This window comes from Arvicola amphibius, chromosome 7, assembly GCF_903992535.2.
Source record: "Arvicola amphibius chromosome 7, mArvAmp1.2, whole genome shotgun sequence".
Lineage (NCBI taxonomy): Eukaryota > Metazoa > Chordata > Mammalia > Rodentia > Cricetidae > Arvicola > Arvicola amphibius.
In genome coordinates this window covers 137,671,380-137,743,468 of record NC_052053.1, presented here as the reverse complement: position 1 = coordinate 137,743,468, position 72,089 = coordinate 137,671,380, and the positions used below count along the sequence as shown (strand labels likewise).

Genomic DNA, 72,089 nt, shown 5'->3' with positions numbered 1-72,089 from the left:
CCCCAGACAACCTCTGAGTACCTGTGCCCAGTGCTGAAGTGCTCCAAAGAAATAAGAAGGCCGACCCCAAAGAGGAAAGCAGTGGGCAGAGATCTGACCGTGCCACGGACAGCATGGTTGGGAAGGAGTCACCAGGGAAAGACCTCAGGTCAGAATGAGCTACCACTCTGAGAAGGGACTAAAGGCAGAGTGACATTCTCACATGGAGCCAAGCTTGAGTTGAGGCGAGGAGGTAAGAAAGCTTCAACAGGCTAGGCTGTGGTAGTGATGAGGTCAGAGCAGGGGCCTCAAGGGGTGCATGTTTACGGGGAGGGATCCTGAGTGACCGGCAGAGCCGGACATCCAGAATGTATCCAGAATGTAAAGCAAACAGTTCATTCTTCCACACACCAACAATCCTGGGGCATCGCGAGCTGTCAGGCTGTTTTGAGTATTTGGCTTGCATCAACCCATACTTGCTGGAGCTTATGTTCTAGAAGAAAGAGAGAGAGAGAGAGAGAGAGAGAGAGAGAGAGAGAGAGAGAGAGAGAGAGAGAGAGAGAGAGAGAGCCATGCAGGCAGGCACAGGTAGATCATGTCTATGTTAGAAGGGTTAGTGCTATATATAGAAAGACTGAAGTAGACCAGGGTGAGGGGGAATATGACTGGCAAGGGCAGAGGGATGTGTGTGTGTGTGTGTGTGTGTGTGTGCACTTTTAAATAGATTTCCTAGCAGAGGCCACAGCAGAAGTCGAGACTAGAGGAGGCGAGAATTTCAGCCTTCTGGGTAACACTGAACAGCAGGTATGAAGGCCTCTGAGGTGAGCCTGGGCTCAGCCACCATCTCCAATCAGCTGGGTATTTGATGGGCAAGTTAGCTGACCTCTGTGGGTTCTGAACTTCTAATCTAAATGACTTGCTTAACATAATAAACTATGTATATGTTTAATATGTTATATTATATACATGTTTAATATGTTATATTATATACATAATTAAGTGTGATAATAAAATAAAGTATTTTTGAAAAGGGCAAATTGAAAAGATAAGGTGATCTTAAATGTCTTTCTTTTTGAGAATTTTATACCCGAATGCTGTGTTTATACCTCTCCTGTCTTAGTCAGTGCTCTGTTGTTGTAAAAAGAGACACCAGGACCAGGGCAGCTCTTAGAAAGGAAAGCATTTAATTGGGCTTGCTTATAGTTGCAGAGGTTTCGTTCATTATTAGCATGGTGGGAAACTTGGCGGCATGCAGAGAGACAAGGTGCTGGAGAAGGAGCTGAGAGTTCCACATCTGGACCCTCAGCCCCCTACCCTCCAGTGACACACATCTTCAGAAGCTACATCTACTCTAGCAAGGTCACCCCTTCAATCCCTCCCAGGTGATAGTGCCAATCCCTGAAAACAAACCACATTCTCAATCACACCTCCCTTGTCTTCTTTCTATTCTCTTTCAAAACCATGGCCTCTTTTCTTCTGTAACATTGTTTTACACACATATACATGTGTATACACACACACACACACACACACACACACACACGATGAGAATATATGTATATCTAAATACAACCAATTAAGTCCATTTGGTATTGCTTGTAAGGGTGTGTTTAGGGCTGACCACTTGGGTCAGCCAGTCGGTACTCATTCCTGGAAATATCAATTCTCCTTCTCCTAAGGGACGTTAATTGGTTGTAACTTTTTTTTTTTTCTCGAGACAGGGTTTCTGTGTGAAACAATTCTGGTTCTCTTGGAACTCGTTTTGTAGATCAGGCTGGCCTCGAACTCACAGAGATCCACCTACCTCTGCCTCCCTAGAGCTGAGATTAAGGTGTGGGCCACCACGGCCTGGTTGACTTTGGCTCTTCATCTGGGGTCGGGGTCTTCTGAGATCTCCCCATCCACATTGACAGGTCAACAGGTGACGTCATTGCTCACGTTTTGCTTCTGAGGCAGCGGATAGGAGAGCATCTCCACGCTGAGACAGCGGACAAGTAGCTTCCCAGGGCAACTCCCCGAGTGGATGAGAGGGAACACAGACAGGATGAGGCCTGCTCTCAGATGCTGCCCTTGTGCCGACTTCTGGGAGGCTCCAAGAGTCCCCCAAGTTCCACAAGGGCCTAGACCAGCACAGACTCCATTCCAGCCATCCTTGTTAAGAAGCACGGTTCCCCTGGCCACAGGAAGGGGGTGCTGCTTCCCACTGTACAGGGTGCAGCAAGGCTGCGTTCCCAGGACACTGCACCAGGCCAGGTTTCCAGGGAGAGATGTAATTTATAGGGAAGCAGGGAGCCTGGAAGTTCAGCATGAGGAAGTGAGTTGGGCTCCCAGAGCCTATAAAGTTAGCATTTGGCTGTTGCTGGGCAGGGCTCTGAGGAGAGAGGAAGAAAGATGGGTAGGGAATTGCCATCATCGGGCCACAGGAAAAAGGAAGGAAAAAACCAAAGCCAGGCCTAGCGCTCATCTAAAGCACGGGTGCTTCTGCAAGGAGGGGCACACTTACAGCGTGCTTCCACTGAGCACCAAACGCTCTTTGCCTGTCCCTCTGTTATGCCATCACGTGATTCCTACAACCTCACGAGGTTAAGAGGAATGGGTATTGTAAGAACCATTTTATAAAGACGAAAACCGGGGTCCAAGAAAGTCAGTTATCTGTGTCTGGACTTTGAGCCAAAGAAGAGAGAGCTGAATGGTGGGGATGACGCCGGGGTCATCTGGTGTTCAGTCACGTGTCATTGTTGCTTCCGTGTGTGCTTTGGAGGTGACAACAGGCTCCTAGGCTCCTTTACTGAGCCCCCAGACGGAGTCACTGTGTGAGCACTTTGTGGCTTGGCTCCTGTGGCGAGCCTGGGTTCTGGCTCCTGCCTTTGCTCTGTCCCTTTGTTTATATTTAAACATGCTGACAGAATTTACTTTAGTCCAAGTTCAGGCTCTTAGCCGTTTTCTTCTCTTTCTCTTTGTTTCTTTCCTATGTGTGCAGACTCAGGCCGGATGCTTTGTCTCTTCTGTCTTTATCCATAGTCCCCTTCTCCTTGCAACCCTCCACAGCCACGGGAGTTGAAAACTCCCACTTTCCTTGGGGAGTTCTCTGAGATTTGGGGTTCCTTTCAGCCTTTAAGCTGCATGTTTGCTTGAGGAACCTTTTCTCTGTTTCCAGTTTTTCTAAGGGTCACTGCTGGTCTGACTGGAGACTTCCCATGCTTATACTGTCTGAAGATTTCCTGCTGCTGGGAAGCTGCTCTCATTTAGTTATTCCAGTCGGAAGTTATGGTAACCATTTTTCTTTTCATCTCTCTTTTCTTTTTTTCTTTCCTTCCTTCATTCCTTTCTTTCTTTTCTTTTTCTGGATAAAAAAGAAAACCAGGAGCCAAGTATTCATGATGTTCAGATCCCTTTGGGGGAAAGTCAGGGCTCAACACAACACCCACATTTCATGGCTCTGCCACCTTTGCAGGAGTCTTCTGGCAGTGGCCATCCTAACAGTGATGAACAGAGTGAGGACCGTCATCATTTTACTGAGGAGGAAATGCAAAGATCATGGATACCACATCTATCCTTGAGCTGTGTGTGATACTGAATTTTTTCATTAAAAAAAATCTCCATTGTGTTATAGTCTATGATAAAAATTCAGATTAGAGCTAAAATTGACACTGGCTCCTAGCGCAGTATATCTTAATGAATCCACTTTGATCAAAGAACTAGTGAGTTTGTGGATCTGAGGCTCACAAGTTAAGCCTTGTCTGTGTTTCAGGGGTAGTCAGGTGTTGATGGATGTCCATACCCTACTTAAACGCCCAAACCATGTATTTTGAAGACTTACTTTTATCTGTGTTTATGTGTATGTGTGCCATGTGAGTGTGGGTACCCGAGGAGACCAGAAGAGAGTGATGAATCCCCTGGAGCTGAAGTTACAAGTGGTTATGAAACTCTATTCCTGACTGTGGGGAACTGAACTCAGTCCTTTGGGAGAGCGGCAAGCACTCACAACCACTTAGGCATATCTCCAGGCCCCTAAATTGTGTATTTTGAAAGATAATCAGATTCCTGTCAAATTGTATAGGTCTAAGAGATATCAGTTTTCTGTGTCTTCAAACTCATCTCTTACATCTTGGCTTAGATTTGCTCTCAGTGGGCAAACCTTCTTTTGTTTCTCATGGGACATCTTACTGTTGTTTTTGTGTGCTTACAAGGCCAAAGGAGGCCTGCACATTCTCAGTGAAGCTTAGTTTTTCCTCCTTTCTTGTTCCAGGTATCCTCATGTTTTGGACTTTCTTGCAGATACTGAGCAGGGAGATACCACCCCTCACCTTCTGGCTTATGCTGAACAATGTTCTCCCCTGTTTCTGTGAAAAGTCAGAATAACTATTGTTACTGTAACTGAATGAAGGTGGCTTTCTTTGGGGAGGGAATTCCTAATCAGACAGAAGGAACCTAGAACGGTGGTTTCTTTCTTCTCTCAATAAACGTCTCTGGGGGCTGGAGAGAGGGCTCAGTGGTTTAGAGAACTGGCTGTTCTCCCAGAGGAGCCTGTGTTAGGTTCTCGGCAGCCACGTGGCAGCTCACAACCACTGCTCACTTTTGACCTCCACGGGTTCCTGCACATGATGTACAGGCATACACTCAGACACACACTTACAAAAATGAACTAAAATTTAAAACTCTCTCTCCTACCCTACCTGGAATACTCCAATTTTCTCGTGTTGCCTATGAACCTATTGACCTCAGCGTCTATGTAGAGAAATGACAAATAATTTAAAATTCTTTAAAAAAATCAATTCAGTAACCATCTGTTGGGTACCCTCTGTGTGTGTACATTGGGATGGCCAGGTAGGGAAAGTCTCTGATTGTGTAGAAGTCACACCAGTGAACCAGCTGCTAAATAGTGTGAGAAAACCCATGGCAGAACATTAGACAAAGTAGAAAGGAATCCAGGATATCGGCGGGCAGCCCGGTTTTCTGGAGTAGCTGCATTGCATCCCAACAGCAGTTGCTAATGATAGGCCTTCCTTTCTAGGCAAATCTTCTGTCATCAGGATTTTTCCATTTGTTTCTTCAGCTTGTGGTAGCAATCGCTTCCATGGCTGCTGGCCTGGGGGAGCTGTGTCTACTCTTGCTTTTCTTCCTCACTCACTATTTCCCTTGCCTTTGAGTGTAGTTCTTCATTTAAACTATCTTGGCTGTATTTTACTGCTCTTATTGGTACAAGCACAAAAGCATGGGGGTGGGGGCTGTACATCTGAGGACCGATTGTAGTTTAATAGGACCCAGCAATTATCAAGTGTAAGGTAGAAGGAGGGCAGATGAATGGGTAGGGATTGGGCCAGTAGACGCCAGTTTCTGAATACTGAAGATTTAAGGTTTTTTTTTTTTTTTTTTTTTTTGATTAGCCACTGAAGAAATTTAAGAAGGACAGAGATAAAAAGAGACTTATAAAAAGGGATTACTGGCTATTGTATTTAGATTGAATGGCCGAGGTGACATGGGAGGTATTGAGACAGGTTAGTTATGAGGTATACAGTGTCATAAATTACTTAGAGCTGAATCAGTCCATTGTATACCTTAGGTCTCCTACCTCTGCAAGCCACTGCGTGCTTTTGAACACCACACACACACACACACACACACACACACACACACACACACACACACCAAATTATTGAGAGCTAGTCCTATTTACAGCCAAAGAACTCTGATCATTAATGAGGCTCATAAAATGGGTGCATTTCTCAGATAATTGGGAATGAGAACAACTGGCCAAACGGGGTGGCTGAAATAACACAGGTGGCTAAAGGGGGGAGAAGAATGAAGGACTCTCGGTTTTCCTTACAAACATCATGGAGATGACGTGCATTCATTCACTTGAGGGATACTGGAGGAAGATCACATTTCCCACTCTCAGGGAGGGGGACTGGTGAGTCACTCAGTTGTGACAAGCTGGGTTTGAAGTCTCGGAATGCCCAATAGACACTCAGTTATGTGACTCTGGGATTTACAGAGAAGCTCTGGCTAGAGACACCCATTTAGACAGCATCAGCTTGTTAGTAGTTACAACTGTGGGAGTAGATGACGTCACCCAGGAAGACAATATGATGTAAAGACAGAGGAGGAAGAGGGGAGAGAAGGAAAAGGGGCACGAATAGGTGAGGAATTGGTTAAAGAAAGCAGGTAAGAGGCAAAGGACTGAGCTCAGAGGCTAGGATTGAAAAGAACGGCAAAGGAACACGAACCAGTTGTGGGGAGCAGGTGGGATCCAGCTGGAGGTAGCAGTCAGATTGGATAAAACTTGTATTGGCATCTGGAGAGATAGGATGTGGGGGGAGTACTGGCGTCTAGGATTTCAGAAGTGGAGTAATTCAGGGAAGTAATTAATTCAGCTCAGCTTGTGGTCAGGAGAGGTCAAGGCACTATGACAAAGGTGGTTTAGGCACAGAGATTAAAGTCCTGTGAGGTCGGGGGCAGGGGGGACAGTGATCCAAGTGGGTGTGTAGTGAGGTCAGAGGTGAGAGTCTAACGGGAGGGTTAGCTAATGGCTCGGAAGTCGAAACAGGAGAATTCTGCCTTCCCCTACCAGTCCTTCAAAATACAAAACAGCTCTGTCCCAGAGGACTTCAAAGAAGCTATATTCTTGGAAAAGCGAAGTCTTTCGTTGTGCAGAGAGGATAAAGATGTGATGGTATGAGTAGGAAGGTTTGAGTGTTTGCCTATTCCTCGTGACACTATTGGGAGGTGAGGCCTTGCTGGAGGAAGCGTGGCACTGTGCAGGTGGGCTTTGAGGTCTCAGAAGCGCAAATCAGTTCACTTCCTGTTGCCTGCAGATCAAGATACAGAATTCTCAGCTCCTTCTCCAGCACCATGTCTGCCTACACACCTCTGTGTCCCACCATGATGATAAAGGACTAACGTTTTCCTTTTATAGAGTTGCCATGCTCATGGTGTCTCTCCACAGAGATAGAAACCCTGAGTAAGAGTGCAGCGGGATCTCTGTGACCACAGTGGCTGGCGGAACAGTGACTGGAAGGAGGCAAGCAGGCAGTTTGGTTTAGTTCAGCAGTGCTCAGTAGCCACTGATGGCTCAGCACAGCACCGTTTGGTGAAAACTTTCCTGGTGATAATTAACTCAATCCTGTGTGTACAATAAAGCCCAAAGTAAGCCAAATAAAGGTCGGATGTGATTACATCAAGATTCTTTGTAAAGCTCATGTGACATCTCCATAGGGATGCATTCTATAGGTGACTACATGTGACACCTGCATAGAAATGATTTCTATAGGTGACTACATACAACACTTCCATATAGATGGGTTTTATAAGTGACTACATGTGACACTCCATACAGGTGGGTTCTATAGGTGACTACATGTGACACCTTTATATAGATGGGTTCTATAGGTGACTACATGTGACACCTGCATAGGGATGCATTCTATAGGTCGACTACATGTGACACCTGCATAGAAATGATTTCTATAGGTGACTACATGTGACACCTCCATAGAGATGGGTTCTATAGGTGACTACATGTGACACCTGCATAGAAATAATTTCTATAGGTGACTGCATGTGACACCTCCATAGAGGTGGGTTCTATAGGTGACTACATGTAACACCTGCATAGGGATGCATTCTATAGGTTGACTACATGTGACACCTCCATAGAGATGGATTCTATAGATTGACTGAGAAAAACAAGCTCACATGAAAGGTCTGGGGAAAAATCCAGTGTGTCTGGCCACACATATAGCACAAAGGTCAACAGCTATTAACCACGTCTGTTCCCAGCCTTCTGGGTGGATAACAGTTTATGCATCCCTTCGTTTGAAGAGACAACCCAGTGTGTTTAACATTCCAGGTTCCCCTAGTGACAACAAAGACCTCCATGCCTCCAAAAATGGAGGGTAGGGGCTTTCTCTGGGTAGACTGAGAATGAGGTCAAATATTGTTTGCAAAGAATCCAATGACAATAACATTTAGGAAGCAGACGAAAGTCAGGAAGTTGTGTCATTGAACAGTCTGTGGAAGGGGTTAGATGAAGGATGTGCAAGGTGGGTAATGTTTAGGCTGACAGAGGGATTGCAACAGGAATATCTTAATAGAATGTTTGAGGAGATATTAATACCATAAGCACCCGTGTGTGTGAGCGTGCACACGAGTGTGTGTGCGTGTTTGTGTGTGCGCGTGTATGCACAGGGAAGGGAGTAAGCTGCCTGTGTGATACATGTGGAGGCCAGAGCTTAACCTCTATCATTCTCCATGTTTTTCTTTTCTCGAGACAGGGTTTCTCTGTGTGGTCTTGGCTGTCCTGAAACTCACCCTGTAAACCAGGCTGGACTCGAACTCACAGAGATCTGCCTGCCTCTGCTTCCTGAGTGCCAAGGTTAAAGGAGTGTGCCACCACTGTCTGGTGCACTACCGAAAGCCACCTTACTTTTCGGGACAGGCTCCTAAAGCCCTGGGACTCACCAGTCTCTGCCTCCCACCATGGTGGGATTGCAGGCATGTGCTACTGCATCTTGCATTTCTTCATGGCCTGAACTCAGTCTTCACACTTTCACAACAAGCCCTTTACCCACAGAGCCATCCCCCAACCCATTCCATAAAACAATAATGGTGTCTTGCTATTATTTACTATTTGGTCTTCACTATAATCTAGGACTGAGGTCAGATACAAATGTACTTCTGTAAAAATGTTTTTCTGAAGAGATTTTGGTCAATTATTAACAAAACAAAAACCATGAATGAATTAGTTCTGTAGAGATGTTTGTTGGCATTGTGAATACTATTTAGTCTAAGCTAGAACATAAGATAAAGTATTGGGAAAGGCTTTAAAAAGATGTCAAAACTGCCAAGCCAGGGATACTTTCTGGCCACTTACAAAAGGTTCTCTGGCTGGCTTACAATAAGTTTGGCATGGCCTTTGCTTTTTGGCATCCAGAGCTATTCTTATATCACCAGGTGAGAAGTAGTAGTTGAGGAAAAGCCAAAATCCCTACCAAAGGGGAAGAGGTTGGTCTCCAGTGGAGTTGATGCAGCAACCAGCAGCCGCGTCTAGTTTGTTAACTCTGCCCCCTGGGGGTTGGCTCCTGCAAATGCACTGAAATGCACAGACTCTACACAGGCCTGGCAAAGGGGGCCAGCACTGCCCTTAAAGAGAACCCACACTGAACTGACCAGACAGAGAGAAAATAACACTAAAAAGGCACCTACTAAAGGAGAATTCATTAAAACAATAAATTCAAACGAAAGAACTTTGTAATTTATTGGTAATTCTCATGCCCCCAGATAAGAGTGCACTGTTGACAAAATCATATATATGCTTGCCGATTTTATTAATAAAGCAAAGATTTGCTGGTGAATAGTACCACTTAAGAATGCTAAGGACTGACCAAGCATTGGCTGTGTGGCAGGCACAGGCAAATGTATTGCCATAGGTCCATGCCACGTGGCGTGAAGACTCAAGTCCTAAGATCTGGACATCTTTGTATTGATAACAGACAGAATCAGTAGAAGTAAAATGATTAACTTGTCCTTTTACTTTAAAAAGGCAAAGTAAGTGTGGGAATATAAAGGTTCAAAATACGAGAAAAGGCTGCAGGGAATTGTGGGTACAGAAGGATGTGTCCTTGAGAAGGTAACATCTTCGATTTGTGAAAGCGTCAGTTAAATTGCTTCAGAATGAACTTTTTTTAGTTGAAATAGCTGAAGTCATTCCCATTAGATCCAAGCACAGATCATGAGAAAGAGGGTCCTTACTTGAGAGCATCTTCTAAAACCCCCCAAAGAGAACTTCCCCTTCTAGTTCAGAGGGTCAGCCATGGTTGGCAGGGCAAACCTGGCTACCCACACAACTATCCCCAAGCCGGGCTGTTTGGTGGATGGGGTCTCACTGTGGGGAAGGGAGGGAAGGGAAAACGCCAGTATAAATTCAGACAGGATGAACAGAACCCTGTGACGACGCCTGGGGAGTTTTCCATTTCGTTTAACCCCGGAAATTAAATAATGGACAATCAAACAGAACTTAATCAAAACTACAAAGCCTGACAGGATATTTCTTCGAACCTTTAAAAAAGCGTATGTATATTGTGTTAGGCATTGTTGCTAAGATACATGACCAGCTCTAATGAATAATACTGTGTCGAGGGACTGAAATAAGTGACTGTAAACGCTGATGAACGTTATGACTGAAACAAGGAGAGAGACAGACAGGGGGACATTGAAAAGATTGGAGCGGCAGGATGGAGCTTGTGCTGGGAAAGATCGTAGCAGGTTCAAGATTTAGGAACAAGGCTCTTCAAAGAGAGAAGGAAAGGAAGATTTGGTTAGAGGGAAGCAAGGCTGTACCTACTTGCCTTGACCAGAACACAGTGAGGCCATTCACCTAGGGCTTTCCATAGGCTGGTTCTCCTCTAGACTCAGAAGGAGCCTCAGCTCCCAGGTCCCACACATTCCAGGGCATCGTCAGTACCAGGATATTGGCTATTGCTGTTTGCGGTGCTTCATGTGGGAGCTCTGTGAGCAGATGGAAGCACAGGTGGACTCGGGAAAGGAGAGCTATTGATTTGCGGTGGTTGGGGAAGCCTCTAGGGTGAACTTTCCAAATAGGGGAGGGAGGAGGTGGGAGGTCATAAAGGAAGAGAGTTTGGGTCATCAGTCTTTGGCTCTTTTTAAAGTTTCCTGTTTATTCTAGCTTTTGCACTTGCTCTCTCTGTCAGGCGGATCCCCACCCCTGGAAACAGATTTGCATACTGGAGCATTTTCGGGTTTGGATATTTTTCCCTGAATCAGGAAACTGGAGGAAATGATACTGACAGGGGATGACTTCAGGTATGATGGTTTTAATATTTGCATTTTATTCAAATTCTTAGGAGTTACAGGGGCTGCTAAGCAGGGAAGGAAAGCTTTGGGAAATCATCAACTGCAGAAGCCGATGGGCGCTACTCTCGCTGCCTTGTATCCAAGTTATTTGTGCTTCATCTCATTAGTGTCTCAGCTCCTGGGGGGGCTGCATCTGAGTCACTGTTCCAATCCCCACGGCGCTTCAGAGGGTGTTCAGCGATCACCGTGCCAGAATGGAATTTCCTTTAAAGACAAAAAAATGTCAGTATCTTAGGGGAAGTAGGATCCTATCAGCCCAGAAATATGAAAGAAGCTCACAGTAGAACAGGCCTCTCAATACGACAAGCTTTCATTGGATTAAAACGATGCACAGTAACCTCATTATCTATTATTGAATCTTTGTAAATGGAGCGCTAACACAGCCCAAACTTTCCAGAGGAGCTTTCCAAGGCTCTAATATTAAGTATAACCTAGGGGCAGACCAACATCTAAATACGCTGGTGGAAGACCGGAAGAGGGACAGAATTCCTTTATGATTTGAATCTGCAGTATCTCCCCAAGGCATATGTTTTGAATCCTGAGCTTCTGGTCTATTTGGAAGCTGTGGAGTTTTTAGAAGGCAGGGCCTGACTGGTGGGAAGAGATATTTAGGGGTGAGCCTCGGAAGTTTATACTGCCTTTATTCTGGCCTTTTATCATTGCTTCCTGGTATATCTGTCATGCGAGGCCTTGGCCAAATGCTCCCGCCATCTTGTATTGTTCCTGTTGTCACGACTCCTCTGGGATGAATAAAAACCCTTTAAAAAACCGAGTCTAAAATGATCACATCTTCACTTTAACTGTCTGTCAGGTATTTGGTCACAGTGATACGGATGTGACCAATGCAAACCCCAACTAAAGAGTGACATGTGATCCTGCCACACACCGCACCCCCGTGTCTGTGTTCAGTGCGCTGGCACCCAGTTCGCGAGATTCGGGCAAGGGGCTGGAGGTTAAAATACACAGACACACACAGAGAGAAGGAGAGAGACAGCGACACGGGTCATCCTTGAATTCCCCAAGAATGCCCCCTTTATTGTGTTCAGGGGCAGATTATATAGAGATAGCCATGCCCCAGCCAAACCCACCAGAAACCACTCTGCCATCAGGAACTCCTGAAGGTCTCATGCTTAGAGCAGCTGTAGGCACTCAGATCAGGGGATTACAAGAAATTCAAGATCTGGGGTCTCACTGCTCCCAACATGATCCTTCTTATTTGTTTGTTTCAGCTTTTGGAAAATGTGTTTTTGAGACAAGGTCTCATGTAGCTCAGGCAAGCCACCAGCTCAGTCTATAGATGAAGATGACATCGAACATCTCATCCTCCCAACTTTACCTCCCAAATTCTGGGGTTAGAGCATGCACCACCATGCCCAGCTTAGTTTTGGCTTTTTTTTGCAACAGGGTCTTACTATTTAGCCCAAGCTGGCCTCAAACTCGTAACCTTCCAGTTTTTACCTATTGGGATTACAAGTGTATACGATCACACAAAGCTCCATGTACAGACTTTTGTCTTCCATTCTTCCATTCTTCTTTAGTTTGATAGATACGCCCCTTCTATCCTTGTAGCCCTTTCCCTCCATACTCCAGTCATTTGCTTCAGATCTTCAGAAGGTTCTGATATTTTAAAATCTGCTAATAATAAAGTACCCAAGGAGTCAGGCAAAGAGAAGTTAGTAACTTTCATCTAAGAGACTTAAAAGCAGGCACAGAAAGGAGAACAGAGCTTTAGAGTCTGGAATCATAAAGTAGATATTAATGTAGCATTTGTATGCATGTATGTTGAATGTGTGTGCATGCGTGCATGACCACGTGTGTGCACATATGTGTGTGCATGTGTGTGTGGAGGTCAGAGAATGGCATTGGTATATTTCTCTATTATCACTTTCTACTTTATTTATTGTTTAATTTTTTGGTTTTTCGAGACAGGGTTTCTCTGTATAATACCTCTGGCTGTCCTGGAACTTGATCTGTAAACCAGACTGGCCTCAAACTCACAGAAATCCACCTGCCTCTGGCTCCTGCTGGGATTAAAGTTGTGTGTCACCACCGCCCTAGTTCCATTTTAGTTTTTAAAAAGGTTTGTTTGTTTTTATTCTCATGGGTATGGGTGCTTTTTCTACCTGTATTCCTATGTACCCTGTGTGTAGTGTCTGCAGAGGCCAGAAGATGGTATTAAATCCCCCGAACTGGACTTGCAGATGGTTGTTGCAGCCATGCGGGTTCTGAAAAGCAAACCTGGGTCCTCTGAAAGAGCAGCAGTGCCCTTCAACTGCTGAGCCACCTCTCCATTCCCTCCACTGAATTTTTTCCAAGACAGGGTTTCTCTGTAGCTTTAAAGCCTATCCTGGAACTAGCTCTTGCAGACCAGGCAGGTTTAAAATTCACAGAGATCTGCCTGCCTCTACCTCCCGAGTGATGAGATTAAAGGCATGCGCCACCACTGTCCGGCCCACTGGATTTTTTTGAGACAGGGTCTCTACCTAAACCTGGAACTCACCAACTTCACTAAACTAGCTGGCCATCAAGTCCCAAGGGTCTTCCTGTCTCTACTTTCCAGCATTGGGCCCATGCAGCCCTGGGCCCATAGACACCCACTGCCTGGTGTTTTATATGGGTGGACTCCACGAACTCAGGGTTTGAACTCAGGTTCTCATGCTGGTGGGCAAACACCATCTGAGCCCTCTCCCCAGTCCTATATCATATCATTTTGAAATCAATACTGTTGCTATTGATTAATAGTTTCCTTTGGAAGATTATCTCATTTATTACATGACATATTATTAAATGGATAGGACCAGGAATTTCGTTTTAGAAATAATGGCAAAAACAAAAGCAGGAGGAGAGTAACTCACATTGTTACCATATCATCCTTGCATTAAAGAGACTTCTCAGTATCAGCTTAAAAAAAAGCTGGGAGCTGGAGAGATGGCTCAGAGGTTAAGAGCACTGACTGCTCTTCCAGAGATCTTGAGTTCAATCCCAGCAACCACATGATGACTCACAACTATCTGTGATAAGATCTGGTGCCCTCTTCTGGCCTGCAGGTGTACAGGCAGGCAGAACACTACATATACTGAAGAAATAAATCTTTTTTTTAAAAGGCTGAAATGAGGAAGGTAGAGGCAAGACACCATAAGTTAGTACTAGAATTCGTCTGAGGTTAGAGAAGAACACTCAGAAAAATAACAAACATAGTAATTACTATGTTAAACTTAAACTTTGTTCTTCAAGGGCAGCTACTCTTAGCCTAAAGTTTAACAAGAGGCTGGGCCTAGGCCAAACTGTCGATTTGCAAACTGTAAGGATTACAATGTTTGTTGCAACACCTGATGGACAAAAGGACCCCAAAGAATAGATTCTCCCCCCAACTATCAACCCAGAAAAGTCACTAAAAAAAAAGATGGATTGGTCAACTTAAATTCTCAGTGACTCCCTCTGATTGAGATGGGAACTTGATGTTTCTTGGAATTGTTTCTGATGGCTTTAAAAAGGAAAAAAAATGTTGACTGAGTGTGTGGCACATGATTTAATCCCAGCACTCGGGAGGCAGAGGCAGATGGAGCTCTGTGAGTTCAAGGCCAGCCTGGTTCACATACCCAGTTCCAGGCCAGTTGGAGCTACATAGTGAGATCCTGTCTTTTATTTATTTATTTTTAATGTATTAGGGTATAACGGATACACCATACAATTCATCCACTCAAAACTAAGGGTTTTAGCATATTCACAGTTACATATTCACACAATCAATTAGAACATTCGTAACACCCTGTAAACAAAGCTGGTGTTGGTAGCAGTCACTCTGTTTCGTCCCAATCACCCTCAGCCTCTGACCTATCCACACGTCCATCAATTCTGAACACTAATAGAAATGATATCACACAGTATGTGGTCTTTTGTGGTGATATTATTTTACTGTTTTCAAGATCCTCCATGTTTTTTATTTGTGATGTACCCCGTTGTAAAGCTGTATTGCAGCATGCTTACCAGTTCAGCGACAAGTGGGCTCTTGGGTTTCTTCTATTCTTGCTGTCATGAATGACATTGCTGTCTGTGCAGCGGTTTCTGTACGAAAACGGTTTTCCTTTTGGGGTCTCTATTGCTGTGAAGAGACACGAAGGCCAAGGCAACGCCTATGAAAGAACGTATTTTACTGGGGGCTTGCTCACAGATTTAAAGGGTTAGTCCATTATCATCACAACAGGAAGCAGGCAAGTGCTGGAGCTGTAACTGAGAGCTGCAATCCTGGTCCTTAGGCAGAACAGCCCCCCCCCCCCCCCCACCACACACACACACACACACACACACACACACACACACACACACAGAGAGAGAGAGAGAGAGAGAGAGAGAGAGAGAGAGAGAGAGAGAGAGAGAGAGAGAGAGGGGGGGGGGGGGGGGAGCTGGAATGAGCTTTCGAGCCTCAAAGCCCATCCCCAGCAACCCACCTCCTCCAGCAAAGCCACACTTCCTAGTCTTTTCGAACACTCTACCAACTGGGAATCAAGGATATAAGAGCTTATGGGGGCCATTCTTAGTCATATACCACCATACTTTCTCTTCCTATACAGCTATAAGTACAATTACTAGGCCTTAAGATAACTTGATATTTAACCTTTTAAGGGCCATCCAGACTCTTCCAAAGCAGGTGTGAGTTTTATTCTCCACCAGAAGTAGACAAGGCTCTAGATCCATCACGTCCTCATGAGAACTTACTACTCCTTTGGTCACAGCCATTCTGGTAGGTATGTCATCAGGGTTTGAGTGACATTTCCCCAATGGCCAATTATGTTTTAAATCTTTCATTTTACTTGTTGATATTTTAATAATTTCTTTGAGAAATATGTATTCAAATCTATTTTAATATTAAATTTACTTTTTTATCATTATGAGAGATCCTTATATGTTTTAGACACAAGTTCTTTATAAGATAAATGATTTGAAAGTATTTTCTTTCTGTGTCTGGAGAGATGGCTTGGCAGTTAAGAGCTCTTGTTGTTCTTCCAGAGGACATGGGTTTGATTCCTACATGGTGGCTCACAACCATCAATAACTCCAGTTCCATGAGATCCAATGCCCTCTTCTGATCTCCAGAGGTACCAAACATGGTACAATATATACATGCAGGTAAAATGCATTTTATATAAAGTAAAATGAATAAATATTAAAAACTTAAAAAAGTTACTCTTTCCTCCTCTGTGTTATCTTTTAAGTTCTTGATGGTGTCATTAGAAGCAAAACTTTATTTTTGAGAAATTTGTCATTTTGAGAGTACTGTTCTTTCCCTATGTGCTGTGGGACAATGATCTTGTACTCTGTAAAGCTTTATCGGTTGTATTATTTTAATAAAATGCTGATTGGTCAGTAGCCAGGCATGAAGTATAGGTGGGGTGACCAGGTAGGAAGGAGATAGAGGCAGGGTGACCAGGCAGGAAGCAGAGGCGGTAAAACCAGAACAAGAGAATTCTGGGAAGAAAAAATGGTCAGTCTGCAGTCATCACAGAGGAAGCCAGACACAGAGGAAGCAAGATGAGAATGCCTCACTGAGAAAAGGTATCAAGCCATATGGCTAACACAGACAAGAACTTTGGGATAATTTAAGATGTAAGAGTTAATAAGAAGCCTGAACTAATAGGCCAACCAGTTTATAATTAATGTAGACCTTTGTGTGTTTCTTTGGGACTGAATGGCTGCAGGACCGGGCAGGACAGAATCCTCTATCAACACCTATGGAATTGTCTTACCACCTTTACTGGAAATCACTTAGACTCTTGATCACAACCTTTTGATTTATCTACCCATTATTATTTCAGTGCCATAGGTTGTTGATTTACCTTTGTTGTAGGTTTTAAAATCAGGATGTGGATCCTTAAAATTTTTTTGCTCCCCAATTGTTGAAGTTATTCAGGTCCACGCTTCTCTGTGTTAGTACCAATTGCATTTTTTTTGAGGTTTGTGTTGAACCTAAATAATTATTTGGGAACCACTGACAACTACCCAACAAGTCTCTTATTTATGAACATGTGTGTCTTTTCACTTAGCTTTTAAAAATTTCCTTTCAACACTGCTATTGTAGTTTCAAGAATTCACATTTCGTACTTGTTGAACTTACTGCACTATTTTATCCTTTGGGATGGCATTATAAGTTGAATTATATTCTTTAGGGCTTGAGATCTGAACTCAGAACTTGATTTCTCAGAAGTTCTTTCCTCCCTCACCTGTTCTTGACGTCCTATTTCATTGCTAACATATCGCTAGTTTATTTCTTAGGCACACTGCTTAAAATTGGTAATTGTTTTGTGATTTTACTGTTATCTGCTTTAGAACAACACAGAACGGAGACCTTCCCTGTTCAGTCTTTTCCCAGTGACTGGTACACCGTGGGGGAGACCTTCCCTGTTCAGTCTTTTCCCAGTGACTGGCACACCGTGGGTACTTACAGTTGGTTTTTGTGTGCAAATGACTACATAGATCTTCTAACTACAAAATCATGTCATAAAAATCTACTAAATCTGGTGAAGAAATAAACAAACACACCGACCTCACACTTGTATATGCTTTTGATGGACAGACTTTCATCAAGATTTGTAGGTTGTGGGCCAGAAAGATGGATGAGTGGCTCAGTGGGTTAAAAAGTGCTTGCTACCAAACTTGACCGTCTGAGTTCAATTCCCACAACCCACAAGGTGGAAGAAAGGAACCAATTCCCACTATTGTCCTTAGAATGCCACACACATGTAGCCTCACTCATACACAGACACTAATACATAAATAAATGTAAAAAATATTTATATGTTGCCAAAAAAGTGTTTTCCATCTGTTTCTGGGGAAGTCATTTTAAAAATGTGACCAAGAAGTAATCACGGCCCAAGTCTACATATTACTTTACTACCTTTCTCAGACATCACCTATCAGTCTTGGGAAGAGCTGCATCTGTATGTCTGTACAAGACATCACTTCACAAGAGACAGAACAGCCTGTGGCATGTCCAGATGTCAATGGAGGAACACTGACTTTGACCATGGACCTATTCATATCACATATTTAAACCCATGCTGTATTTAATATTTAAATATAGTTCTAAAATTTCATCTATGAACCTCGTTATACAAGACCTCTGTAGCCCCCATAGCCAGACTTAGTACTTGATATTCTATATGTGGATGTCTTATTCATGAAACACTGAATTTTTTAAAATCACTGTTTGAGGAATGATGCTCACACCAAAAAATTGTGTGAAAACAATTATGATGGTTGGTTGGGAAGACTTGCTCACAACCCTCTGAGTGGCCTTGAAGTCAAGACTCAGAGTTGTTTCCCTACATAAATAGGTGAGTTTATATTAGTCATGGGCCTAAAGAGTTCCTGCTTAATAACTGAGCTCTTACGTGTCAGAGTTGTGTGTGTTCTTGTGTCTGTTTCTGAATGGATTTTAAAAATACACACGTTTAGATTTTAGTACTTCAGTTCAAAATGATATGAATAATTGATTGTATTGTTCCATTGACCTAACATTTTGAAAACTTCTGTCTACTCTGAAATTTTAAAAATTATTTATTTTTATATGTGTGTGCCTTCTTCTCAGGATGTGCTTCACATGCATGCAAGCTAAAAGAGGACATCAGATCTCCTTGAAACTGGAGTTATAGGCAACCACCAGCCACCAGGATGTGGGTGCTGATAACTGACCCAGGTCCTCTGCAGTTGTAGGCAACTGCCAGCCACTAGGATGTGGGTGCTGGGAACTGAACCAGGCCCTTGGTAGTAATAGGCAACCGCCAACCACTGGTGTGAAACAATGGTCTATATTCTGTCAATTATATTTTAAATGAACACTGATTGGCCAATAGCCAGGCAGGAAGTAGAGGCAGGACAACCAGGCAGGAAGTAGAGGCGGGGTGAGGAGAACAGGAGAATTCTGGAAAGAGAATTCTGCTTTCTGTAGTCCTGGCCCAGCCACAGAAGAAGTAAGATGTGACTGCCTTGCTGTAAAAGATACTGAGCCACGTGGCTAACACAGATAAGAACAATGGGCTCATATAAGTTGTAAGAGTTAATAAGAAGCCTGAGATACTGGGCCAATCAGTTTATAACTAATGTAGACCTCTGTGTGATTTCTTTGGGACTTAACGATTGTGGGAACCAGGCAGGACAGAAAACCTCAGTCAACAAGCCACCAGGATATGGGTGCTGGGAACTGACTCTGGCCCTCTGCAGTTGGAGGCTACCGCCATCACCAGGATGTGGGTGCTGGGAGCTGACCCAGGTTGACTCAGCTCCCTACTCTGTACTTTCTGCACTTGGATTCATGCAACTCCCAATTAACTTCAAATCACTTGACAAATTTTGTTTAAAAAAATATTCTAGGGCCGGGCGGCGGTGGTGCACGCCTTTAATCCCAGCACTCGGGAGGCAGAGGCAGGCGGATCTCTGTGAGTTCGAGACCAGCCTGGTCTACAAGAGCTAGTTCCAGGACAGGCTCCAAAGCTACAGAGAAACCCTGTCTCGAAAAACCAAAAAAAAAAAAAAAATATTCTAGGTACTGAGAATACACACTACTACTTCACTAAGTTAAAACATTTGAGAGCATTCTGAGAATTTCAAGAAAAAGAAGATACAGGTTTTCATTATGACCCTGATGCATGTTTTATTTGTGATTTACAGAAGTGGGATTGAGTTTAGAAGGTGGGGCTTCTGTGGAAATTTTGTAGTAAATTTTGCAGAAAGGCTGATGGGACTTCTTGTCCATGCAAATAATCAATTTTAGTGCTGAGAACACAGGTCAGGAAAACCAAGTATGAACTAGTCATCAATGATGAACACCTGGGCGCCTTCAGATTTTATGTCTTAGAAAATTTAGCAAGACCAACTGATTTGAAAAAGTTAACAGCAGCTGCGTGTGATGGCACATGTCTTTAATCCCAGCACTTGGGAGGCAGAGGCAGGAAGATCTCTGAGTTTAAGGCCAGCCTGGTCTGCTGAGCGAGTTCCAGGACAGCCAGAGCTACAAAGAGAAACCCTGTCTCAAAAAAAAAAAATCACCCCTCAAAATAAATAAAAAAGAAAAGAAAAGAAATAATATCTTATCCAGGTTAATTTGGGAATATGACTGAGTTCTCTCTAAAAGTGAGCCATGAAAGCGTATAGGCAGGAGACCTAAACTACTCCTTATCTAGGCGATTGTGTGTGTTTATTTCTAAATCCCAAACATCTCACATGACTCCTGGCACACAGATGTCTTCTAGCCGTAATGAAAGAGAAAAGATGTTTTTCTTAAAACGTTGGGGACCTACAACAGTTGCTGTATTTGATCCGAAGTGTTGGGACCAGTTTCATGGGGAAATAGACACACCATTTTGAAGGGTTCAGCTAATAAAGGAGTCATGGAGACACAGAACTTGGGCTGACCCTGATTTCCGTTGTGTGTGATGTATCCACGTCCTAGCTGCATTGCCGGTCCAGAGTTGTTTAGTGTTAGGTAGTCTCTTTCATACTTGAGAACGAAGTCCGTCTTTTCCCGTGTGATTTGTCTGATTTTCACCTGCTCTTCTGATGTAGGACGCGAGGAGCTTAATGCCAAGACCTAAAGCTGATGCCTGAAAATGTGAGTTGCCTGAAACAAGATAAGGCTCCCGAGTTAGAGGCACGGCTCACAGAGGCAGGCTGCTTTCTTCCTGATCAAAACATTAGCTGCTGTGAAGAGAGAAAGAAGACACAGAGCCGCTAGGGCTGCAGGATTTAGATTATTGATTCCTGAAGTGCCGAGGGAGTTAGGTTAAGAGAAGGAAACAGGAAGGGAATGATGGAGTGTGGCCGAAGAAGGAATTGCTTGCTTCCCGCTGTGGGCTGTGGGCTGGGTGTTTGTGTCCTAACATGCAGATGGTAAAAGCATCCTTAGAATGATGGCAGTCAGAGAAGAGGCATGGGTGACTATTAGCCCATCAAAGTGGACTCCTCATGAGTACCATTAATGACCTTAGAAAGAGGGGCCAAAAGAGACCCTTCATCTCTTCAGCCATGTGAACACACTTTGAGAGGTACTGTTTACTTGCTTTTTATTTTGAAATTTAATTTTTTTTTTTTTGTTTTCACGACAAGGTTTTTCTGTGTAGCCTTAGCTGTCCTGGAACTCATTCAGTAGACCAGGCTGGCCTTGAACTCACAGAGATCTGCCTGCCTCTGCCTCCTGAGTGCTGGGATTAAAAGTGTGGGTCACTACCACCCTGCTGACATACTTACTTTTAACCCAGGTGACTGTGCTTCTTTTTTGAGACAGTCTTACTATGTAACTATGACTATGACTGTAACTCACTCTGTAGACCAGGTTGGTCTCATATTCATCTGCCTCTGCCTCCAAAACTATTGGGGATGGAAAAACGGCTTAGTTAAAAGTACTGGCTGCTCTTCCACAAGATCTGGGTTTGATCCCAGAACCCACATGGTGGCTCACAACTGTCTGTAACTCAAGTTTTAGGGGTCCAATGCCCACTTCCAGCCTCCGTGAGCACCAGGCAAGCATATGGTTCACAGACATGCAAACAGATCAAAACTCATACACATAAAATAAAATAATATGTTTTTTAAAAGAAGTAGATCTTGGGACTGATAACTACTTTTATGACTCCATTCAAGTTCATTTTTATTCTGATATGTAATGCATTCTGAATATAACTGCAGGGAGAATATAAGGTAAAATATTTTTCCCAGGCATAATGGCATACACCTTTAATGCCAGCACCCAGGAGGCAGAGACATATGGATCTCTGTGAGTTGGAGGTCAGTCTGGTTTATGTAGTGAGTTCCATGACAGCCAAAGCTGCATAGAAAGACCGTGTCTCAAAACAAAACAAAAAATAAAATAATTTTTGTAATTAGTGAACTATCAAATTCTGTGCCCTGACTTCCAGAGAGAACTTTCTTTGCTTCTCTCTTACATGTCAGAGCTCACAAACGCATCAGACGATGCTGAAGAAAGCCGAGCACATGTTTCTCATTAAATCCACTGGCAAAGAGAGACTTGATATTAAATAACCTTGAACAAAATAAATAAATAAATCAAACTATTGCTTCTGCAGAGACAGTGGGGAGGCCATGGCCTTCACTCTTTAATGAAGGACCCAGGGCCCAGAAGCACCCTTAGGCTGTCTCACCTGCTTCTTGAGAGAATACATGTGCAAGCCCTGTAGAGAAGGTTTCCAGGGAAACCATGTAACTTCTATTCTTTCCTCCTCCCTGAATATTATTAAGCACTAAACGTGCCTGTGTGTGCCTGGGGTTCTCATTTGAAATCAGAAACTGATGGGAAAACGTGTTTGCCTGAAACACACCCACATAACCAGAGATCGTTTTTCTTCTTCCCTCACTGAATGTCAGCTGCACACTCTGCAGGGGGAACTGGATGACCTGGGTTCATTTGTGGAAGAAAGACAGGGAGATTCGCTCCTGCCGCCTGCATCGCTTTCCTTCCTTACTATGAAGGTGGCTGGAATGAATGCTAGTCATGCTTAGATCAAGCAGTTGTGTCTTTCCAGTTAGGTGCTAAACGGTAAAGAATGTGAGTATCAGAGAATATCTTTATGTTCAGTTTTGTTGGTTTGCTTTGTTTTTTTGAGACAGGATTTCTCTGTGTAACTGCTCTGGCCGTCCTGGAACTCGCTTTGTAGGCTAGGCTGGCCTTGAACTCACAGAGATCCTCCCACCACTGCCTCCTGAGTGCTGGGATCGAAGGCGTGCATCACTACCACCCAGCTGTGTTTAGTTTTTAACATTCAGAGAAAGCTGATATCCCAATAGCATAGGGATGTATATATATATGAGAAATATCAAAGAAAACTCGACTGAAATATTTATGTATGTATCCATTGTTGGTGAAAGATTTTTAAGATACATGGTCTGTCCAGGTCTGTGTTTCTAGTGTAGGGGCGTGTTTCTACCCAGTGAGTCCACCTCCAGAACATAGTGGAGTGACCTTGAGGTGGATTCCTGACAAAGTGGAGCCAAGGTATCTGAACTGGAATAGAATGATGATAGAGACCATTAAGGATAAACAAGCCAGAAGGGAGCTGAGAGGCAGCCATGCTAAACTACCTGCTCAGCTCCAAAGAGTAGGGAAAAAATGGAAGGGCACTAAGGGGAAGATGAGGGGATGTGGGGGAAGGGGGATGAGCTGGGGACCAAGTGTGGGAAGGGTTTCGATGGATTCTGGTTCCCGTTTCTCTACCTAGGACACGAGTATATTTTTGTATTGAGGGTTTTGTGAGATTTATACCCACTAGAAAGATTTTCTAGTATTTCTAGACCAAAGGCCCCTCATAAAGCCCCCAGCTTTTCCAGAACCATCTTTTACTCCATTGATTTCCAACTGGCTCTGGATTGTGAATTAATGCTGCCATTTCTGGTTTTCACTGACACTGTGGTCAATGTCCATTTTATGGTTATGAGGACGTCCTTCTGCACTGGGCACTGGTCAGGTCTTTACATTGGACGTGGGTAGGTGACCTGGTAGGTGACCACACAAGAAGCCTGTTCCCTGGACATGTGATGTGGCTTCCAATGAGAACTGACAGAGAGAGGACTGCCTAGGCAGGGAAGCAGTGGAGGAGACCCAAAGCTTGTTCATTCTTAAGTTGTCTGTTGGGTCATTGGAGAGAGAAACTTTTGCAGGATCTTGCTCCTGAATGGGAGCCCAACTCCCTACTTTCTGTTCTTTCCCCAACCACATTCTACTTTAAGTATTTTCTTAATGAAGAGTTTAAAAGTTCCGAGTTCTTCTGCTCTGGGTTATTGTGGCAATACACAAAATGTATGTAGGCTATGGCCTCAAATATTGGAAATAGTATGACACAATGAGGCTGTAGATTTCACAATAAAAACTATGAAGTATTTTTTAAAGCAACTGTGGGAAAATATGAGGCCACAGTGAAAGAGCCTGTTTTCTTTCAGTAGACCTGAATGTAGGGTGTTCAACTTCAATTCAGCGTACCATAAGCTATACCTACCTATCCTGATATCCAGCAAACCCTGGTCACACACTCAGTCCACCTAAATTGTGTTAGTGTAGGTAGGGACATGATGTGTGACAGCAATCTCAGTTTGATCTTGCACCATGTGCCCTCCTAATTATATTCAGGTGTATCACTGTTGTCTTTAAGAACTTCCTTTTAGCCGGGCGGTGGTGGCGCACGCCTTTAATCCCAGCACTCGGGAGGCAGAGGCAGGCGGATCTCTGAGTTCGAGGCCAGCCTGGTCTACAAGAGCTAGCTCCAGGACAGGCTCTAAAAAAAAAAAAAAAAAAAAAAAAAAAGCTGCAGAGAAACCCTATCTCGAAAAACCAAAAAAAGAAAAAAGAAAAAAAAAGAACTTCCTTTTTTCCTTCCTTTCTTCCTTTTTTCCTTCCTTCCTTCCTTCCTTCCTTCCTTCCTTCCTTCCTTCTTTCCTTCCTTCCTTCCTTCCTAGCAGGACCATGTTTATTCATGGTGAGGGGGCATCTTCGTTATCTATATGTGTGGATGTCCAAAATGTCTGAAATCATTCATGCTTTCCAATGACCTCTCAAATAAACCAAACTTCCTCTGCCCAGACAAAAGACATAGATTTTTCCCTTCTTCCCCTTCGCCTCACTCCTCTGCCCTTCAGTTGGTGCTCCTGACATGGCTCTCCATTGGTACTTTTCAGTGCTTCAGCCCCACGTCTTGTCACCTCTGCCATCACCTCTGCCATCATCACTCCTGGGTGTTGAGATTCCATTAACATCTTAAGAGCTAATCCAAACGTCACCTTCCCTATAAAACCTTCCCTAGGCCCTTAGTCAGAATGGACTTTTACCACAGTTGCATTTTCTTGGCTTTTTATTTAAACCTCTATTGTACCATGCCGCAGTCTATCTGGTCTTCCTAGTCAGAGGCCTGTCTGAGTATCCCTGTCCCCTGCTACAGAAGAACACTCTGATTTGTCACAGGTTTCCCCCTTTTGTCAGGGGTGAACGCATCTGATACCTCTACCAGATGGTGCCTGCCTTATGTTTGTTTCTCAGTATATTCTAGCACAGCTGAGTTTCATACACACAGTAGGCAATGAATGCAGGTCCTCTGAGGAGAGTGGTGTTGGTCTCAGGAGTCATTTCCATACAGGTTTTGGTCTCAATATTCCTGTGACTTTGTACTCCATCCTTCTTTCAGTACAACCTCTTAAATTAGCTCATGGCCTGTTCTAGCTGCCTCTGAGGGGTCTGTGGTGGTGTTGACCAAAATCGAAATGAAGACAAAAATCAAAAACATAGCCAACAGTTCTTCAAGTGTGCAAGGTGTCTGCATGCTGCTCAGATTGTCTTTGCCTCTTTCTAGTTGAGGGTTATCGGGAGCACTGCTCTGAGTGTGGGGACCGGGTGCCCTTCCATGTTTCTTGCTAGCTTCTATTTGGTTTCATGCTTGCCAGTGAACTTGTATCTGACAAAACTGGAAGACAGAAGAGAGAATGGCAAAGAGTGGGTGATCACTTCATAGAACACGGCCTTCCATGTGTTGTCATCACTATTGCCATCCCCTGTGAGCTTGCTGGGCTCATGATCCAGCTCTAAAATCAAGGGATGAGATTTTATAGGCCAGGGGGATTGCCATTATAGGCACTGGGACTCTTGAGGGCATTTAGCTGTGTCTATATTTATTATTATGTAGGAGGCAGGTTTCTCAGTCTGAAGGGTCCCTGACGATGGGAACCCAGCATACCTTCCACACATGGCTCCCTCCTGGTTGGTGGCTGCAGCTCTTGTGGGTCGCTGGTGTTTCTGTTTTGTTTTTTGTTTTTTCAAGATAAGGTTTCTCTGTGTGGCTTTGGCTGTCCTGGAACTCACTCTGTAGACCAGGCTGGCCTCTAACGAACTCACATTGAGCAATTAGTGCCTGGGGCAGGAGTTACTTTAAAAACAAGAGACTGTTTTCTCTAGTTTCTAGAACTGAGAAACTGTGGATTGAGCAGAGCCAGGGTGGGGGTGGAGAGTCAAGGACTTGGCGTTTGTGTGGCTTTGAGACTTCCCCAGGGAAAGCCCAAGCCCTTAGTAGCCACAAGACTGGTGGTTTTACAGAACAAGTACTTAGTGATGATGCAAAAGAAAGGCATAGTGTGTGTGTGTGTGTGTGTGTGTGCGCACATGCATGTGTGTACTGTGTAGACTTGACCACCAAACATCTCGTTGCAGAAACCTTGGCAATGCCTGGAAATGGTGGCTGGCTTTCTGCCAGACAATAGGAACCTACTTTAATTTTAAAGTATGACCAGAAGATTCTGGGTTTGATTGGCGGGAGACTTCCTCTGATGTGAGGGACATGGCAGTACTGCTCTGTCCTGCCAAGGGACCTTGCATTCCTTGGTAGGCTGCTGTCTTCCAGGACCTCTTCCAACTGCCTGACTCAGAACCACACAGAAGGGGTAATTCTTACCAAAGCAGCAGGCAGGGAGATTTACTCACTTGTATTAATGAGCAAATGCTTAGAAAAGAATCTGACATTCGTAAGAAGTGAAAATGAGGCTGTTTGCACCTCCTAGGGGGACCTCAGATGTGCGCAGAGAGCTCAGCATGGCGGCAGGCAGCACAGGTGTGCAGGGATGAGGCGCTGCAGCAGGCAGGACCTTCCTGACTGAGATGGTAGCACTGCTACTGTTGGAGACAAACCAAGGCCAGTCTTAGTGATAAGAGGTCACCACTAGGTAGGGCCAGATAAGGAAGAAGACTTGACCATTTTCATGACCCAAATTTCTAATAATATCTTTGATGCCACTACTTGATAATATAGACTTCAAATTTAGGGTTTGTTTGTTTGTTTGTTTTTTGAGAACCATTTTTCTGAGTTTTTACTGAGGTGTGATCTAAGTTAAAAGATGTTTACCATGCAGAATACACCTTTTTTTTTTTTTTCAAAATAAAAATTATTAATGCTTCCTCCTGGCTAAGAAACTCAAATTCCCCAATATCCAAATGAAAAAGCGAATGCATGAGAAACAAAAATCACCACTAATAGTATAAGCTATAACTCCCAGCCACTTGGAGGCTGAGGCAGGAGGATCACAAGCTCAAGAACTGCCCGGGCTACCGTGAGTTCAAAGCAAGCCTGTATAACTTACTGGAGATACAGCTTATTGATAGAGTACTTTTCTTCCAGGTGTGAGGTCTTACATTCAATTCCCTCGTGCCCTCAAACAACAGTAAGTGTATATATTCTCCCAAATTTGTTATGTATACACACACTATCATTTACATTTTTAATCAATTTATTTTGAGACAAGGTATCTAGCACAGGCTGACCTCAAACTCCATAAGTAGCTGAGAATGGCCTCGAGTGTCTGGCCCTCCTGCCTTTGACATTCACGTTGGAATTATAGGTGTGCACAGTTGTCTGGTTTATTTAGTGCTGGAGCTGAATCCACGCCTGTGTGCACACTAGGCAAACACTATCAATTGAACTACATCCCCACTCATAATTCAGCAGCACTTAGCTAATTGATCTCCTGTAGAGAGACTTTTAGGGTGTTTGCAAATTTTAGTTAAAATGAAGGCAGTTAATTATTATTGTTATATTATTTTGCTTATCTCTGTGTGTGCACGTGTGTGCTCATGTGTAGACTAGAGTCAACATCAGTACCCTTCCCTCACTGTCTGCCAGCTTAGTTTTTTGCGACCAGGCCTTTTGCAACCTGGACTTTGCAGATTCTAGACTGGCTGGCTAAGCAGCCGCTGACCTTCAGCTCCTCAGCACTGGGGTTCTAGACACACATATCCCTATGTCCAACCGTTATTTGGGTGCTGGGGAACTGAACTGAGGTCCTTCCGAGTACACAGCACCCACTTTATCTGCTGAGCCGTCGCCCCAGCTCCTGATAACTATTTCTGACCGTTGGTCTTCTCACAGTTCATCCTTTCTGATTGGCAGATCTTGGATGTAGACTGGCTGAAGCGAAGAATAGATACATTAAGTTTGATAAGATTTGTCAGAATGTCATATGTTGATTTGCCAGCTCTCAAAGCTTTTGGTGTGTGACAGAGCACCCTTTCCCTCAAGTCAGCACCGGCTTTGGGCAGTAACCAATCTTTGCTGACAGGGAAGATGGACTTATTTTGGTTGTGTATGTTTAATAAATAATGTATTGGGTTTCCTGTCATGGTCACTGGACACATGCATTTTATTCTTCTGGAAATTCAATATTTTCAGGAGAAGTGTTTACTTTTTTTACTCAATGAATGATTAGAGTTTCTCATCATTACTACCATTGTCATGTTTTATATACATTTAAATCTTTATGATAACAGCAGAAAACATCAATCAAGTTATCGTGTATCTCCTCCCCTCCCAATACAATTCCATGGAATGCTGAGCTATCCTTCAGTACCCTAGGGATATGAGAACCAAATATGACAGAAATCGATCCCACCACAGTTCTGGAGGCCAGAGGTACAAAATCACAATGTTGGCAGGGCCATGCATCCTTGGAAGGGTCCAAGGGAGGATTCTTCCATGTCTTCTCCAGCTTGTTACCTCCATGTGTTCCTTGGCCTTCAGAAGCCTTGTGCTTGCCCTGCATGTCACTTCTCCTCATTTAAGGACACCAGTTATTGGACCTCATCTTAACTTGATTTTACACACACACATGCACACACACACACACACACACACACACACACACCAATCTATTTCCAAATAAGGTTACACTCACAGATACTGGAGCTAGGATTTCAATATATTTTGGGGGCAATACACAATTTAATTCACAACAAACCTATCAAGAAATATATTGCTCACTAGAGACTGGGCTATTGCTTGGCCATAGAGTTTGCCTAGGATGTGTAAACTCCAGTGCTCACCCTCAAGGAAACCATTGGCTTGAAATTCATTGATAATGCTACTTTGGAGCTCTCTCTCTCTCTCTCTCTCTCTCTCTCTCTCTCTCTCTCTCTCTCTCTCACACACACACACACACACACACACACATTGGCATTCCAGGATATAAAGAACACTGTAAGAACTGGGATTTAGCCCATCTTGTTGCACACCCAATTCCCCAGCACACCGTGTAGTGTCTTGTAGGCAGTGAGCACTCAACAATTAATTCTTAAACTAAAGAATCTGAGTTTCAGAACCATTTGGAAATTTAAACATTTTTTTATTTAAATTAACACTTGTAATTAAAATACAAGAGACCACCTTAGCTGCCAGATAGGGCTAGCCACGCAAGTGCTTTAGAATTCCCTGGCATCTGTTCTGAAATGAGCCCCTGAAAACATGTAAAGAAGCACCGAGAGTAGAACTGAATGTGTTCACCAGAATTATTAGGTTGGATAAAACTGGAAATCAGTCAGCAGGTTCTTTACAAAATTCTAGCTTATTCTATTCTCTTCATACTGTTAAACATAATTGCCAATTATGGAAAACAGAGTCTACCCTACAAAAGACAATAATTATAATTTCAGAAATGTATTTTCTAATTTATCTAAAAATATAATCAATTGCCATTAGTATAGGACTAACGGTTTCCAAATCATGCTACGGAACTCCCATGGCTGACCCTTAATGGCTTGCTGGCATATCCACAGATCAGTCTATCTTTCAACCCACGTCAGATGGTATCTATTTGTAGTCGATGGTGGTTACCACTGAGACTCACAAATGACGTAGAGTGGAGGACAAGAGGCTGCAGAATATTCAGCCCTAAATGGACTGAATACCTACCATCTCCTCCAGGAGATCTCATACAAAGAGGGACTGGAGAGACTGTAAGAGACAGAGGTGGTGAATGAATACAGGAAAACAGCATCCTCTGGACACACCAGGCCAGCTGCACACGTGAACTTGAAGCAGTTAGGACAAGCCCCACGAAAGCTCAAGCCAGACCAAATCCCAGCATGGACAGACGGGGTGGGTACGAAGTCCCGCCCCTAACCAGGAACTATTGGCAATTGATAGCTGCAGGGAGAGGAAGAGTTTGCTTTCTTTAGGAGTGTTGCCATGGCCCGGACGTAAGTTTGGTAGGTAGGGAAGTGGGTGAATCTGGGAAAAGATAGGGGATTGGCTGAATACGGCCAAAACTCATTGTACACAATTCTCAAAGAACTAATAAAAATAAAGCAACCCATCTCCTGAAAACAATATACTTTCTATACTTAATTTGTTTGCAAATCAAGAGTTTTTTTCTAGCTGATATATTTTATCCATAATGTCTTTCTGGCCTTTTCAGAGCATCACCAAACCCAGCGAAGTGCAGTCACATTGGACCAAGTCTACAACAGATGCTTTGTGTGTGTATGTGTGTGTGTGTGTGTGTGTGTGTGTTTGGCCAGTCTTAGATATACATGTAAGTTGCTTTGACCTGACCCATCTGACCTGTGATATGTGTTTTCACTGAGCACTGAAGATAGAGACATCAATATCAGCAGAAGGAGGACCCCAGGTCTAGAATATTTTCAAAGGTGTGGAAACAGATCATTTGCAAAGACTATGTAAAGAAAGCAAACATGAATTTTGCTTGTCTGCAAGTCTACATTCTTTGGGAAATGGAAGAATGAAAGCCAGTATGTAGCATCATGTATTTCAGCTTTATGAAGAAGCTGGCTCATTTAAAGAACTAATTTGTATGCATGTGTGTCAAAAGCTAAATACAGATATACTTTGTAATTGTTTTTATCATCAAGATGATCATTTCAGCAATTCAAATGAAAGGCAAAGTTTGTGCAAAGTCTGCATGGCTCTTCTTTGGAAGCTCAGGAACGGCTTCTGGTTGAAGGTAGAATGCACCAGTCTTCCTCCACCTACATTAATTAGTAAACTGTGGTAAGAAGTGCCGTAGAACATCTAATCTCCATTCATAGGAAGAACACAATTGCTACATGGGCTTGTCCCTCTGTAGAGGAGACAACATGGTTTTAAAAAGGGTTAGTTGCTAGGAATGAGGAGTATTTTTGTAGCTCTCTATGAGCCACGGAAGGTTCAGGAAGCAGGGAGGGATACCTACATCTTCATGGCCCACATGAGGCTTCTTCCCTGCATGTATATTAGATTCAACCAGAGTACTTAGACACTATGCCCGGACCATTTCACACTGATGAAGTTATAATCTACTGAAAGTGGGCTGATTTAAAAATGTAAGGCACCCGGCGGTGGTGGTGCATGCTTTTAATCCCAGCACTCGAGAGGCAGAGGCAGGCAGATCTCTGTGAGTTCGAGGCCAGCCTGGTCTATAAGACCTAGTTCCAGGACAGGCTCCAAAGCCACAGAGAAACCCTGTCTCGAAAATCAAAAAACAAACAAACAAAAAAAAAAAAAACAAAGATAAGGGCATTTTTAAAGTGTCCCCGATGATTCTTACTGAAGCAGAATCAGGTGATACTTGGCTTCTGCAAACACAAAAGAAAGGTTGGGCTTCATCTGAGTGAAGAGTCTATCTTGAAAAAATTAAAAATCAGAAAAAGTTGTATCTGATTATATTTAATCTGGACACCAATAACACATTTCTTTCTGTGGAATTAATGATGGGTAAAACTATTTGATTAAATAATTTACTGATCTGTCTCTACAGCAGATCAACACTAATAACAAATAACATAACATTTAAGAAATGAGAAAATAAAGGAAGATGGTTCAATTGTCTTTCTGAACCTCAGGATGTCTCAAATTAAAAAAAAAATGACTATGCAAGAATACACTTATAGCAGGTATCTTCTTCCATTAAAAAATAAAAAAAAAACTGTTCAGACTGAAAATGTAATATCAAAGCATTTAGCTAATAATATTTTCTGGAACCCATCTTATAATAAGATACTTTTAAAAACTCCACGGAGCAGCTCCACAAATAAGTACCCATAACTCTCATAAGCCTTTCAAGTCATTTTGAGTTGTTGGGAAAAACTGTCCTTGAAGATTTCACAAGTCCACGAACATGTGAATGAGGTGGCAGGCAGGAAGAAGAGAGGTGGGGTAAGAAAAACGATCAATGTGCATCGAAGGGCCCATTTAGCCACTTCCTGTTTCTGTGCCAGAGACAATGACACCGATTGTATTAGGTTATTCACTCTGGGGAAAAGGTCTTACCTCTATTTTTCATATCCATAACCCTGGAGCCACACCAGCAGGGGAGGGTCAAGGCTCAGGCTCAGAGCTTGCTTTCAGCATCTGTGCATCTCAGCTGCACACAGAGAGACTAATTGCTAAAGGCACTCAAAAGGCTATCGTGCTTGCTTCCAGCACATCACCAACGTCTGTGGGCACAGAGGGGACGCTCAGAGACAAATTGTAAAGGATGCAGCGGAGCTTAGCAATGCTTGTGCCCTTTTCTGTTCTTAAAGGCCACATGAAAGCCAAAACGTATAGTAAACACATGTGACAACAGGTATCACCAATTATTCTACTAAAGAACCTCCGGAGACACTCAATGCGAGAGCATCAGGTGTAATATGCAAGCCATCAGTCTATTTAAACTTAGAATGTTCATCAACATTATGGCGTCTGAGAGGGGAAAATAGCAAAGAAGTCTTGCGCTGAATCATTAATGCCAACGTTTTTTCCTCTGGCAAAGAGTTCAACTGGGGAAAAAACTGTATTTCTGAAGGGCCAGTGTTCAGCGTGTCCTGTTGCATTTTAAAGCTAAGTCTGATGACTGACACATGCTGATTTCAAAGCTTTCGAACACAAAATTGCTTTTGGCTCTAGCGCCGAATATTAAGCAGAGTGTTTCTCTCCTTGTTTGATGCCAAGAACGAGATGTAGGAACCAGTTAAACTGCACCGTCCACCCTTTGTCTCTGCAGACTTCAATCTGGTCGAGGAAATACTTCTTAGCATACTCCTCGCTCTTCCCCACCGTGAGGGCGTCTCGGATATACTCAATGTCTTCTTTGCTTGTTAACTGGGGCATTCCTGTCATCAGCATCATGGAGAACAGGATGATCAGCAGGTTGGTGTGGTGGCGAAGAGCCAGATAAGCCCTGACACAGACATCCTGGACAAAGGAGAAAAAGATCCTGTTATCAGGGTCCCAGCTGGGGCTTAGGTGCGATCAAGGCGAGTTTCTGAAGAACGTTCATCCGTGCTGGAATTTACATGTTACTGTTCATGCAAAGAACTCTTTGTGAACAAGGCAGGTCTCTGCTTCAGGGAAAAACACCGCGAGAACTTATATACTTTTATGATCCTGTAAACGCAGCAGTGTGTCACAGCTACTGTGCTCAAGGACAAGCGACTGGTTCAGACAAGTCTCATGCTGTTTGTTAGGGTGCCGTTCAGATTCAAGTTCTTTCATAGGAGATCAAGGGTAGAAACACTTGTCCTACCTAAAGAGGCGTGAGTCACTTTTGAATACCATATTGGAATCAATGAACTTTATGTAAGTGAAAGCAATGTTTGCCAAGAGCTAATGAAATCTCCCAAATGCAGGAAATGTGTTGAATTTAGCTAGTGCTCATATTTACTTTTTTATACTTTGTTGTATTAAAAAAAACAGATAAATTTGCTTTTCACCATCTGATTTTCTAAATTGTTGAATGAATTTAAAAATTTTAACACAGTGAAAGAGTATGGTTTTAAAAATTGATGGCTAGCCAAGCACAGTAACTTATGCCTGTCATCCCAGCACTCTGGGGGCTGAGGCAGGAGGATCAGGGTGAGTTTGAGGTAAGCCTAGGTTACAGAGTAAGTTCCAGGGAAGCCTGACTTAGAATGAGATCCTAACTCAAGAAACTAAGTAATAAGGTGACCCCCCCAAGAAACATATACAGAACCCCTGGAAATTGGAAACAGACAAGATTGCCTGACAAAATTGGGAGCATGGGGGGCAGGGGGTTAGAAGGAAGGGGAGAAAGGGGGTTGAGGAGAACTTGTGGGAATGGGATAGTTGAGAAGGAGGAAGAACAGATATGAGAGCAAGGAAAGAGATATCTTGATTGAAGGAGCCATTATGGGGTTAGCAAGAAACTTGGCTCTAAAAATATGCCCAAGAACCCACAGGGATGACCCCAGCTAAGACCCTAAGCAATAGAGGAGAGGGTGTCTGAACTGGCCTTGCCCTGTAGTCAGACTGATGATTATCTTAAATATCACCATAGAACCTTCGTCCAACAACTGATGGAAACAGAGGCAGAGACCCACATCGGAGCCCTGGACTGAGCTCCCAAGGTCCAGTTGAAGAGTGGAAGGAATGAGAATATGACCAAAGAGGTCAAGACTATGAAGGGTTCATCCACTGAAACAGTTTACCTGTGCTCACTAGCTCCAGCGGGACTGGGAAGGAACAAGCATAGGACCAAACTAGTCCCTCTGAATGTGGTTGACAGTTGTATGGCTGGGGCAGATTGAGGGGCCTATAACAATGGCACTGGGATTTATCTCTACTGCATGTACTGGCTTTTTGGGATCCTATTCTTTGGATGTATACCTCGCTCAGCCTAGATGTAGTAGGGAGGGTCTTGGGCCTTCCACAAAGCAAAGAGGGCTTTACCATCTCTTAGGATTAGATGGGGGTGGGGTGGGAGGGTGAGTAGAGGGAATGGGAGGAGGAGAGGGAGTGGGAATTTGGATTGGTATTTTTTTTAAATCTAATAAATAAATAAATAAACCAAAAGGAAGGAAGGAAGGAAGGAAGGAAGGAAGGAAGGAAGGAAGGAAAAAAGGAAGGAAGGAAGGAAAGAAGGAACGAAAGATCATATGCACCATCTTCCCATCTTCGTCAATTAGCACAAGATGGCTTTGTCTGTATCTATTATTTACTCTCACTCATTACTGTGAGAAAGGTCTGCAGCCTGCAGGAGAAAAGGATTTGTTGGGTCGTGGCTTCACAGGGTGCTAGTCTAACACGGCAGGAAAGAGTGCAGCGGGCTGGAGGTGGCTACTTGTGCACATCGCAGTAGACAGGAAGCAGAGAACTCAGTCTGGAATCAGAAGCAGTTATAATCTTCATAGAGCCTGTGACGTGTCCTCTATGTGTCCTGAGGTTCCACAACTTCCCCAATAGTGCTGTTACCTGGGGCTCAGTGTTCAGACCCATGCGGATGGGGGGCTTTTCAGTCTCAAACCACAACACTGTATCATTTGCATGTGGCACAGAAACCACAATGATAATAGAGGTCAGGCCTGTATCAGGATGGACCGTGGAGGGGGTAGACATGTTACAGGACGTAAAGCCACCAGCTCATTTGGATACAAGTAAGGCAGTTTCTACAAAACACAGGCACAGAGACCACCTAGACTGAGGGTGCAGGGTGTGTCAGCCCCTTTCATTCCCATCAGAACTCTGAAGCTCTTTTCTGCCCATCATGAAGGAGGAGGCTAACGCAGTCCCTAAAGCCTGTCTGGGCTGTCCCAGCTGCAGCCCGGATTTCAACTGTCCCCTGGCAGCAGCTCCAGTACATTAGCGCTTTTACATTCTAAATGATGCCACTGGTGTCCGGAAATCATTTTCTTTGCTCATCCAACCCACTGAGGCATCTCCGGTTTCTTAGTAATTACAGAGGCTAAGTGCAGACTTCACCTCAGGCTACAGTCTCATTAATTTGCCAACTCTTGCGATTTTCACACAGACATCGGGAGACGTCTCTTGATTTGGAACCAGAGTCTGTTCTGATTTTTAATTATTTTCTATCCTTCTATACACTGGGGGCTCCAGGCAAATCTCCTGCTTGTGAGCCCACTGCGGGGTCAATCTTTTTTTTTTTAATGAAATATTTTCAAGGAGGGAAATTAACCCCAGGCAAAGTTATTGTCACACCAAGCCATAGGTGCTCAGCAAGCACTTTCGGGGGATGATAAGTAGATTCAACTGTCCCTGTGCCCAAAGAGATACACGAAGGGAAAGGAGCTTCTGTCTTGCTTCTCTTGAAGTCCACCCCACCCTGATGAGTTAGCATCTTCTCGTGGGTGCTGAAGAGGGAACTCAGAGCCTTATTCAGGCCTGGTAGGCACTGTAGCACTGAGGTGCATTCCGGCCTATGTGTATGATTCTTGTTAGTTCTAGCTTGTTTGAGTAGTTCTGACTTTCACATCCGGCTCTTCTATGAGAGAGAAACCTCTTCCCCAAAATTAACTGCATGTACCCTACTTGGCTGCCTGGGCTTGATACTTGAGAGCAGATGTTAACTGTTCTATGTTGAAGGTAGAGCGGAATGCTGGCTAACAGAGTCACACCTAGCTGTAGGAACTCAAATGTTGGCTTTATATTAACAATCAGGGAAGTCATTTAGCTTCTCATCTGCAGGATGAGAACAATAGTAACAGCAATAGCCATTTCATAGGGCCGTGGTGAGATTTAAGAGGACTTGCGTCATTGAACGCACTCCTCAGTGCTGAGGGCATCAGTTTCTTATGCAGACCATCTGTCCAAAATGATTCTTTAGACAATCGAGAGTTAGTGGCTGGAGGGTGTGAGTGGGTGATTACGGTTTTTTTTTTTTTTTTAACAACACGTATGGGAGAGGCTGTTTTCACTCCGACCCCCCGAGGAAGGGTACATAGGATGTCACACACTGGTCATTTACAGGTGATTCTTTTGCTTTGGGGGTCACAGTTGGGTACTGCTCCATCCACACCAGCCCCAGAAGTTTCATTTCCGGTATTTGTACTCAGTGGCAATGCTTGTGAGCTGTCCTGGTCACACTGCTTCAGCCCAGAGGACTGCGGCTTGAGCAGCTACAAGGATGTGGCTGGGGAGCTCAGGGGAAAACCCAGAACACAGAAGTCACGGCTGTTGAAAGTGAACTTTTTCTCCCCCAGGGCTCAGACACTGTTCTTCTTAACAGCCTGTGAGAACCCGTGTGCTACTGGGTGAGGAAGGGAGAGAGTCTGACTAGGGCACTTGGTTTCAGGAGCCTCTTTAAGTGGAAAACATTCCATTTCCACTGAGGACATTAGCGGAGAACTCTCCTTTAGTAGCTAATAAATGGGTTGAGCCTGCATAGTACATGTGCTCTTAATTTCATTGTGGTTTAAATGCCTTAATTGTAGCATCCAAGGCCTGAAAGAAAGAAATGTTTTCATAGACTGCCACCTCCACACATCTTAGAAACAAAGGAATTCATTACCATGTCAGGACCCAAACCTTGCCTCGATTTAAACCAGCTAATTTTATAGATGCCATCAACTAATTCTTAACCCCTGAAGAGTAACTCTAGGCTGCTCAAGGTCATATGGATACTTTTCCTAACAACGCAAACCCTGCGTTCTCCTCTGCATGAACTGTACATGTTCGCCGAAGTAAAAAATAAAGTAATGTTGAAACTACCAAACAGAAACTTCAGGGGTGAGGCTCTGAGGCTGCGGGAGGGAGAAGAGAAAAACTGACAAATATTCATCACTGAACAAAAAAAAAATGTTGTTTCTGCCTGCCAAGGGGACACAGTGGAGAAGAAAAATAGTTCAGGCCAAGGCACACGATACATAAGTTTTAAAATATAGGTCAATGCATTGGCTAGCCAGCATTCTTAGGACATCTCTATATCTGGTTTATATGATAAACCAGAGAAGATTGTTGATTCGAAGACCTGACAATGCAGGGAGAAGCACTCTGTGGTGAGGCTGAGCAGAGGAAGTGTCTGGCCCTTGGCTGTTCATTTATTGAGATAGAATTAGTAGTTTCATATTTATGGATGTGAACATGATTCTCAAACAAGCTGTTTGCCAGGGATATGGATATACCATTGTCTCTCAAATATTTAGATAAAAATTAATTAGGTGTACAAAGGCTATAATTGCTTCCTTTTAGTCTGTATTAAGACTGGCCTCTCTTGGGGCTGGAAAGATGGCTCAGCAGTTAAGAGCACTGGCTGCTCTTCCAGAGGACCCAGGTTTAATTCCCAGCACCTACATAACAGCTCACAACTGTCTGTAACTCCTGTTCCAGTGGATGCAATGCCCTCACATAGACATATATGCAGGCAAAACACCGATGTACATAAAATAAAAAATAAATTATTAAAAAAATAATGGCCTCTCTGTCTGTCTGTCTCTTCTGTCTCTTCTCTGTGTTGTGGATGTATCTTTCAGTCTTGTACTAAAAAGATTTGAGGTCATCTATTTGGATATAAAGTAAAAATAACATAACAAGGGTATATGAAACAGGGGAAGAATTCACAAGAGGCCACAGAAAGCAAACAACAACAACAGCAACACAAAAACTCCCACAGATCCCAATATTTACACAGAGTAATCTTCAACTTCATCTCTGGCTAAAGGGACAGTTCGATCCACTTCTTTATCCAACTTGGAGAAGTTAAAAAAAGAACAGAACAAAACAAAACCTCTTTATGAGAATCAGTGCTTTTGAAGAAATTGAGACCAATGGAAATTTCCCCAGAGGATTAAGCATACTTGGAAGATAACAAAACACATACCTCATAGTGTTACTACAGTAGACACAGCCAACCTTTACAAGAAACTGAACATTTAGAGGAATACTTTGTTGACATGTTGAGTAGCGTTTAAGAACACTAGGGCTCTAATATCTTGGGTGTTGAGTAACATTCTATATGGGCGGAATAACCCATAAATGGTTTAATGGGTGTTCCAATGCCATGCCTCCAGTCTTATATTTGTATATTTTCCAGGTTACATTCAACAGATAAAAAAGTCCTAAGAATATGAAAGCCTCCTTTGTCTGAGGGAGATACCATATCAACATATTCAAACTCTTACCCTTTTTGCATGCATTTTCCTTGGAGAGATGGGAAGTACTCTGTCTTCACACTGGGGTGGAAGAGGCTAAGCTGACCTAGTTAACTGGCCAGAGTGAGAAATCCCAAGAGGAATACATTGCCAGCTCTGTACTTCTAATGTAACAGGCACACTTGTCCTCTCTTACTTGACCTATATTGGGTATTAATTACGGTAATTCATTCTTAACCAATTGCGTTCCAAGTGACTTTGCTTTGCTCGGCTCTTTCCCTCCCTATCCACCCAGAGCCCTGTTTCAACCGATGCACATTTCCTTTCCTGACTCAGATTTCAATGCTCACTCCACAGAGACCTATGTTGCACCCTGTCTGGGCAGTTGTACTTTTTGTTCCTAAATACTCATTGTGTGTACTTGCTCATGATGTTTTTTTTCTGCTTGGATGTTCCTTCCTCTCCCTGTATCTACCAGATAAGATGAAATTGAATTCATCTTTAGAGGCTTCCTTACAGCTCTCTTCTATCTCATAGGAAGGATTCATTGTTCCCTCTGCACATTACTCTCACTGAAATCTTCACACAAAGTGTCCCTTGGCACGGAGTGGTGCCAGTCTGCCTTCTGAACCTGCTGTGCCTTTGCTTAGAATCACCTGTGCTCAGCACAATATTCAACACACTTCAGATGATCTGCCCACGTGAGATGGCCAAAAGCTTCCTGTGCAGAAGCCAAGTTAGGTCTTGGGCAAGATTCACTGCTTTTAAATTATAAGGACGTGGAGAGCAGTTATATTTGAAGGGGATTAAGCTGGGCAGACCCCTTAGCCTTTCAAGAACAACACTGGCCTGGCCCAGGGCCCCGAAGCACACGCAGCAGGGATTTAGTAAGGGCATATTGAGTCCATGTCCTGTCTTACACAAGGTGAACACAGCTCGATAACAACAGGATGGGGCAAGAGGCTGGGGGAGTCCAGTTAGCGGGTGACAGACATATACAGGGATCAGATGTCCCATGCAAAGGAAAGGAAGTTCAGGAGGGGTAAGAGATGACAACCCAGAAGACTGTCAGAGGGCAAGGTCTCCATTATGTTTCTGGCTGGACTTGGGGAGCTCAATTGTATTTCCAGAGTAGCAAAGCAAGAAGTCAGCCTTCCACTCCTAGAGCAGATGTCTCTGGGGGAGATGCTGAGGTAGAAACAGTCAAGACAACCCAGAAGCCAGTCAGCCTGACTCTTGCAGACACGATTTCAGTCAAGAACTTTCAGGTTCTCAGCAACTCCCGGAGTCGGGCTCTGTCCTGAGACTGGCCAGGTGCTTGCAGCTGGAAGCCTGGTGCACTCTGATTTGGGGCCAAGATGGCAGGTAAGCCAAACAGGGCAGCAAGGAAACTTCAACCAGTGTCAATCCAAGTGACCAGCTCTGGGCTTCCTGGGAAACGCTTCTTAACAGTGACATCTAGGGGCAAGTGCCTTTAGGGACACTCTCAGACTTTTCTCTGCACAGAGGAGCCCTGTTTGGCTCTCCAGATGTTAGATGCTTTATCTAACACACGTCCTCAGTTCAGCAGTGTGCAAAGACCACTTTCCTCTCCAGAGATCTGACAGTAGGAGATCAAGTTGCTCATGTTTGCAAATGAACTTGTATTGAATATGTCCTATAGGGATGTATCCCACATCCTGATCTCTGGGTGTAGATGGTTGCTTTGCTTCACACACACACACACACACACACACACGACATACAGAGGCACACACAAAACACACACGCACACATTCACACACACTCATGCACACACACATGCACACACATGCACGCACACATGCATGCACACACATAACACACAGGCACACACACAACACCCATGCACACACATATACACGCTCATATATATATGCACAGGATCTTAGTAAATAGTCCAGATAGTCTAGGCTGACCTCAAACCTATTATTCTTTTGCTCTAAACACTCATGTCTATTTCTTACATTAAGTTTTTAGTTTTTAGGGTTTTTTTGTTTGTTTGTTTTTGTTGTTGTTGTTGTTGCTGTTTTTCAAGACAGGGTTTCTCCATATAGCCCTGCTGTCCTGGAACTTGGTTTGTAGACCAGGCTGGCCTCAAACTCACTGAGATCTGTATGCATTTGCTTCTGTAGTTCTGGGGATTAAAGGTGTGTGTCACCACTGCTAGGTTCTTACCTTAAATTTAAAGCAAATTCTTACTTACCCACAACCTTTGAAAAGATAAATATGAATGATTGGAAAATCTTGAAATGTTGGCAGTATTGTCTCTGGAAGATGGGCCGAGGGTTAGATGTCTGATATTTAAAAGAAATCTGCTTTTAGGTGGCATGGTGGTACACGCCTTTAGTCCAACACTTGGGAGACAGAGGCAGGCATAGCTCTGCAAATTTTAGGACAGCCTGGTCTACACAGTGAGACTTTGTCTCAAAAAAACAAAAGAATAAACCTAAAGTTTATTTTTTTGGCTTTTATTTTTAACGAAAAATTACTGCTTAGAAAAAAAGCTAATCCAATTCCTATTAAAATAAACAGGAATTCAAGTATTATTTGCCTTTGATTTTGTATGTTTTATATGTTTACAGCTATTCGCTGAAATTTAAAATATAGAGATATCGAGGCAGCATAGAACGAGAGAACAAATTACAAGGACGCGGGAACAAACAGGTGGTTCTCACCCAGAGTCTGAGCGAAACCTCTCCCTAAATGACAAACAGGAATAGCAGCACAGTTAATACTTGCTGCGAACGGTGCTGGCTTCCGGGCAGTGCCCTTTTCCTACACAGGTATTTTATGTTTACAAAACAAGGAGCCAGGCTGCAGACTCAGTACATGGTTTGGATTTAGCCTTGTTGCTGTACCAATGTTTCCTGGGAGTCTTAAACAAGACTGTTGATTTTGTTTACCGTGAAGATGTCCTACCTTCCTGCACCCCATGATCTAGAGTCTAGATTTTAGACTTGTTCTTTACCCATTGTCTCACACAATTCAGGAGTCATCCTGTGACCTGGGGTCCCATAGCAGCCTTAGAACACAACAATTTGAGAATCACCTATCACACACACACACACACACACACACACACACATATGCATATATTGTATATGTATATATTGTATATGTATATACTTATGAAGACAGTGAAGCTCAGCTCTTAGAGAGACCCACATCAGGATGTGTCTTACTTTCTCTACAGGTCCTTTCTTTTTCTTAATGGCCATGCTTAAAATCTATATGAAAATATCTTTAATAAACTTCAGCTCTGTTTCATACTTGCTTGTCCTCAAACACTTTCTGCAGTGAAGCCAAGACCTGCTTTTGTCTGAGTCACAGCACCTGAGCGACGGAAGGAGTACCAGAGAGATGGCAGAGTGCGTGAAGGTGCTGCCCCCCAAACCCAGTAACGGTGGGAGGATAGCACTGACTCCCGGGTGCTGTCCTCAGAACTCCACGCATGCTGTGACGTGGACACACACAACAATAATGAAATAAAATAGCATTTAAGGATGAGGGCAACTCCTTAAGCTGCTTTCAGCACAGCGCTCCACTTCTGTCCTTGCTGTCAATCTAAAACAAGTCACCAATGTGCTAAACACTGTTTAAAAAAATATCCGCTCAGTCGAAAAGAGATGGAAACTGTCATCATTAAAATATTTAACCCCTGCCCGCAGAAGGCTACCCCGAAGGCCCAAATGGTGAGCCTCAGTTTTGTGTCCCTGCCTAATCACAGCTTATTCCTAATGCCCGCCCCCAACTCCGGAAGTAACTGATGGATATGAGCCCAGGCTATGCCAGCTGTTTGGACAGAGGAGAGTGGGACTCAGCAATGCCATCCTCTGTGGTTCCTTATTGCTCTCGCCAGTCCCATGGGCTCACATGTTTATGTTGTAAATAGAGACAGCTCACCTCACTTTTAACAAAAAGTGGGTCAGCTTTTTATCCACCCTGCTTAACAAGTTGTTCATCATGTGGTCAAAACTAGCAAGGGGACTTTTAGTTCAAAATGCAAATGTGTACACTTCCTAGTTTGATTAAACATGATAGCCTTCTTACGCCAGACTCTGAGACACAGCTGAGAACTTTTACAATAACAAGCAAAAATAAAGAAACACAAGCCCTGAATTATCAGTGTGAATAAAAAGAAAGGGAGAAAAGAAAAGTAAAGAGAGAAAAGCAGCTGGACAGTGGTGGCACACACCTTTAATCCCAGCACTCGGGAGGCAGAGGCAGGTGGATCTCTGTGAGTTGGAGGCCAGCCTGGTCTACAAGAGCTAGTTCCAGGACAGGCTCCAAAGCTACAGAGAAACCCCGTCTTGAAAGAAAGAAAGAAAGAAAGAAAGAAAGAAAGAAAGAAAGAAAGAAAGAAAGAAAGGAAGGAAGGAAGGAAGGAAGGAAGGAAGGAAGGAAGGAAGGAAGAAAGAAAGAAGAAGAGAAAAAAAATTTGCCCAAGTCCAGAGTTAAAGATAAGGCTCAGTTGCCCATCTTTGTGAAGATTTGAAAATTCTGCATGTGGACAATTTCCTGAATCAGTGGTCAGCTTTCTCTCGCTATGGGTGAAGAGGGTGAATGGGGGCAAGGGATGTAAACAGGTAGAGGTGGGGATTCAACTCTCTTTAACCTTAACAGGCTGTTTTGTCATGTTTCATATATTGTCCGGACGTCATTTGAAAAAACAGTGTTTTAAACATTTCCAAAGTGTGAAGATTTGCCTGATGTCAATAAACCATCAACCAATGGTGATGGAGTCTTGCTGTGTCTACGATTTCACTGCAATAATGCTGAACCTCTAGTGTCATGGGACTGATGGTCTTGGTCTGGAACCTTCAGAACTGCGAGCTACATAAAAGGTTTCTCTTTACAATACTAACTCACCAAATAGCACCTAGAAAAACCATAAGTAGACCATATTCCTTCTTTACAGATGAAGAAAGCAAGGCTCTAAAGGAATGAGTGACTGTCATCCTGGACACAGTTGGGAAGTATACTCGAGTGTGTCTGACACAAAGGTTACCCTTTGATACCTGTGTTGTTGTTGTTATGTAGGTAATAATCACAGGTGTGAAAATGCTGGCCAGTCTTCTAAACAGAGCTGTGTAGACTACAGCACAACTCACCGAAGTGTGCTTTGGGTGATAGAAACTCTATAGATACCATGTGACTGAGGGGGAGGGGCTAAGGGCTTAAGAAAGATGCTTTCATGGTTCACAAAGGATGAAGAAATGTTCTTAGACCAAAGAGCACAGGCTTGAGAAACTTCCCATTCAGGTATTGCATTGAGTAAACTTTGCTGGGAGGGACAGGGAGCTTCTCCTGGCTTCCTCATTATAAAAACGTTTTCATCCCAAATGTTTTTAAATTGAAAAAAAAAAAAACTGTGACAGAAGCAATAAGAAAGCCAAAGGGGAGAACTGCTGGGATCTGGTGGAGGGACATGACCTCTGTGTGGTTCACAAAGACATCAGCAGCAGCTGGACAAAGGGACAGACTCCTAGGGACGACATCACTCACCGGCAAAAGGTAGCAGCTGTGATTCTACAGGAAAGAAGATACCCACGACTAAGGTGAAATCCAGGCATTTGTTTGACTCACTAAGCTGCTATTTGCTGTTGCCACGTCCTGTCCAAAGCTAGTCAGACCAACTCCACTCTCAAGAGAGCAAAACTGAGTGCCTTCTCTTCTTTAAATAGTGGAATACTTCCACCCGCCTCCTGAAACATGTTCTGTTCCTGGAAACTGTTTGAAACCCAGCCGACCGTATGCGGAAAAGTGCATGCCTACACTCCTAAAACTATCTGACCGGAGAGGGTGCGTGTCATCATTACCAACCAGACAACCAGCCAGCAGATCAAGGGCCCCAGTTTCAGCAGGCACAGGTGAGTAGCTGTTCCCCTGCACTTCAAGGCTCACAGCATCACCCAAGAGTCGTGCTGGACCCTAAGGAAACCTTAAGAAAAAGCCTTGTCCCTGAGACAAATCAAACTACGTTGAAGGCACATTAAGGAAGATGGCTATGTGCAGACCACCCAAGGCAAAGGGACTTCTTAAGCCATCACTCATGGCTTCTGATTTGTGTTTGCATTGTTATAAAACAGACGTACTTAAAGCTTTTCTGAATTGTGTTCATTCATAGTTATTAAATTTATATGTATAACATGTTCTCATTGTGTGTTTGAATCTGAACACCCTCAAGTAGACTCCTATGGGGCTTCTTTGCAGGCAGATGGAACCAGAGCTCACTGGAGAACCTGTGGTCATGCTGTCAGTGAAAAGGGGACTACCCTTCATACAACAAAACCAGTCCGTGCAACAAGAATCCCCTGTTGGTAATATGATAAATGCACACACGGTAGCAAAAAGCAAGTGAAGCTCACACTTGTTTGTGAGCCCTGAAACATACTTGAAGTTTGAGTCTTCTAATAGTCTCGAATAGCTCAATCTCCATGGTTGTATTTTCTTGAATCTGTCCTCAGCACCAGCACCACCCAGGGCCATCCCTTATGGGACATTTTTGCTTGCTGTTTGGTTTTAGTGAGCAGGTCCCTGAAAGCAATGGTTTGCGTATACTTGGGGGAATGCACAGAGGTAAGGAGGACGAAGTGAGTGGTCATCTCATAAGGGGAGAAAGATGTGAGTTCTACAGTGGGCTTGGTTGGTATTGACATGTGAGGGAGACAGGGGTCACATACCTGAAATTTCTGGAAGTGTGGGCTTGTCTTCTTTCCAGAAGTTCCCATCACAAACAGGAAGTCTGGGGTTAGGACAAATGGCACTCTCTCTTTATTGATGCCCAGGAAACTTTTATAATTCCCAAGAATGTGTCCAAAGTCTATGTGAAATAGGTTTCCTGAAGAGAAGGAAATGCCTGACATCGATACACGGAATACGTGCTTATTGACATTTTGGTTTTTTGAAACGATTTTGCGGTTGGGAATGAATGACCTTGAGTGAAAGCATCTTCATGCTCTTTTATATTAGCTTTTGATATTTCCAGTCTTACCAGCTGTGTGAAAGCAGCAGCAGCAGCAAATATCTGTTGATAGGCTTGTTAGTTAGACGGTACCAAATGTCGTTCAAAAAATACCTGTCTCCAAAGTGTTCTTAGACAGGTAAACCAAAGTCTAGCTAATACGTGAGCATCATGTTTAAGAGACACCATGTCCTTCATGTAACTGACAGATTGGTGCTGTATTCCAATCCAGCAAGAGGGGTTTTAGTTTTTACTTTTAAGTAGCACTATAGAAATGCCATTTTGAATCTCTTTGGGGTCAGTTCTGCCACTATTACCATCACTATCAGCAGAACCACGTTAGTTTTTATTTATTTGGTCTTTTATCATTTCTATAATCCACAAATTACTATTCTTTTGTGATGACCTTGTCAAAGAATAAGTAATTCACTCCAAGCTTTGGTGCTTTTCCTAAACTCTACTCTTAAAAAATTCCTGTGACAGAGTATGTAGCACAGGCTAGCTTTGAACTTTGCAATCCTCCTTCAGTCTCCAGAGTGTTGGACTGACAGGCATTGGCAACTATGCCTGGAAGACTATAAAAATGTGTTCAAATTCCACATACGAACATCAGTATGGTGGTCATTACTGGCCATTCTTAGAGTAGCATGAACCAGTAAGGCTCAGAGAGTTAGAGACTCGAGTGTCTTAGACGGGAGGATATTTCATGTGTTTTGTTATTTGTTCTAGCATCTTTTTGCAACATTTGACATGGTTGATACCTCCCATCATCACCAGTTTCTAGGATTTACTTCCCAACCTCTCTTTCTACCTCTCACCAGAAAGTTCTCTTTCTCTCTAGTCTCATTTCCTGCCCTTCTTCTCTTACCCATCAACCCTCTGTCTAAAGTGATGAGTGTCCCTGTTCACAATGACTTCTAGACCTGGACTCCAGTTAGACTCTTACTCTGTGCCAGGGGGATGGGGTGGGGGGCAATGTTTAGTGAGGACAAGTGCTTCAGACAAACAGTGGTGGTGACTGCAAAATAAGGTGAACATATTTAATGTCACTTAACTGAACACTAAGGAATGACTAAACAGAATGTTCATACATATATAGATAATATATGTAATATATATATATATCATATATATCATGCTACTATGATAATTTTATTTTACAGTGGGCAAACTCACCTGTCTCTGAGATCATAATGTTGTCGTTGTGTCTGTCACCTATCCCGAGAACAAATGTCGCCACACAGTAGCCGGCACAGGAGTAAACAAACCTCTCCACTGCTGCCTGAAACTGATGAGGTTGTGTGTGAATGTCATTTGCTCTCCAAGCACAGAGGAACAGCAGAGTCCATTACAAATGCCTTCCAGAAAGACAGTGTTCTAGGAACCACTTCAGACAGCAAGAAAGCTGAGTCCAGTCTCATTAGTGTCTTATTAAGGAGGTGCCAACTGTCACATTGTTCTATTTGTATTTTCAATAAAGAGTCAACCAGACGCCCAGACATGAGGGAGACGCAAGAATCAAAAGGCTACAGTAATTTGTTCAAAGTTCCCATCCTCTCCTTGCCCACAACTGTACAAAACTATAGAGATTTCTGCATCCATGCTTTGCTCGTGACCACTTAAGTGGATGGATGGTTTCACAAGTCTTCATGTATAACAGATCAATAAAGGTTACTAATTATATTCCCTCTGCTGAGGCTGATAGCCATGCAAATGTCAAGTGCTATTCTTGTAGGGTAGAACTTTAAATGGCGCCCAGACAGACCAACCCAACAGTTTGTGAAGGATATAGCATACGCACTTCAGCAAGATGGACATTTTCAACATCCATAACTTACCATTGAGATCCATAGTACACTGCAAATTATTTTGTTTGGTGTGAAGGAATGTGTATATATATGGTAACTAAATCTCTGAACAACAAAAATAGCTTTAAAAGTGCTAACAAACCATTTCAGAGAAACAAATTCTATGCAAAGCTTGACTGGTAATCAAAACTGAAGCAAATGTTTCCCGGGTCTAGAACTAGGCACTCTGTCTCACAGATAAGCTGTATCATCAGGGGAAAACCCTTGAAACCACCGCGGCTTCAGGAGCAAACCCAGAGACATCCATCGGAGGAACCCGTCCAGAACAGAAGTCACGACTATCAGATGGAAGACAAGCTGGATGGAGGATTGGGCCCGGGGTGGGGATGGGAGAGCAAGAACTCACCTTCTCTTCAATAGGGCATTTTTCCTTGAGCCAGTGATTCAGGACCTCATCTCTGAATGCCCCTGTGTTTCCCACTGTGCTTTGCTGGATTTGAGCGATTGTTGTGGCATCCTTCACAATCTCGATCATTCCTGTGGGGAGAGCCAGAGAATTCAATGCTGCTAAGTCTTGACTGAGTGGAGTACAGGCTTTTTTTTCTTTTACCTGATGCTTTTTGAGGTCAAAGCTCTATTTTTCAGGTCTGAGCTATTTTGTTGTTTGTTTGTTTCTTGGAAAGGAAATAACAGCCAATGGCTGTAGGATTTGTATGGAATCCTCTTTCAGTATCCCTGAATAAGGAGAGGAAACGGCTGCTTTTGAGGACCAACAGATAAAGACATTTATGTGCCAAGTTCAGCCTTTCTTGCTTGGGATTGGTACCTTTCCCTTTTTAGGTAACGTGGCCTAAAATGTTTTGTGCAGTTCTCACAGGAGAACCTTGAATAAAAATAAGAGAGGTTGAAACTAAAATGTTAAATGTCTAAAAAAGTACCTGAGTGGAGTATGTAATAGCTCCAGTAATGTGAGTTCTGGAATTTAAAAAGAAGTGACAGTTCTTTCTGTCTAATTTTAAATGTTATTTGCGAGAGAAACGCTTAAAGCGCAACGCAGACAGGAGCTGTGGTGGAGATGGGGGAGGAGCTGGAGGAGGGCGCAGTTCTCAGGATGCTCGTCCCATTGCGGCCACGGGCCTGAGTCGGTTATCTGCGTGTCTTTATTACTCCATCACTGAGCCTAGAGTCACTGCCGGCAACCCGGGGACATAGCTACCTTTTGATTTTTAAGTGTAGCTTGCCAGCTACGGAACGCGTTCACCGAGAGTGGTACGCTCATTGCCGGGTACGGCTACAAACCTATTTTGTCACCAGTTGAGATGCAGCCATATGGTAGAAGGCACAGATCCAGAGATTCAGTCTCCCAAATGGACTCCATGATGCGTAGAATCTGGGAATCAAGTACAGACATTTCTACTATACACAGATGTTGGCTAACGCATTTTCTTCTCTCTTAAAAAAAGCCAGGAAGCTTGGATAAACTGGGGGGAGCAGTAGAGAGAAGGGGACAGGGGGTGAAACTATGAGGGAACAGGATGGTCAAGTTGGGGGAGGGATGTATTTACGGAATATGTCTGCTGGTGGACTGGTATGTTTGTGAACCGGTATAAACCGGGTACTGCAGACAAGTCATTCCCACAGCCCATTCCTCCATACACAGAATGGAGTGTTAAAGAACCTAGATGAGGCAAGTGTATCCACCTGCTCGGGAACTGGCGGGATGGAGGGAACCTGGTGCTTGTTAGATGGCTTGCCTAGTGAACCATAGCTACAGTCACCAAGTAAGACTTCTCTATTAAGTACCCTTTGCTTGCTGTTTATCACATGAAAAAAAATAGAAGGGAAGGCGTGTTTTAGACTAATATAAAATCCTTTACCTCAACCTACCTGTAAGATCAACATATCTTGTCGAAGATCATCACCATGTTTAAAGATGATTCCGATGGTTTCATTGGACAGGACTGTGGGGTCAGCACATTTAAACTCCAGCCACAGGGGCTTTTTCTTGGAGGCCATCACTTTGCATTTTTCAATCTGCAAGGAAGTGGTTACAAAATATCACAAAATGAATACACACTGCAGGGGCTCTGATTCTCTTGTAGAGCATTTCTGTATACAAGGGCAAAGTCCTGGTTGGAAAATGATTTTCAATATTTGGATTAAATATAGAAGGTGCTCTTGTCTAAATTCAAAATGCTCTCTGCGTGTGAGAAAATTCACAGTCCTCCTAAAGGTCCGTGGAAAGGCCACATGTGCATCAGGTACTACCTTCCCCCATTCCCAGACTGGTTCTCCACACCACCATTTGTTTCTGCATTCCCTTCCTGAGATTAAATTGGAAAAAGGAGTTCTAGACCTACCACAGTGTCTGAAATATTATTACTCAAGAATCAGATGTCAGTCAAATCTAAATCAGGGAAGTTTAACAGGAATAAATGGAAAATCTGGCACTTGGGCACAGGGCTTCCAGCCCAGTCCCCCGCAACCCTCATATCTAAACAAAGCATGTGACAGCAGCCATAAAACCAAATCCAAACCTTTGCTGGGTTTTAGCCAAAAGTGAATGCACCACAAATCAAAAACTTAATGTAGGGGTCTAGAGAGAGGGTTCAGCAGTTAACAGCACTGCTCTTGCAGAGGACCTGGGATTAGTTCCCAGCACCCACACAGGGCAGCTCACAACAGCCTGTAATTCCAATTCCATGGGGTCCACCACTCTTCTTCCGGTCTCCTCAGGCACTGCATGTACATAGCAGGCAAGCAAAAATACTCATACACACAAAATAAAAAGAAAGAAACAAAAATATGATGTCGTTTTTTTAAAAAGCAAACAGTTGGAAAGCTATATTAATGTATCATAATACTGTTATTTAAACTGTGACAGCGGATTAAATGTGCCTTTGCTATGATTTTTTTTTGTAACTGTTTATAGATTTAGAGATGTGAAGGAAGTGTCTCCCTTTTCATGAGGTTTAACTGCTACAAGCATTTCTGTCCTGTGAGCAACTAGACCAGGAAAGACACATGGACAACTCTTGTCAGACATTAGATGGCAGACAATAGAACTCTGTGGTCCCTGAGCAAGGAAGACAGATGAAGGTATCCTTGCAGCTGCCTCAGCTTATGGTTTGGGGCTGTTTCTTGGTTAAACTATGGAGAAAAGTCACCCATGCTGAGCTTAGGGCATAGCGGTCCACATAATAACTGAAGTCTCAAAGGGAGGGCAGAACAGGTTGACAGAAAATAATAATATTCAAACAGTTTCCAAGTGTGATAGAACAGACGCCCACACGGGCAAGGAGCACCATAGCCTGGCACTTTATATAAGAAACCTGTGCCAACACATATCACCACCAACCCACCGAAAACCAGGGAGGAAAGAGACATGAAAAGAAGCAGGGGAAAAAGCATGTATTACAAACAGAACGTCAAAGACAAAGCTGGCGTATTCTCATCAGGACATAGGCAAACCAGAAGAGAATGGTATAGCAAGAGAAAATGGCAAGTGGAAATATTGCTCAAAAAATAAATGCGTAGTAAACATTTTCAGCTAAATTAGTTCTGAAAGAATGCATTGCCAACAGCTTGTAGGATAAATTGTTAAAGATCCAAGAAAAGTAGTATTGAGAGAGTATCCAACATAATAACGTGGGTAAATGTTTAGAATGGTTTAATCTGTTTACTATACATATATTTTGTTTAAAGAAAAATAACATATTATGGGGTTTAAAATACACGCAGAAGGGGTGGGCTAGTGGACATACTGCTGTAAGATCCCTACGAGCATGCAGAGTGGTTGTTACTGCAGCGTTACTGACACGCACACAGACAGATCAATAGAAGGGAATGAAGAGTGAGGTATAGACCCTCCTGCAGTATGGTCAGCTGATTCTGACTTGAAGAATTCTGCAACATTTTTAGAAGAATGTTAAGTATCTAGATTTGCTGCTGGTACAGAAAACTCACAGAATCCACACTAATGGACAATTGCTTATTATATTATAAAGAATATACTAGTAAGCTGATTTAAAACACGGTAGACAATAAATTACTGAGTATTATTGGAGCATTGGGTGCTAGATATTAGGGAGGGGCTTGACAGAACCCCATCCAGGGCTGCTCTAGCTCCCTGTGCCCTCAGAAGATCCACTGTGAAGGCCCTGACTCTAGAAAGCATGCTAGACACTTGTAAGACACAAGGAACACACAGAGACATCCCACTGATACCTACCACCAGGGTACCAGCTTTCAGTCCAGGATCATAGGGAACTCTGAAGCTCGTGGGAAGACTGGAATTCTGCAGGTTTTCAAGCTTTTGCTTAAGCTGTGAAATAACTGCAATTGTCAAAAGCAGACAGGAGTTAAGCCAGCACGAGACAACCGTACTATCCACCATCTCTGAATAACCTGGGGTCACATTTCCTTTGTGGTCTACATATTGGGTTTGGAAAGCAGTGGTAGGAAAAGGACTATAGAGCTCTGCCTTTGGAGATCTAACTATTGAGCAGACCAAGTAAGTCAGGATTACTGTGAGCCACTTAACTGGGAATGTCCCTTCATAGGCAGATGATACATGTGAACATGTGGGAAATCCTCTGTCACCACAGCAGAGGAGGTTGTGCTGAGAGTGAGTCTCACCCTGCCCTTGTCATTCCAGCCTGAGCCTTTCAAGGGCCATCTGGTTTTTAGAGGAGACGTGTGAACACTATTCAATAGAGTCAGGTTAGAGTTCTGTAAATTCTTCTCAAAAGAGGAAGTTAGGTTATGTACAAAAGATGTGGCAACCTCAAAATTCTCAAGACAAAACACACGGACTACAGATTACTGCCTGGAAAACAGGAAGAGGCCTGTTCAAATGTAAGATTGTTATTACTACCATTAGTAGTTTTGGAGGGTAGCACAAGCCATGTACTAGAAGACAATCCAAAGGGAAGGCTAGAAATTCAAAATATTCAAAAGCTTAAATCGCAGTCAGGGATATTAGTAGCCTCTTTAAGCCACAGTTCTGGGTCCAGGCTTATTAACTGAGTAAAAGATATTTTCTAGGTTCAACATTCATACAGTTTATCTTGCCAGAAAGATGTGTCAGCGAAGACAGTTTCATACAGTATCCATCAAAACCTTAAAGGAGTGATCAATTTTCCTAGAGCAGAGACAAGATATTGGAAATGGCTACAGAAAGAAATTATGTGTGTGTGTGTGTGCATGTGCGAAGGTGACATGCATTTACATATGTGTATTATTCTCAACCTCACCTCTTAATATTCTGACAATCTGAAATTAGCATGAATGTATTCAAAGATGAAGAGAGGAGAGGATTTGGAAATAACTTTTTGTATACAAAACTGTTATTGAAATTTAAATCTTCTATGCACACATGGTTCTTCAATTTCTCCAAATTTCATATATATAACTTCATTTTTAAGAACATATGAATTTGTGGTCTTAAAGCATCATGTCTTACAGAAGAAGAGCTTTAAATCTGCTTACTTCATGCAAATAGGAAACAAAAAAAATGTCTTCTTGACTGCTTTTAGCAAAATACAACTTGAATTTCAGAAAGAAGAATCATACCAATCACCACATTTAGAAAGAGAACTGAGAAAATTCAGCCACTGTACCTTGGGAGCTGACATCATACTTCTCAGCAGAGAGTGATTTGATATCAATGGTCACTTTTTGTAGCATCTCGATCACTTGGACCTGCTGCGTGAAGTCCTGCAGCATGGCCCTGCCGCAACCCCGCAGATATGCTTCCAGGATCACGGCGAACCTCTGCTGATAGTGTCTGGACTGGGCTATCTCACTTCGCAAGAACCAGAACAAGAAGTGGCCAATTCTTTTGTTCTGAGATGGGTACAAGACGGTTGAGGTGAGGATGATGAATGCTGTAGGTTTATCAGGCAATTCCTGGTACCCTAAATTGTCATGCAGTTATCAAAATGGAAATACTTACTCTCAAACCGCGCTTCAGCAGGAATCTGGCCAGAGCACTGTCATGGTATGGTTCAAATTTCACAGCCTAAAGGAAGAGCACATTGGCATTTGAGGGATTATACTCTGTGGTGGTCAGTCAGAAGAAATGAAATGGACAAAAAAAAAAGCATGGTTCTGTGTGAATGAATCTTCCCAGTTAAGGAGGTCAGAATCTTCCTAGCCACTCACATCCAATGCCCTGTGTGGTGGACACTGAAGATGGGGAGGTGGGCACTTGTTTAGCATCCTAGAAGAGGACTGTATGGGCTGCAGGACCCCTGATGCTCAGTGCAGTGGTCAGGGTAATGGCAGAGATGAAGTTGCAAAGGCTTTGTTCCAAGTTAGAATGAACTGTGTTATTGGAAGGGGAGAGGTAGACATAGCTATAATAATTCTTTAAAGTGGAAGGCAAGAAAGCCTGTTGTAAAGACAGGAGCAATACAGTACTCAAGAGAGGAACATTAGATGCAGCTGAGTGCCAAGTGTGAAGATCCTGAAGCCCCATAGCTTCCCTTTCAGGCAACTCCTCCCTTCTTAGTCCCTAACCCACCAAACTGTGGCACGGAGCTTTGTCTCAAATACCCGACTGTCTTCATTGTTAGTGTTTGGTCATCTTCACAGTGTTGGTTCTGGGTTGGGATATTGATACATGAAATGACAGCTCTATTATTGAAGAAAGATAACCAGTAAAATGGAAAAAAGTAAACTGAATCTTTGTGGGTGCCTGCTTACTTTTCATGTTTTATTTTTCAATAAGCTTTAAATAGTTAATGGTTTTTAAATCAACAAATATTAAACGATTAATGCGTAAATGGAGTTAGAAGGTAGGTCATGTATATAAGTCTAAAATCAACTATCTTAGAATAGTTCCTTTATAAATAGGAATGGCCATTCTTTCCCCCCAAAGAACAGAAGACGTTTCCACCCTAGCACGTATTTTGGAGCCTCAAGTCTTTTTGGCATGTTCACAGCTCTCACTCTGCGTTCGCAGTTAGATCCTATCAATACTGACCTTATAATGTTTCAATCTTAGTCCCTCTTTCAAAAGTGCTTCTCTTGGGTGTGGTCAAGTAGGCGCCACAGAAGCTGCATTAAGTCGAGTTCCGAGAATGTGGTTTCTCAGTCAACAGAGCTCACTTTAAATTGGGCTGTGCGTTTCTAACCCTAGAGCTGGTCTTCCTTGGTGTGTTCCACTTCTGCAACAATGATGCAGATCGCAACCAAGGGACCATTTTAGCCAACAGTGAGTCATTTAGTTGGGGGCCGAAATGTTTCAAATCGCCCCACAAACGAGCACCACTCTTCAAATTTCAGCCCAACTGACTTCTTTCACCCAAAGTCGTTCCAAGAAAAACGTTATTTATCTTTGAATCCAATAAAGTTTACTTTGGAAAGTTTTAATGAAAAACTGTCAGGTCAAGTATTACCTACTCAGAACTTTCTCTAGATACATTAATCAAAATTAAGTGCTACCTGACCCCCTATTTGCTCACAGTACTCTATGGTTTTCCCAGAAGCCCTTTTTATAATTTGTTATTAAACACATGGGCACTTAATCGAGCTGACAAAGACACACACACACACACACACACACACATGTGCACTGCAGAAAATCTGGAGGATTTGTCTTCTCACTGAAGACATTGTTGAACGAAGGAATAACCACATCTGTGTTGTACAATACCATTTCTATCTCAGCTTTTCCTTTCCTTTCCTGTGTCAAGTAATAGAATGTAAGTTGAGAACTACTATCATGAGCAGCTTCTTAGTTCTTTGACAACCCAGCTAAATTGCAGGCATATCGCTGACCCCACAGGACCACAGGGAGCATCATGGGAACCGAGTGAAACACAGTCCCTTGCCTGTTTGAAGAGGGCAGCTGTCAAGGTTCTGCCCAGCATAACCATTAGCCAAATAACAATAGCAAGTTCTACCCTAGGGCTTATGATTTCCCCAGCCATAGGAGTACAGTACTAAGCATGACATTTCCTCACGTAAAACAGCCTCAAAGCCATCCTGAACTCACAGTAATTGTGGTTACCTGTACATGACACACACACAGGATCAAAGCAGCCCACGTCTATCACAGTTGGGGTAGAGGACCTCTAGGCCCGCCTCTTACTGAGAAGCTACTGGCAGAAGAGAGCTGACAGGAGAGGGAAAGTCACGCTTTCTGGAAGATGTAGCCACTGGTAAGATTCCCATGCTCCTCCAGTGGGTGGCCCCACACCCATAAACACATGGACAGTGATAATTTGTAGGGAAACTAGGGGTTACATATGATCATATTTCAATATATATCTGTATAAAATTCTCAACAATTAAGAAAAACTTTTAAAAGATGTCACCAGGATATGACATGTTGTTCTGTGAACTCTAATAAGCACAGACAGAGATTAAAATTTTTCTAGCCTGCATTATCCTGCCACTAGATTCATGCAGGATATTTGGTGGATGTGAACATGATTAAAGCCAGGGGTTAGTCGGTCCATTTCTTTTTAAAAATGTGTGGTCTTGAGCTCATAGCTTAGTCTCCTTGTATCTCAGTTTCCATATGTATAAAATGCAAACCCCAATTCTAATTTGACCACCATTATAGCTATTGGTGGAATCATATGGCACAATACACAAAAATATATGTAAATCACTTGGAGCCTTGGCATAAGGAAGCTTGCAACAAGTTCAGCTCATCATTAAAATAATTAATGAGGACAACGTGACTCCCACTGGGACAATTCTCCTAAAATGTCTTTCAAAAGCTTGCTGGCAAACCCTCAAAGACACCGAAAAAAAAAATGTCAATGAGAGCGTTTACAACTTTTTGGCGTGGCTTCATCAGCTCTGGTCTGACTGATCATGAAACCGAACAAAGGGTGTGGGATGAAGGCTGCAGGGGGTGCCTGTGCGCATGCAAATCCGTTCTCTGAGACAGCAGTTCCTGCTAACCTCCCCAGCGCCTACCTGCACCAGCTGGAGAAGGTAATGCAAAACGTCATCGTCCTCCAGGCTCTCCAGTTTCTGAACAGCAATGGCTCTTACGTTCTCATCGGAAAAATTGCAGTCCAGGAGCTGCATGGTTAAACCAACGTCCAAAGCGCTCTGATCCCACACTTCCCTTCTGGCTAACAGCTGGTATGTTTTGGCCACAATTTCTTGCTGTCCCCATTTCACGGAACTGAAGAGCTTAGGGTATGCCTTCGGATGCTTCAGGCTTTCATATCTAAAATGCCACAGCAGTTCTTTGTCCTCTGCTGTGAGGGGGTTAAGTGGATCGGTGGCTATGATCGCCTCCAGTTGCTTGCGAAGCTGATTGGGCATTTCAGCTCGGACCCTATCTCCTTCCGGGTCTGGGGTGGGCTGATGCTTAGGCAGGGCTATGGGGTGACAGTAGTTGTCCAGCAGGATGGAGATGGACATTGAGTTCTCCTTGTCAGGGTTGGTCGCAGACGTGAGCTTGTCAGCATTGAAGCTGCCTTGTTCTTCCGCCTTCCCAGATATCTGCCACATGTGGAGGACATAGTCACCGTGGCGGAGCAGGAACCGGTGGTCTATTAACAGTAAGTTCACATAATAGAGAAGCTGGGCTTTGCTCTTGGACTCCGAGCCTGGCGTCTCTGCAGAAGCCTTGCTGGACAGTGCTGGCGTTTTGCAGCAGTAGATCTGGAGGTTTAACAGGGCCCCTTTGGGCAAGTCTTTGATTTTGATGCCGAATTCCAACCACACATTCCAGAGCACTTCCTCCGTGAAGGGCTTAGGGCTGGTTCTCCTTTGGCAAAGGACTTGTTGTCCGTGTTGGATGTTAGCTTCCACAAACACAGTGAGGTCGGTGTTGCGGGGCAGGACAGGGATGTCAATGCCTCTAATCTTGACCCTGAACTTTCGGTCACAGTCCCACAAAGACACGGTGAACACACTCTCGTGGTCCTTGCCGTGGATGGTGAGCTGCTCGTGGTAGCCGGTGACTCCAGTGCAGTCATCCACCAGTGGCCATTCCTCCTTCCTCACCTCGTCTAGGGCTGGGTCTGGAGGCGTGTCGAGCACCAGATGTATTTCATCTCCGTTCTTGAGGCATTGCCTCACCCACTGGAAGTTTTTAAGGGGCGTTTCGCCTACCAGGTACTCATCGCGGCCACAGACCCGCAGCACAAAGTCCTGCTCACTCTGACTTTCTGGGATATTTAATAGGGACTTCTTCTTGGCCATCTTGGTGAAGAAGCTCTGGAGGATGGCGCCGGGGGTATCATCCGCGGAGACCTTGATGGTTTGACTGGTGGTGCTCCGATGGATGACGATGAAGATGCAATTGTTGGCAATCTTCTTGGACAGGTAGTCTGGGAGAGGCTTGGACGTCACCCAAGGGTGCATAGCATAGAGTCTGGCATCCCGGCCAGCCACCTCTGCCATGCGAGGCGTGACCAGACGGCGGCGGGTGAACTCTAGCTCGTCATCGTGCACGTTGCTGACGTCAGTGACGTCGTAGCCAATCAAGGAGGTGAGCTGCTTCTGGAAAGCTAGGGTCTCCTCAGAAGGTGTGTGTCGCTGGACCACGTGGATCTGACCGGGGCTCTTGTGCATCATCTTCCAGTAGCGCAAGCAGTCTAGGGTCTGCACCACTTGGTACCTGTCGTAGATCTCATACCACTGCCCCTTCTTCTGGTAGAGCAGGAGGAAGTGGTCTGGGCCCAACCGGTGGTAGAATTCGGCGGCCACGCTGGTCTCCAGTGCGCGCAGCCAGACCTGGGCTTTCATTTGCTCCACGTTGCCGTGGCCAGCCACATGCAGCAGTGCTGTTTCTGGAGTTTGGCTGATGCGCTGGCTGGTGGGCAGCACGAACTCAATGGGGATGAGCTCCATCGAGGACAGGCTGGCTGCCGCGCTGCGTGGCTTCATCCTCCGGCGCCGGCGGAGGTTGTCCTCTCTCAGAACCACCGGCTGCTCATAGTTCTTCAGCTCCATGCCCTAAGCGACCTGGGAGTGGAGAAAACAGCGTTGTCAGGAGACAGACTGCAGATTCCGGTACGATGGCCGAGAGAAGGTGCAGTGGGCTGATAAGGAGCACAAGGCCCAGAAGGACCGAGTAAGCTGGATGTGGTGCTGTCTTTCACAGTGTGGTTCTCAGCCGTCACTCACTGTTTAGGTGATGCGGCCTACTTAATCTCCTACTTATCTGTCATTTTGGTTATTTATACTTAGGGGTGGAGGCAAAAGTTAAATAAGGCAGTTCCTTTTTTTTTGATTGGGTGATCCATACATGCTGGCACATTTTCTCTAGGCGTGTGTGTGTGATGTTTTAATTAGAAACTTGCAAAGCACTATGGGACTGTAGAGATTGGCTCAGTGAATAAAAGTGCTTGCTGTACAAACATAAGGTCTTGAGTTCACATCCTACTACCCACATAAGCTCCCATGGGCCGGTAACCCCATGGTGTCTGTCTGTCTGTATGTGTGTGTTGGAAGGGAGGAAATCGGAGATACGAAAAAAAATCACTGGGGCTTACTGGCCACCAGCTTAGCTCCAAGTTCAGTGAGAGGCCCTGTCTGAAAGGAAGCGGGTGGAACGTGTCTTCTCTGGCCTCTGCAGGTGTAACTGCACACATGTATGGTTACATTATACACAAATACCACACTCACACACATGTGCACAAAGCATGTAAAACACTCATTTAGCACCATATCCGATATTTACTCGCTCAAAAATGGTAACTGTCTGTAAGTGCCGCGAAACCCACTGCAAAGCTATACAGGCAAGGATGGAGTCCTGGTGTCCCAGGTGCAGCCTGAGCCTCCGAACATCACTTTGAAAACAAGCCGAGGCATTTCCGTTCTCGTTCTCACACTTCTCTAACTCAGACACCCGATCTTGCTTCATCTTCTCTATTTTCAAACTGTCTGAACCCAGAGTCTTCTCCCTAGTTAACTTCCTGTCTTTTTTTTCTTTTCATTTTTTTCTTTCTATTTAAGACAGCCAGTCATTTCATTCATAAAACTCAAAAAAAATCGCAAAATTGGTAAAGGCTGTAATCAAAGCCATTTGGAGACACATAACATTTTGAATTGTGGAGTGTGGAGCATTCTAGCTATCATTACTATATTAGGGTAGAGGGGTCACCTTACCTGGACTTTGCCAGTATGAACCTTTAGGTAATTTTAACTCAATCAATTGGTTTGACCTGCTTCTGTTTTAAATAGAGGAGCCACAGGTAGAAGACAAGATTTCTGCCCTTCAATGACCTTCTGTTTAGACCCTAAATGATAATTCAGTTTCTTTTTGTCCTAATAGTTTCATCTCTGTATCAGAAATTTACAAATTTATTCTCATATTACCCACTTTTTCTGCAAATATTTAATAAGTATTTATCCTTAATATTTAACAGTTAGCAAGTTTTACAAAGCATTATGGATAAATATGACTTCTTCCACTAAGGAACCCATCAATAATGATCGAAATGCTCAGAAACCTAAAATTGAAAAATGATTCATAAAACATTTTAATTTAATAGTAAGCATTGCTACATTGGTACTACAGTACACCCCAAACCACATTCAAACACTGAAACAAAATATTTCAGAAAATATCATTTACTCTTTAACTGATGTTAATGAGGTCCATAATTAGCATTTTTCTGAAGAACAGTGGAATATTTTTTATATACCTAAAAGGAGAGTTTGATTAAAAGTTATAAAAGACAGTTTCATTGGATCTCAACTTATCCTCAATTCTTGAGTTGTTATTTTTAAAGTCAAAACTCCCTCCTCTTAAAATATATTGAAGTTATACTTAGCAAATAAATGAAACCAACTGTCCCAAACAACTGTTTCTGCAGCTTAAAGGATTCTTTTGGTCTTTTGGTACTTTATAGAATAACTAACAAAAAAGAACCATAAGCTATATTGATACTGACATGAACTTAAAATAAAACATGCCCAAATTTAAGTGTACAAATATAATTCAGTATCTGCCACAGTGACACCAAGAACTCCTACATTATCATGATACCAGGTGCAGAAGAAAAGAGACTTGACCAAATACTCACTGATTTTCCTCATGGCTGGGACTAAGCAGCTCTGTCCTCTTAAAAACTACTGTCTGTCCAGTAATTTTTCAAGTACGTACGTGTAAGTCTCTGAGCACGGCCCGTCATGGGCTGTGAAGCCACCCCCTTCCTCACAAACAAAACCAGAATGAGCTGATGCACCTGCGAGCCCTTGCCGGAACCTTGTGGATATACACAGTCTACACCGAGCGAGACAATGAAACCCAGACGTTCAGGGGTGGGCTCATCTCAAACCGGCAATGGCTCCAGATAAAAATATTCTAGCTGAGAAGGAAGTGACTGTTCCGTGTCAGAGTGAAGAAAGAGCAAATTATAGAAAGCGGGAGTACCTGATACAGCCCTGGAGGTGGTGGTGCTGGAGGGTCATTTGTTTACTCTATAAAAACAAAACAAATTCAAACCTACCCAAAGCACCTCTCGACTCTTCCGCTTTTCTGGGGCTCCCTTCATATCCAGATGCAGAGGAAGTGTTGCAGTTACCAGGAAGGAAGTTTTAACCAAGTTGATTATACATGTGATTGCTCATTTTCAAAGTGTCAGAAATGCATTTCCTGCTGAAGCACAGAATGAGCAGAACAGGACACAGAGCAGTGTTTACCTTGCTATTTTTTCTCACTCTTTGGATTAATTTTTCAAAAATTGTGAGAGACTCTGACAAATTATGGAGATCCAAACCAAAAATATACCCAAGGCATAAACAAATGAAGCATGTGTGTAGCTATAAGTAGAAGGAGCCTGCACAGCTACAATATTACATAACTTGTTAAGAAGAGTCAATAGCCAAGTGAAACCTGTTACCCTCTGAGAATTCACAATTCACACAAACTCTCGTGTGTGCTGAGGCAGGGAGGGTGGGGAGGAATGTTGTGGACTGTTGGGCTCAATCTGGATGTTTGCAAGAGCAATGTCTGTGAGCTCGCCTCCTTAGGTTGGTGAGCTCTCTCTCTCTCTCTCTCTCTCTCTCTCTCTCTCTCTCTCTCTCTCTCTCTCTCTCTCTCTCTGCCAGACTATCACAGGCTTAAACTGAAAGCCCTGCCTCTCTGCCTCTTGCGTGTGCCTCCTGCTGTTGGGGTGTATGCCGAGGGTGGAGCTTACTATGAGCACTGATTAACCAGACAAAATAGGAGGAAGCTGGGGACACTGTAAACTGTCAGCATCAGGCTGTAATCCCTGAGAGACAGCTCCTAGTTCCCACAGGCTTAGAGAACATGGAGGAGATCAGTTCTGAATTTGTTTGAAAGCCGTCCTGTATTTTCCAAGTAACCTTAATTACTTCTAGAACCCTAAGCATAGCCAACTCCCTTCTGTCCCAGGGATCTCTAGACCAGAGCTTACTCTCCCCACAAAACTGTCATGTTGGGCCCCAGGAATAGAAAGGATAGAGGCAGCCTCACATGCCCCTCAGAAGTATAGCATTGTCAGTTTCTTTGAACTACTCTGGTATCAAGATCAATGAGTTCCTGATCTGTTGTCTCCTCTCGCATAGTCCTTGTGATGGCTAATACAGACTGTTAATTTGACAGGATCTAGAATCCAGGAGGCAAACCTCTGGGCATGGCTATAAGCCAGTCTCTAGGCTGGGTTAAGTGAAGTGTGGGAAGACCCACTCTAAATGTGGGTGGAACCAACCATGGGTGGCAGTTCTGGATAGGAGAAAGCCAGTGGAGTGCCAGCCAAGCATCTCTCTGTTTCCAGATGGCAGAGGCAATAAAAGTAGCTGCTACATCATCCTGCCGCCATGCCTTTCCTGCTATGGTGAACTATACCCTCAAATTGCTTCTGTTGGGTATTTTGTCATAGCAATGAGAAAAAGAGCACAGGTCCTTTAGGTCTTAGTTTTTAAAATAGTGGTCTAAGAGTCAATATCAGCAGGCAAGTTTAATTCAAAGACGCCTTCCAGATAGGTAGATATGTAGAGGGGGCAACTCAGCTTTCCAAAGTATATTTCTCAGTACAAATACTTCCTTAGGAAGTACCAACTTTAGAAGTCTCAAGGCAGCCTTATTCGTTCAGAGCAGAATTGCCAAGATTTGCTTCACCCACAGTATGTGCTAGGGCTCACGGCAGCAGGTGAGGTGAACAGGAGTTCTCTAGAGGGAGTGCTGACCTGAAGGGGCCATCTGCTGGTCAGTTCTCGACCTCCTGGGCTTCACACACAGATGCACAAGTGCACACACAACTTCAGAAATGCTAGACTCTCTTGGGTACCTTTCCTTCTGTTTTTCAGCTAAGCTCACTGTGCAAATATTGTCAGTTCTATGACTAGAGAGATTGTCTGACTAGACCACCACAGGCTTATTAGAAGTACCCTGATCTTCCTCGTATAGCCACCAACACTTGACCACCGTGGTGAGTGTTCTGAGGCAGAAGAACGAGACCCACCCCAGGCCTCCGTGCTTGTGGGTGCTTCTCCGTGCATAACCTCACGTTCCTAATAAGGGTATTTTGTCCTCAGAATCTTTAGGTGGGCAGATCGCCAGGCTTCCTCCTTATTCTACTAGCATGCAGCTGCATGGTCCGTTCTGTGAGCCTTACGATGTCAAATGTAGTAACCAAAGAAGTAAAAAGTGCAGAGACCCCATCCTACATAACACCCAGCTATCGTGGGAATGACAAGACAGAACAGACACAAAACAGAAAACACAGTAGGCAGTGTTCATCAAGAAGCAGGTTAAGAATTAGCTGTTCAGTATGAGGAACGTTCTTCGCCCTTGGTCTTCAGAGCTTATTTACAGCCTTGTTGGAGAGGCATTTTGTGCATTGTGCAGATGCATTTTCATTTGCATCACGCAGAAGAATGTATGCACAGTAGTCCAGCCATCTTTCTGGCACCGTGGAAGCACTGACATTTGTGATGCCTATGTTCTTGTTCATTCTTTGGGGCTAATATGAGTCAATTCATGTCTCTTAGCTCTCTAATCTGCTCAGAATACCCCAGCCCCCCATTTACATCTCCAGGAGCTGCTAGAAATCTTCAATTTCCAACAAAACAAAACTGATCTAATGATGCCTATGTAACATCTGACATGTTTTGAGTGTGCTACAGGACTCGTGATTCTGGGAGTCGCGGTAGAGCAAGGAAGAAAAGATCATGACAGCTTGTGTTTTGTTTTCAGTGAGGGACACTTTCCCTGAAGTGTTCCCTCAGGTCTCGGGTCAGAGTTTTGGCAAGCACCCATCCATACTTCAGCCAACCAAAGGGGAGTGGGGAGGATTATTAAAATGGTTTGAATTAATCGGGAGTTATCCTCTGAGTGGTCAGCCATCCAGATCATTAGTATACACAACAATGCCGCCGGAGAAGTGAACTTATCATGGGACGTGGGTTGAGGGAAGCCTCTTCAAATCCCAACAACCACCGCCACAAAGGAGCAGTTATTGTTAACGAAGCCCCGAGATCTACAGTAGCTAAGGCCAGGTGCCCGTGGGTGTCAATCACACTTAGTTTTCTGTTCTGATTGGCAGAGATTGACAGCGCAATGGCCTTTTCCCTGTTTCTTTGTTCAGTTCGATTTTGCTACCACAGCTTGAGCACTTCAGAAATACCCCGAAATAATTCTCTTGTCCTTAACGTGACCCATCGGTCTCATCAGGATTTATCCTTAACCCTTTGCCTCATCATCAGAATTACCTCTACAACAAAGGGGAATGGTCTCTGCTTTCCCTTGCTGGGCTGCTTCACACTCCACCTGTGTGGGCAACCTCTGTCCCTTCCCTACTTTTCTTTTCCTTCTCCTCACCCCAAATCAGCCTTTCAGGGGGCTGTTCTTTCTAAGCCCATCCCACTAGAATGAAGCCCAGAGAATACTCAGCCTCTCCAGGTTCAGAGAAAGGGCCCTAGATAGTGACTGAGGCTGGGGCTGGGGTGTGGGGGATGGTGCTAGCCAGCGCTGCAGTTTCCTGGCCTTGAGAAGGTGAGAGCCCCCTTCCTCCGTGATTCCATAGTCAGCTTGGTTTTCTGCAACACAGTTGGCAACACAGCGAGCTCCACCCTGAAGGGTCTGCTCAGTGAGGGGTAGCTAAGGGCCAAGGCCTTGTCTGTACCTGCTAGTTTTGTGCTGTATCTAGGAGGTAGCTAATCATAAGAGAAAGTTATGCAGATCAGGAAATACTATGAGTGTGTGTGCGTGGGTGCCTGTGTGCGTGCATGTGTGTATGAATGTGTGTGCATGCATGTGTGTGTATGTGCACATACATGTGGGCACTTTAGTTCTCCAGAGCTGTCCTCCTGCAACTATACTCTCTCTTCTCTCTTTTGTGCTCACCCTCCTTTCTCTTTCCTTCTTGTTTCTCTTCCTTTTCTTTTAAAGTGGTGTGTTCTTACTTGAAGGGAGAGCCCTTTGGGTCACTGGTCTGCAGCTTCTTGTTGGGATGCTGCCTTCATTGGTGTTGACTGAGTAAGATTCACCTTACTGTGATCACAAAGTTCACTTTTTTCTATAAGTATTGGATACAAAGTCATTTCTCTTGCAGCTGCCCAATCAGTAAGCCACTTCCAAACTTCCTTAAACATCTGAACAACCAGTATTCTTACAGATTCTCAATGAGTCCTGTTTCAGGTGGCGGCAATTCTTACCAACTCTGGCAGCAGTTGTTGCATTTTTGTGTTAGCTGTAGACCCATGTGACTAAGAAGGGAATCGTGAAAGGGACAGGTTTACTTTGGGGCACCTCTAGAGGGAAAGGGGGTCTTACCATTCAAGCAGATGTGGTAAAGCTTCACCCACTTATCCGCTGACCTATGCATCATTCCCATTTGTTCATGTGTTCTATTTATTTATTTATTTATTTATTTATTTATTTATTATGTATATAACATTCTGTCTGTGTATGCCTGCAGGCCAGAAGAGGGCACCAGATCTCATTACAGATGGCTGTGAGCCACCATGTGGTTGCTGGGAATTGAACTCAGGACCTTTGGAAGAGCAGGCAATGCTCTTAACCGCTGAGCCATCTCTCCAGCCCCCTGTTCATGTGTTCTTGAGAGCTTGTTTGGAGGTTCTAGCAAGGGGCGTAGCTACTCATATACCCTTGAACACAGATCTGTCTGCCTCTATTCGGGGAAGGCTGTCCTCTTCAACCGAGTGTGCAGCTTTGGGAGGGACACACGAGGGAGGAAGGGGACACCAGCCTAGCCAGCCAGATCAATGGGGTGACGGATGTCGCAGCCAGATTGTCCTCACATCCTCATGCATTCGTTTAATATTTATTATTGAGCCCCTTTAATGTGTTGGCATATTTCTGTAAAGATCTGTAACTCAGTAGAGCAGAGAAGGCATTATTACTTTACGATCACCCAGCGTGGAACATAAAATGTGCCCTTGGAGCAACACAGGGGAAGGGCTGGGAGTGCAGAGCAGGGTGCTGTCAGTCATTCCCCCTCAGAGGGAAATCCGCAGTGGGCAGACAAAGAGAGCAGGTAGAATATGGGTAGGCAGAGGCGATGGGAAAGAACATTCTGGCAGGACTGAACCATGAAAGACAGTTCTCGAAAGAATGAAATTCCTGTAAGAAGTCTACAATCTAAGAGAAGCCAAGAGAGATCGAACTATATCCAATTATTGTAGTTTTAGTTGTGTGCATACATGTGGACATGTACGTAGAGTGAAGTTGCCCATGGAGGCTAGAAGAGGACCTCAGATATCCGTACCTCCTGGATGTCCTCCGAGCTACCCGACATGGGCTCTGAACTGACCTCAGGTTCTCTAGAACAGTTTACGCTCTTGGTCGCTGAACCCTCGCTGCAGCGCAGGTCGCCAGTTCTTGGCAAAGCCATGGCAAGAACGGCAGCCTTTTCATTGTAGAATACAGTGATTCATAGAATTCCTGGCTGGCCCATGGTTAACGCATCTATGAGCAAAACATGTATTTGAGTAGGGTGAGCTACTGAAATCTTGGGTTGTTTTGAAACCATGATCCAATTTAACAGGACACCATAGGTTATTTCTTCTTGAGGAAAAGGGCTGGCATGTTTGGGATCAATTTTTATAAGGTTAAATTTTCCCTCGGTGAGATTTAAAGTCTTTTTGGTGGAGGTTTGTTGAAAATTGAATCAAGGGATATAAAATGTTTATTTATTCATTAAATTCAACACCTCACTTCAAATAATCAGAAAGTGCTATAAATGCCTTTACTGTTTGTTACTTGTAGTAGAGAAACAAACATTTTATGTGGTGTTTAAGGTAAATGTTTTTGTAAAACAATTAGCAAATACCTCTCAACGCTCAACAGCAGTTTTTTTTTTTTTTTTAAAAAAAAAGTAAACAGTTTCAGTTTTCTTTTTCTTCCTTTTTTTTTTTTTTCCGTGATAGGGTTTCTCAGTAGCTTTGGAGCCTGTCCTGGAACTAGCTCTTGTAGACCAGGCTGACCTCGAACTCACAGAGATCCACCTGCCTCTGCCTTCCGAGTGCTGGGATTAAAAGTGTGCACCACCACCGCCCAGCTCAGTTTTCGACAGCTTTTAGCAAATTAAGTTATACCAAATTATTTTTCTTTTCTTCATGATATCTGTTCCCTTCTTTATAAGGATTTTGTGTGTGGCTTTTCTCAGAACCTCTTCCTCCTGTCCTTTCTCCTTTTGTCTCCTTAATTCTGCTTTGAAAATCCTACTACTGCCTGAAAGTTGCAGTATCAGAGGTGAGCAAGATGGCAGCTAAGGAAAATCCTCTCTGCAGAAGCAGCAAGTTCAGCATCTGCTAATGCACCAAGTAACCTCTGCTAAGGAAATCAGGGCCATCATGCTCAATTCTAGTAGAAGAAAATGCAAGGACACATAGAACAAGACACAAAGAATTGCCTGCACCATCCCTTCCTTAACTACAGGCAGTCCAGAGTGCCGCAAAGAGTGGGAGGACTGAGTTCAGGCTTTACTCTTGAAACTCAGGTCCAGGTCACCCGTGATGGCTTTCCCGAGTGAAGAACGTCTGAAACTCTACTTCCACCAGACTGATACCCTAAAATGATCCCCCGGAATTACATTAGGCCTCCTCCATCTTAGTAGATCATCTGGGGAGCAGGACATTAAAGCTAGCACCTGCTTTGTTTAGGAGTCCAGTGCTAGGCTCGTCACAGTGAGAGACTCAGTTCTCGTGGAAACTGAGGACCTGCATGCAGAGTAGATTTCACAGATGGAGTCTCTCAGCTCCCCTGGCATAATGCAGAGGCCTGCGTGACAGCAGGGCAGACTTGAGTGTGTTCTCACACTTTCTGACTTTACAGTAAGTCTGGGACATACCTACTCTACATACGAGATCATAGACCTCTGCGACAGCAAGAATGACCCAGTGCGCCAACCTCGATGGCTAAGGAATCGTCGGCACCGCCTGTTCTCCAACCGCAAGCGGCATTTATTTCCAGGTTAGGGGAGCCTCTAGAACTATGCCAGTATTGGTCAGAAGCCTGTGCCCAGCGCAATTGACGCTGGTTTCAGCCTGTCTCACATCTAGCTGCCGTATGGGGACTCCGCACCTCACTGGCTGGACAAGTCCTTGAAGCTGTGAGGCTCAGATGTAACCCAGTAGGGGTCAGCCTGGCCTGGCAACAGACTGACAGCCTCCACCAACAATGCCAAACCTCAGAAAACTCAGCGTGATGCAAGACCCCACACACTGTGGGCAGAACAGTCAGTACCCGGCTTTACTCGGAAACCGTGCGCGGCTGCTGCAGCCTAACAACCTCAGTTCCCAGGGATGCCTGGGTACCAAACTTCCGGGACAGATCCAGGGCCGGAAGAAGACACACAGATGCAGTTCATGGGGCTTCCACTCCAGACAGCCTCGCCTGCGGCTGCCTTCAAAGGACTGGTTCATGAGTTTTCCGTAGCCCACACCATCATGAACCTTCCTGACAGTCAGCCTTGAGCTGGCTGTAGCAGCTTGTCAGTCACTCGTTGAGATTGATCTTCACCACCAGTTCACACTACCTGTGTCTCAGTGTGAATTCCCCTTCAGGAGCATAAGAACCGATATGGCTGCCGCGATTTTGTGGGACTTGGGTGGGGGCATCTATTCCCCCTTCAGGAGCATAGGAACTGATACAGCTGACGCGATTTTGTGGGACTTGGGAGGGGCATCTATCCCCACCCATAACTGGTGCTGTGGCTACAATACACGTTCCTCAGACAGGTGACTGGACTCCATCTGTGGCTGAGCCCACTACGCCCCTGTGATCTTTCGGTCTTAGGCAAAGGCTCTGTTTGCATCTTACGTCTTCTCGCTGGTCTTATGTTCTAATGCACTCTCTGTCATCAGCTGTGTTTGCAGCTGCAGGATGCCTGTTTTCCCTTCTGGCACAAGTGCTCTTTCCCCTCTGCTTGTCCTCCTTTGCCACCACCTATAACCCCGGTCTGGTACTCACTCCCACCTAGCCTGTCTCTTTCACTTCTTTTTTTGGCCTGAGCACTTGAGGACTGCTGACTTCCTGTCTTATGTGGTTTTCTGTTTTTACCCGGAGAGGATCCTGCACGACTGCATCCTTCTGAGCTTGATCAGTTGGATGAAAACCTGGCCAGATCCCTGGCAAGCTTGCAGGTCACCCACAGGGGACAGCATCAATAGCCTTCTCCTGTTATAGAACTGGGGATGAAGATCTTTGTCCCCGTCCTCTGATGACAAGTCTCTGGCCCATGTCTTCCAGCTTCAGAAGTGTTTTCTGTGGCTGGGATATTTCCAGTTTAACCAAAATAACATGGCCACTAAACAGTGTCTGACTTTCACAAAACATAGTAAATTAGTATAAAATCGTAAAAATGCAGTCGCATTGGCAGCCCACTCACTGGATGGTAGGCACTGTGCTCACACTAACATTTTAGTGTACAAGGTAATAGTGAGCAGCCTTCTCCAACATTACCATGTCTTGTAGACCTGATCCGGGTAACATAGATTGTGAGTGTAAGCCTTCCAAAATCCCTTTCCTCTCTCTTCCTTTGTAAGTTTTATCCTTCAGGATTGCTCAGTAGGGGCAAGAAGAGGACTCCCTTCTTCTTCACACTGGCTATGCAGTGCTCTCAATGAGTCTAGAAAATCCTGTGCAGTATCAGTTTCTTCTCCTTCAGACTACGAGATTCCCAGTTCATTCTGTGCCTATGAGACTCAGCTGGGCAAGAAGGGTATTGGCGCAGGCATGTCTCCAGGTTCTGCTCAATGCCCATGTGGCTCACCCCAAATTGATGTAGTGAGATCTTGGGCCTCCACCATCTTGATAGGCAGCTCCAGAGAGGGGTTCCAGCACCTAGGATGTTATCAGCCTAGGGCTCGTGGTCAGGTGTGGGGCCAAGCAGCACGCTGACCCTGTCCAGCAGCTCTGTAGTGCTGTATTCAGATGGTGCAGCTCCTTCTTTCATGCAGAAAAATGTTCAAAGTTGCCACCTGGAATTTCCAACAGATCTTGACCCTTGAAGTACTCATTACAGCAGCTCCCACAGCTGAGGTATAGTTACTGTTTGAGGATAATTATCCCTGTAGGCTGATGCACTTAATCCTTGGGCTACAGATGGGGGCACTGTTTTGCAAAGTTCTGGAAACTTTAAGGTGTGGGACATATCTAGCGGATGAAAGTAGCCAGGGACTGCACCAGTCCTTTGTGTGTCCTCTGTGAGTTAAGCAATCTTCACATCCACATGTTCCTCTTCTGTGGTAGGGACGCCAAGTACAGCCTGGTACATTTGAAACTGCAAGCTGGTGAATTCTCTCTTATTTTCTTCATGTTAGGTACCTGGTCAAAATGATCATAGAAAACCAAGATGCTCCCTCCCAGCAAAGGAAATCAGAAAGAGTGCATAAATGACCTATAACTGGGTAAAATATTTGTAAACTATGTATCTGAGAAGAGTTTGGTATTCAGACTGTATAAAGAATTTAAAAACTTCATCAGAAAGCTAATAAAGTCTGATTTAAAATGGGCATAGGTCTAAGCAAACATACAGGGAACCAATAGGTATATGAAAATGCAAATAAAACCACAATGAAACATCTCAAAAAGACAAAAAAAATGGCAAGTGTTGGCAAAGGCATGGAGAAAAGGGAACCTGGCACCCCTTTTGTGGGAATGTAAATTAGTAGAGCTGTTATGGAAAACAGTAGGATGTTCCATAAAGATTAAAAATATAACTACCTCATGATTGAGCAATGCCACTAAATATATGTGTGTACAGAGGAAACGAAACTGTGCGTCAGGGAGCTATCTGCATGCCCATAGTCAGTGCAACACCGTTCATAATAGCCATGATACAGAATCAACCTAGCTGTTTATCGAGAGATAAACAGACAAAGTCTGCACCGTGTGGTATATGTATACAAAATATGGTATACAGTGTGTGGTATATGTATGCAGTGTGTGGTACATGCATACAGTGTGCGGTACATGTATACAATGGGATATTATCCAACCGTAAGAAGGATGAAATCCCATGCTGGGGAGATAGCGTTGTTGGTACAGTGTTTGACACCCAAGCATGAGGTCATGAATTTATCGCTAGAGCCAATGTAAAAACCTGGGGCTTACTAGCAAGCCTGTTTAGCCTAATTGGCTAGTTCCACTGTCAGATTCTGTCTCAAAAACAAGGTGGATGGATCCTAATGACTGGCACCTGAAGTTGATCTCTGTTTATATACATGTGGACACACACACATGCACCTGCAGACAGACAGACAGACACACATACATACACACACACAAACCACAAACACCCTAAAATAAAAACAAGGATAAACACACACACACACACACACACACACACACACACACACACACACTAACAACATGGATGGAGCTAGAAATCATTATGTGAGTGGAATAAGTTAGACAGAAAAGACGTATGCTGCTTCACTTCACTTATATTGGACTCTCAAAACTGATCTCATGGAAGTCTAGACTAGGATGGTGATTGCCGGAGGCAGGAAGACCCGTTGCTTGGGCAAGCAGGGAGATCTAACATTGCATACTACACCACAGTTGGTTAACTGTCACATAGGAGGTTGCCTATAGGCTACAGAAAAGGACTGTGCATTTGAAAAAAGCCAGAGGAAGCATTTGGAATGTTTTCAACATGAAAAGATGATTAATATTATAGGAAATGAATATACATAGCCTGATTTAATGTATATGCATGAAGTAACAACACATGATGCCTATTAGAATGTATAATTTTCATGTGTCAAGTTAAAAAACAAAGGAAAAAATTATATACAGTATTACCATGTTTGCCAGTGGTGCAAAAGTTCCTCATGGATGAATGCCTTAGATCTGGGACTTCAATAGGACTTAGTTAATACAAGTGAGAACAATACCAAGGGTAGGACTCCTTCCTGTGTTAATAGTAGAGCAGAAGTTCTAGGCTTGACAGAAGACAGAGTGAGCTATGGTAGCAGTTCAGGTTACGGCAGAATTGTCTGGGTCTCAGGTTTCATTCCAGTCTCAAATCGAAACATCTGAAGAAGTGTATGGGGTCCGATCTGTCTAGACAGGCCTGCTGGATGCTGAGTCTTTCTCAGCAAAGGCTGTGGTGGCTGTTTTCCATTGCTAAGATGAGGTACTTGAGGCTCTCTCACGTCACCAAGAGGTTTATTTATCCAAAGTTTCAGGAAGTCCAGAGGCCGTGTCTTTGACTGGATAAATCACATGTGGGTGCCAAGTGTGAGAGTAGACGTGACGGGGAGCTAGAGGACGCTGCAGAGAGTGGGGTCTCGGGCTTTATAGCAATGGCCTCCATGAAAGTAAAATCCAGGTCCTATGAGGGCTGCTACAATGAATTCTGAGGCAGCCAGTGGCCTTAGTGGCCAAGGACTCCAGCTG

At 43.9% G+C, this 72,089-nt stretch overlaps 1 protein-coding gene across 3 annotated transcripts; it reads right to left on the bottom strand.

The window, feature by feature from the left end:
* Window positions 1–31,193: 31,193 nt before the first annotated feature.
* On the bottom strand, window positions 31,194–60,755 carry Pik3cg (phosphatidylinositol-4,5-bisphosphate 3-kinase catalytic subunit gamma). 3 transcript variants are annotated; one of them, XM_038337043.1, is made up of 11 exons: window positions 60,630–60,755; window positions 56,207–58,213; window positions 53,226–53,291; window positions 52,891–53,116; window positions 51,501–51,604; window positions 49,157–49,303; window positions 48,569–48,659; window positions 47,676–47,806; window positions 46,638–46,749; window positions 45,181–45,338; window positions 31,194–32,828 (listed from the first exon to the last, which is right to left on the bottom strand). In XM_038337043.1, exons 2-11 carry the CDS (start codon window positions 58,199–58,201, stop codon window positions 32,550–32,552), a joined length of 3,309 nt encoding a protein of 1,102 aa, XP_038192971.1. In that variant the 5' UTR covers window positions 58,202–58,213; window positions 60,630–60,755; the 3' UTR covers window positions 31,194–32,549. The 3 variants fall into 3 exon arrangements, with proteins under 3 accessions (XP_038192971.1, XP_038192972.1, XP_038192973.1); XM_038337044.1 differs by having other exon boundaries at window positions 60,706–60,727; XM_038337045.1 differs by lacking the exon at window positions 60,630–60,755 and adding an exon at window positions 60,280–60,375.
* Window positions 60,756–72,089: the final 11,334 nt, after the last annotated feature.

Excerpts from the sequence above, each read along its gene's own strand:
- Pik3cg (XM_038337043.1), bottom strand. The coding sequence starts at position 58,201 with ATGGAGCTGAAGAACTATGAGCAGCCGGTGGTTCTGAGAGAGGACAAC. Across the intron at positions 53,292-56,206 it reads ACCTTCTCCAGCTGGTGCAG|GCTGTGAAATTTGAACCATA; the intron begins GTAGGCGCTGGG and ends CTCTTCCTTTAG. Across the intron at positions 48,660-49,156 it reads AAGATATGTTGATCTTACAG|ATTCTACGCATCATGGAGTC; the intron begins GTAGGTTGAGGT and ends CTTGATTCCCAG.